The 62,262-nt window shown below is 45.9% G+C and overlaps 2 long non-coding RNA genes across 2 annotated transcripts; one reads left to right on the forward strand and one right to left on the reverse strand.

The window, feature by feature from the left end:
* Window positions 1–479: 479 nt before the first annotated feature.
* Window positions 480–29,013, reverse strand: LOC135383527 (uncharacterized). The gene is made up of 2 exons (XR_010419928.1): window positions 28,907–29,013; window positions 480–1,281 (listed from the first exon to the last, which is right to left on the reverse strand). It is a non-coding gene; the product is annotated as an uncharacterized LOC135383527 (long non-coding RNA).
* Window positions 29,014–54,401: 25,388 nt separating this feature from the next.
* On the forward strand, window positions 54,402–55,653 carry LOC135383528 (uncharacterized). The gene is made up of 3 exons (XR_010419929.1): window positions 54,402–54,437; window positions 55,437–55,505; window positions 55,577–55,653. It is a non-coding gene; the product is annotated as an uncharacterized LOC135383528 (long non-coding RNA).
* The last annotated feature ends 6,609 nt before the right edge of the window (window positions 55,654–62,262 follow it).

The following is a 62,262-nucleotide window of genomic DNA, read 5'->3' on the forward strand; positions in this document are numbered from 1 at the left end:
TTTAGTAACGATTCCGCGGCGGACGGATAGGCGTGGAATTAGCGTTTGGCAATTATGGCACGTTGTCATTGTTGCCAGACGATACGAGTGCATACGGGCGAGTGATCGGCGATCGGCTATGTATCGCGTAGTCGTCTGCTATCCGATATAGTCGCATGAGACGCGTTTTGGGTATGGAGAGGTTAATAATCGTCTTCTATCGGATGTAGTAGTGTGAGAAACGTTTTGGGTATGGTAGGGTTGCGTAAGATGGTTTTCTTTAATTGATTTTTTTATGTTGGAAGATGGAAATAATAAATAATAATGCTAATAAATAATGCTACAAATTAAAACAAAAAGCAACACCTGGATGTGGAGAGAGTGCATCTTTTCCCAGGTTAGGTATTGGTGTCGAAGAGTGGGTCTGTGTTGTGGGGACCATTCCCACTCTCGGGGTCGTGCTCGCCCGTCCGGCCCGTGAAAGCAACTCAGAAACCAAGTCAATGCATCCAAGTTTTATTTACCTCCGTGCCTCAGCAGTTTACACGGGTCCATCCACCAAGGAGAGCCTCCCCGCACCTTCTTCCTTCTGCTCCTTAAATCCGTTTCCCTTAAAGCACCACCACGCCCCCCTTCCCGAAGAGCGGACCGATGAGGACTGCGCCCTCTATCGACATGTTGCCAATATACATGGAAGAGTGCCCACATTTCCCCCATCCCAAAAGTATGTACACAGTGGAAGACAATCACGATTATGCGTCCAGGTCCAGGTCGATGAGGTCATCGTCACCGGCGGGGGGAGGAGAGGGTTGTCTGGGTTGCCCCTCGGTCTCGCGTAGCAGCTCCGGACGGAGCCGACGGAGGGTCGAGAGGGCGGTGGCCACGTCGATCGTCTCAGGGCGGTGGGCCTGCTCAACACGAGATCGGTGCAGGTTGCCGCGCCGGTGAGTTGCTCGGTGCAGCTCAGGTACCTGACAGACGGGGCATAACTTGCTTTCCTCTTCGGGTGACCAAGGCTGAAGAGGATCAGCTGGGTTCCGCTCTGACATGGTGAGTCCCCTGAACGGTGGTGGGGCAGAGGCCAGATCAGCAGTCCTAAGGAGGCGTGGCTGCGCCGACCACCGGCTATGTGACGCCCAAGAAACTGGGTACCCTTGATGAACTACGGTCCACGTCGACGCCGACCTGTGGATGGGTCCGGGTGACCGAGAACGGGCGTACTGCGTCGACCGAGGGAACCGAGATGCCCATCGAGATGTCCTGGGTACGTTTTCGTATTGAGGTTGACGGTGCATAGTAAACCTGGAATAAAAAGGAAAATGGAACGGCAGTAAGAGGGTAACTCCGTACCGCGAGCGCCTGGAAAAGCCCTCCCCAAATGTAAACGTGGAAGTCCGCGTAACGGAAATCACAGTAACAGATACTACATCGCGAGCACCAGGTTTTGGTGACCGAAAATAGTAACAGCTACGTGCGCATAGTGTCGTAGCTGAAAGCAGGCCCGGAAGGAACGAAGCGTAGTTGGTGCAATGCGGGCCTCTCTAGGTCCCTAATTGCGGTGATCAACCTTTGCACAAATGCGAAGGGATCGAATGCTTGGGGGAACAACACATTAGAAGCATGGTTTGCTCATCCCATCAGCTAAAAGCCTACACTCGGTTGAGTAGGCGCCAAATTCACCAGGAAGATATCGTGTAAGTACGATCTTCCCACGCTATCGCTTCAGAGCTATCAAAGTGATACGCTCGGAGATACATGCGAAAGGGGGGTGGCAGTGGCGGGAATAGCTTGTGCCAGACGTCTGATATCAGTGCAGCCTACAGGATGCACGTGATTGTTACTCCGTTGACGGTTCTCATGACAGTCTGATAGGCAGTCATGCTAGCTACGAAGTCTGGTTCAGACCTCTAGTCTGTGTACCGGTACTAAGTGAGCACCAAATAGATTTTGGGGAAGGCACTGCAGATACCATAACCCCAAGAACGTGACTGCCCGGCAAATCGGGTCACCGTCAACAGGCCTACGTCCGACCGATGTGACTGGTCGGTGAGGAATCTCCCCTTGGGGGCGGGTTTCGTATCCATGGTCGGGACGCGCCGGGAGCCAGTCCGCGCCTGGACCTCCTGTGAAGCGACTGCAAGACTCGAAAACATGGGAATGCACAATAAAAAAGGAAACATCCGAGGCTTCGAGATACCGTATTGCCTACCAATTCCAAATAGTGGCAAAAAAAGAAACGTAATTAGCTAGAAAAAGAGAGGAAACTTGAGTAACTGACGACGTCCCTCACGTGGCCGGGCACACCAGCAGGTTCTGCAACAAGGGGCGTTAACCACCCAGTTCGGCAGCGCAGGTATCGTGAGGCCAGAGTAATAATAAATTTAAAAACAACGCGGTTTTACGGCTAAACTGTCCCCGAGACAGGAAAGCCAACCGGCACCGGGACAACAGCGCGAGGCTGTTCAAACAGTCCCGAAAAACAAAACACATTCAAAAACAAGGAAAAACCTACCCTGGCCGCATCCTCCCGCCACCGAACGCACGTGTACGTCCCTAAACCAATTGGGCGCCAAAATGTGGGGACCATTCCCACTCTCGGGGTCGTGCTCGCCCGTCCGGCCCGTGAAAGCAACTCGGAAACCAAGTCAATGCATCCAAGTTTTATTTACCTCCGTGCCTCAGCAGTTTACACGAGTCCATCCACCAAGGAGAGCCTCCCCGCACCTTCTTCCTTCTGCTCCTTAAATCCGTTTCCCTTAAAGCACCACCACGCCCCCCTTCCCGAAGAGCGGACCGATGAGGACAGCGCCCTCTATCGACATGTTGCCAATATACATGGAAGAGTGCCCACAGTGTAGAATGTGCATCCGGCGTGACTAAGGGTAGGCTAGGCTAGGTGATTACGTATTGCACGTGTCGAAGAGCGGGTCCATGTAGAATGTGCATCCGGCGTGACTGAGGTTAGGTTAGGTCAGGTGATTACGTATTGCACATGTCGAACAGTGTCGAATGTAGAATGTGCATCCGGTGTGACTGAGGTTAGGTTAGGTTAGGCCAGGTGATTACGTATTGCACATGTCGAAGAGTGGGCCCCATGTACAATGTGCATTCGACGTGATTGAGGTTAGGTGAATACGTATTCCCTGTGTCGAGAGGGCTGACGTAGACAGTGCATCCAACGTGACCGAGGTTAGGTTAGGTCAGGTGACTACGTATTCCATGTGTTGAGAGGGCTGACGTAGACTGCGCATCCGACGTGACTGAGGTTAGGTCAGGGCAGGTGAATACGTATTCCATGTGTCGGGAGGGCTGACGTAGACTGTGCATCCGACGTGACTGAAGTTAGGTTAGGCAGGTGAATATGTATTCCATGTGTCGAGAGGGCTGACGTAGACTGCATCTGACGTGACCGAGGTTAGGTTAGGTCAGGTGAATAAGTATTCCATGTGTTGAGAGGGCTGACGCATCCGACGTGACTGAGGTTAGGTCAGGGCAGGTGAATACGTATTCCATGTGTCGAGAGGTCTGACGAAGACTGCATCTGACGTGACTGAGGTTATCCAGGTGAAAAATGTTTGCAATCTGAAGTGATTTATGAAAGGATTTCCACTTGAAACCACTTTGTACGTAAGTGGTACGGTAAGTGGTAGAGAGCGGTAGAGTTCTTTGCTGAGAGAGGCGTGGATGAGTGTGCTGCTCGGAACTCGCTATGGTAATTTCGGTATTGCTTCTCTTAAACGTGCCCACGAAGTCCGTTGGATTTCACTGCAGTGCTCTCCAACACCACGTGACTGAAATACTGTGTATGTAAGCTGTCATCTGGTCACGTCTGATATTTAATATCATCACAGCTATGTTCCGTAACGATGAATGTATTCAGAAGATATGTAATGCTTATTCGCTTTTTAATACGGGCAACACAGTATCGTGTTTCCACAATGACTTTGTCCCTAATAATACCTGAGAGCTACCAGTCTTCACAATCTTTCAGTGACGTGGTGTCGCAGAACACTGCAGTGGTTTCGAACTCACTTCGGAGGCACTATCGTGAGAAGCAATACAGAAACTATCGCAGTATGTAGCTTGCAGCACGCTCATCTACCCCTCTCATACGATGACCGCGCTCAAACTCACCCGCTTCCGTCTGCCGCTCGGGTGTCTTGGCGGAGAACAAATGCGCAGCTCGCTTATTCCGTACACATCTGTCGGGACCTGTACCGTTTTAGGAAACTTGTAATGATGTTGATTAGTACGTACATACTTTGTTGCTAGCATTCGATATGCAACGGCCAAGACAGCTATGCAAGGTGTGCCGGGGACATTCTTTCACATGGAGTGTCGGCAGTGTGTAACTGTTATACACCTATACTTTATTTCTTTGAGTCTAGGCACACAACTCCCTCCCCAGTCATAAGAAAGTAGCTGCAAGTATTGTTTTGCTAAAAGCACCAAGAGTGGCTGTGATAAATTATGTGTCGATATGAATAGTCACTGTACGGTATATGTACAGAGTATGTTGCACGAGAGAGTGACCATCAATTATTGTAAAACAACTACGTGAGATAAAAATTGGAAACATTCTGCATGACACTTGTAAAGGGTTTTGCTCCGAAACAGTGGTTTTCTATGAGTGTGCCTCGTTAATTCATCTAATCAGCACAATTGAACTCAAAAATTTGCCAAGGAAAGGTAACCTCTTTGCATTAATTAGAAGGCCCATGGCCACAACACATCATTTGAGTCACAAATACAGGATGTTTCACAACGTTTCCACAAAAAATTGGCACTCAAAAACACCCAACAACTGCCAGAAAAACCTTTCCGTGGCCAAATATTCAGTTCAATTAAGATAATTAGCCTAATTAATGAGGTACACTCATGCAAACCGTCTGTTTGGGTGGCAAAAGCTTCATAAGTGTCGTGCAGAATGTTTCCCATTTTTATCTCACGTATTTAAAAAAAATAATTAAGAGTGGTTCTCTCGTGCAACACACTAATACATAATGGCAAGCGTTTCATAAATGTTGCTGCACTGCACTGTGCTTTGCTGCGTACCTTGCAAACTCCTCAATAAATTGTTTTTCAATATATATTTAAACTCTGTTTCCATTTGTATTGTTACACATGCAGCAAGCACCAGAAACTGTCAGGGAATAGATTAACACGTGACATTATTTCTTTGTACACTGCAGTAGATTATAGTAGTTTGGGATGCTGCCTCTGCACGCATAGGTGCAGGAGCATTAATGAAATACACGAAATATAGGTCCCATATGGCGTAGGTGGCAACATCCTGGTTCAGTCCTCCAAATGTCATATATGACATCCTGTGGACAAACAGGGGAGGTCCATGGATGTACCTTTGACCGTCCCGCAGACGTCCAGAGGACGTCCTGAGGAGTTTTGTGGATGTCCTCAGGATATCCATATTGTCAGAAATGGATGTCCAGAGGATGTCCGTATATGGTTGTCTGGGAAAGATTTCTCTGCAGAAATTGAAGATACAGCGGGACGACGACGTTAATTTAGCCGTCTGGGAAAATGGAGACCCCATAACGAAGACCACAATTTCTTAAGGAAGTCAGGAAGTGCACCGCTGTTTACACCAAGCACGAACAAATACGCAACGTCCGAGGAACGCCATCTGGAACGAAAAACATCTTGTCGAACGACGTCATGTCGTGTTGCGCTTTGATTTTGCCGAAAACTGGTCAGTGAATCTATCAAGCGAGGTCCAGGGACGGTACTGGAAAACAGATCAAATTTCTTTATTCACTTGCGTGGCAACAACACCTGTGTTGACAACGAGCTTCGCAACGGTGAGCGACGACATGTCCCATGACACGGCGCATGCACTTCTAGCCCTGGACAGGATACTTGAGGCCCTGGAAGAAATCCTAACTGTGTTCACGCATCTCATCTACATCTCAGACCTTTCCCCCTTTCTTTATCTTTAATAAACATATCCCCCCCTATTCCATATTTTTTTTTTTGATGACGAAGAACGGGCTGCTAGTGATATGGTTGTATTCTGCTAGTGGTCACGGCAAAATGCTTGCGATGGTGTTGGCGGTTCCCTGAAACATATGGCGAGCTTACACAACCTGCGGTGTACAGTTGCGGCAGCTATTCGAACACCTGCTGATTTCCTCCGTGTTCTGAAAGAGAAAAATCACTCAACGCACCTGCCGGAAATTCCGTCGAGCGACATCACGGCGTTCCGAGAAGCAAGGAAGGAGTGGTGGAGTGGGGGACGGTCCGACCCGTCGCAGGCATTCGTTCCTCCCACCTGTGGTATAAGAAATGGAACAGAGGGCCCGACAATGAAGACATCCTGCTAGCAAGAAGTGTCGTCGACATTTATCCGCCTGAGTAATTGGGCCTTGCCTCAGGATACGAACATTCCGTAGTCCAGACCCGCTGCTTCGTGGTACATGCACTTAATCTACGTCAATTTTGTGATCTTGTGCCTCGTGAAATCATAGACGTACGAGCCCCGTGATGTCCAGTGCCACCTTTTACGTGTCATGTGAAATACATCTTGTACGCGGAACAGAGAGTAAAATACATGTAAAGAATAAATACTAAATAGCTGCTGTCAACCTGCGTCCTCTTAACATGATATTTCGTGACTGCGGAAATGGGGATACGCCCGACGGTACAAGAAACAGTTTGGAATTATTTCGCTTGCATGTGGGAACGCAGGAAATAAATGGTAAAGTGGGTATACAGACGTTAGAGCACGCCTGTGGTGTATTAATCCAGCCGTAAGCCTGTGAGATGTCACTGCGTACCATGTGTCGCCTTTTCGCTCCGCTATGGTTGTCAAATGTTTTTAGTTCCTACAAAATTTATACCGCTTGAAAGGCAATAGAATGATGAATGAATGATATTTTTTTCGAGAAAATAAAGCGTTGGGTTTTTGAGAAATCGATCTGTGAAGTCGGCGTATTTTTCGAGGGTGATCCCGGTTTGCTCCCACATACCGCCTTAGCTTTATCATTCACAATCTTTAACAGCCTACCTTTAGAAGGAGCACTTAATGGACTACCTCTCAGTGTAAAAATCACTTCGGTCTAATGCCCACTTCCCCGACAGGAAGGCTACAAAATTCAAGCAAAAATGCGCTTTACGGCGTTTTTGCGATTTTTTCTCAAGCGAACGGGCGGCAGTAGGTATCGGGCTATGCCGCAGCCGGTATGTTGAGAACGAGTAGAAAAAATGTCGTCCCCGTCACTTGAACGTAGGGCGCATAGGGTTGTCTCAAACTTCGGCGCGAGTGTTCGCTGATGAGGCACACGTGGTGCGCGCTTCAATTTTTTTCCCGGCATCCGCTCCGATTTGAAGTCCGAAATTTGTACCAATGTTCATCACAAAGATGTGGCTTTCACACAAAAAATATGTAAGAAAATCGAAGGACCTCGACGGACGGGCTTGCCTGAATTGAGATGAAATAACCCACGAGTAACATCCGGTTTATGCTAGCGTTACCAGCAACTTTTTTCATTCTCATGTTGTTTTTTTTCGTTCATTCTCGTGTTTTAGACCCTTCACACCACGGATGTTCTCGAACCAGCGTAGCGCGCCAGAGTAGTACTCATTGCCCACGAAAGCCGGGGAATCTCTTAGTTGAAATGCACAGCTACTGCACAACGGAAATGTTGAGAGATTCGCGTGCTTTCTGTGGGCACGACTGCTCAAATTGAGTGACTGTCCAGGCACACACTAGAACTACATGTTGCAATTGAATGCATATTTACTTGGGCCTTTTCAACTTTCCAGGAACCTTAAACTGTTGGGGTTCAAAAGGCAAATATCGATCCATCGTGTGCTATTAAGAATATCTCAAATACTCTGTTGGATGATTCAAGATGTCCACAAGGCATTCAAGCCGTGAACCAATCAAACATGAAATATTATCTATTTCATGTTACTCTGTAGTACTTCAACTTCTATAATTTAATTATGTTATAGTTACGCCATGTACATTAGACTATGTGTAATATTTGACTACAAATAAAATGCATTTTTGTATTGCAGTGCCTTGGATCTGCCTTTGTTGGGAACAGTGATCCTGCAAAAGGGCACCGGTTACATACCAGTTGGGCTGTTACCAGCTGAACTCTGTTTGAACAGGGACCACTCCAAGTACAGCCACATCAACTGGTCTCAGCTCAACAATGAGGTTTGCAATGAGTCCCAGTCAAGACTGGGGGCGGATAGAAACCAGTTGGACCAACTGGTATCAGTTGATCAGACTGGTCCCTGTTCGATAACATAGTTCATCCAATCCCAGTTGCAACCGGACCAGTTCAACTGGGACTGGCTGAACTGTGTTATCGAACAGGGACCAGTTCGATCAGCTGGTACCAGTTGGCCCATCTGGTTTCTAACCGGTCCCAGTCTCAACTGGGACTGGGTGATCTGTGTTATCGAACAGGGACCAGTTGTCCCAACTGGTACCAGTTGAAATGGGGCCGGTTGAAGTGGTTCCACTTGGACTGGTCCCCGTTCGATAACACAGTTTAACTGGTACTAGTTCAAAAAATTTTCGCTTGGGTTATGCGGAAAAATCAGGTAGTCTAAACCGAAACCCCAGTTCAGGGAGGAGGCGGCCAAGATTTCCCTTTCCTGGAGCACTCGTACGAAGCCGGCTCATGACGTCACCGGGCAGCAGCACAAGTACATGTGTGTCAGGGCTGGTCATAGCGGTGAAGAAGTACTGTTCCGCCATGCGTTCAGGCCTTTGCGACCCTGTATGTTTTTCATTTGACTCGGACAAGTGCGATGAAGTTTATTGGGAGCCACGGGCGGACGCGGACAGCAACGCCCGTGTTGCACTGCTGTTTGCCACGTATGACGATTATTGCTTCAGAGCCTCGTCTGCAATGTATACATTTTTAGTTCTATGAGACTTGTGTTGATTATAAAAGGAAGCAACATCAACACCACCTTGTATACTGCATACCTCTTTGAGCGCATGCCTCTTTGTACACGCCACGTTGACCTGATATATACGAGCATCCAGGAAGAGCGTAGGATCAGCCTTGCTCGCTAACGCTTTTGTTCTTCGGAGACCCCTATGTCGTGCATCATACATGCTCTGTTGTCGAACATCTCAGATTCGAAATGGTTGGAGAATATCCTACTTTGTGTTGAATCATTCGACTCGATTCCAGTCTTTTGAATCGGAGTGCTGCTTCCCGCTCACGGTGGCTCTTTTTCTCTTTTGGGAGGCGATAAATACGCAACAGCGGACGTAGAGATCAACTTGTTGCCAAACATTTTGTTGCAACACCTCGCACACACCTCTTTTCACTCACGGCTGTACGAAACACGATAAAACTATAATGCATTTAATGTATACAAGCACAGAATTAGCGGACGCATACCCAGAGACTGTGGGCGGCCGCCCAGTGTTGCTTGCAGCACGTGCTTCCTTCTACGTACATGATTTTATAAATGTGAGGAGCGGCGGCTCTGAGCCGTGTCTGAGTGGCGTCTGCACAATTTAGAGCCGAGATATACCGTAACCGTGTTTGAAACATGTCAATAATCGTACAAGTATCGGAAGCCTGCCTCCACTTTTGTTCCGAAGTGTCCCTTTAAGTCGCATTCAGGTCAGCTGAAATTACCATAGGATACCCAATTTCAATCACATGTATGGAACTTTAACTGCTGAGACAACTGAGCAATCTTTTTCATCCATTTTTAGCGACGAGAAATAGGGACACTTGGTTAGACACTGAATAGGAAAGACCAGGTCGCAACTTTCAACCACTTTTACTAGAATGAGACCAAATACAAGCCTCTCATCCATACCCTCCCCCTCTTCTTCCAAACCTGAGCGCCGCATACTGCTTCAACCGCCAAACAAAGACGATACCGCTAATCATGAACGATAACACCCTTCAGAACACCCGTCCGGAGTTGATAAGATGTCGTTGTTGTCCCTATTTCTCGTCGCTAAAAAATGGAGTTGTACCTACTCTTTCTGTTAATCTTTTTCATGGCAGAAATGTTTGCCAGACAGGTTCGTTTGAGAGCTCTGCGTTCGGTTCGTGTCTGTAGGGGGCACTGCACATATCACCGTCGCGTCGGAGATAGCAGCAGCAGCAGCAGCAGTGCTCCCAGCCCGATTAGACAGCCAACCTTTTGATGAAAGATAGGTACCGGATCCTTGGCCCCCGATCAAACACTTTCAGGCCCTGCACAAACGCGTGCAGTGTTTTTACAGACACTAATCTAGATTAGTGTCTGTAAAAACACTGCACGCATTTGTGCAGGCATTTGTGCCCACTGCACAGCGTGCACACTGTGCAATGCGTGCACACTGCACGCATTTGTGCACAGTACATCCGCCAGCTGGCGGATGTACTGTGAGTGTGACTTGACTGTGACAATCATGCGGTGTATGTGGCATGCTACTGGTATTTTTTTTTTTACTCCTTAATTATCATTTTATTTACTTTACTGCATCTATAACTGAACTCGAGTAGCCCGCTCGCTTCATGAGCGCCATGTTCTTCATTTTGTTTTCCTTACACCAGACCAGACCAAGAACAAACTCGTTGCGTATAAAGCTTGTTCAAGCTCCCACGAACGGTGACATCAGCTAAGAACACACATCGCGCCTTATACCCTTCAGTAAGAGTCGCTCAAACTACCACCATTGTTTTAGCGTGTATGTGATTCAGTGATTTTGAAGCCGCACCAAGGCTTTCCACATTGTTTGGTCGGACGGAAATGGTTGCCAGATTCACACATTCCAGGTTGTCACTACGCCTCTACATTAAGTAAGCAGATTAGACATCGAATATTGTTGCAATGGCTTCCACCACATCGAGCAGAGTGTTCACAAAACCGCTTTCCAGCTGGTAACTCGTACATTTTAGTTTGTAAAGGAAACCATCGCCTCCTGGTGCAATTCCTGCCTGCCATCGTTGTCAAAAGCGTAAGACATTATGCCACTGAAGTTTCCCGAGACGATGCAGTCTTGATGATATTCCGAAACATGGTTTGGTGAGAGGATTCACACATATTCTGCATCCACTATACGACACTGGTATGATTTGGCAGGCCAATAAATATCTTTATTTACGTTTCCCATCAAGCAGGCAAAGTTGGGAACTGGTGCAGATATAAATGATCAGCAAAGAAAGTACTTACAGACTACTCCTATGTTCAAATACAGACTTGACATTTGTTTATTTTTCTTTGTATCTCTGCACAGGACAGCTCCAAAATTAAAATACTGCAGAGGTTCAGAAATCTTCACGTATCTCAAGAATGAAGTAACATAAAACATCAATAATAGGCTGGGCAACCAAAATTCCAAAAGATGAAATAGTCCCAGAAAAATGTCAATAATTGGTTGTTGTTCTGATGTGTACAAGTATGTACAGTTCATGAATGGAACGTAATTTAGGGAGGTATCGCACGAATCAACCAGCTTTTTCAAATCAAATAGAAGCAAATTCTAATTCAATTCTAATCCAGTTCTAAGCCAAAATTTAGTTCTAATACAACACAATACAGTTCTAATCCAGTACAAGCCAATTCTAAGCCATCTGATTGGTCGACCATAGCTCTGCTATGGTTGCGCTATGCTAATGAGCTGGATTGGCTCTACCCCTTTACGGTGATTGGTTGACGGTAGCTCAGTCTCTTTATGCTAATGAGTGGGCTTCGCTCCACCCCTTCATGCTAATTGGGCCATTCCAAGCCACTGATCGATGATTGGCTGGCTTAGTTCTGCACCTTTATGTTAATGAGCTGGCATGGCTACACCTGCACCCCCGCTGATTGGTCCATGCTCAGATCGTGACTCTGCCACTGTATGCTAATTAGCTGGCTTGGCTCAGCTCAGTGATTGGTCAATTCTAAGCCTACTGATCGCAGATTGGCTCCGCACATTTTTTACACTGATAAGCCATCTGATTAGTCGATCCTAACTGTCCCGCACTGATTCTAAGCCTTCTGATTGGCCCACCCCGGCGCCATCCGTTTCACGGTAATTGGCTGGTTCCTTCACGTTGCCAAACCACACGCGGACAGATGACGCACTCGGCAGCGGCTCCACTGCGGCTCTATCTTAGACAGACACGAAAAATACATTTGAACGTTTATTGAGTACATGTTTGAGAAAAATCATGGCAGTCCTGGAGAGATTGATTCCTTTGATGCTGGGCGTGGTTCCTTGGAAGTGACGGATCATGTAGACGTCTCCGAGACAGCAGCTAAGAAAAATTTCGTCCTCCGTGAGTTGACACTTCTACGTGCACTGGATATCTTTGCAGCTTTCGCTCACGTCCAGCGATTGAAGGCACGTGGTCAACGATCCAGTAGCGTTCATGTCCAGGTTAATGCCGGACCGCGTAGGTACCACGTGCCACTGTCTGATGGCCAAAATATCGCCCGGGCATTCGTGCGCGTACGTGTGCTTATCCTTTTCCGGCTTGCTGCTCGCAGTACAGTTGCCGGCGTCCAGCTCCAGCGCGCACGAGACGAGCGAGAAGAGAATGAAGTACCACGTCCTTCCAGTGACACAGTCCAAATGACGCTATCGCTTCTCATCCTCTGCATTATCTGAGGGGGGAAAGAATGCATGGCAAAATCCCGCAATCTGCGTCGTCGACTCGAGCTTACCATATTCGCAGCCTCCGTATGGGTAGCATTCGACGTCATTGTCGAGGTATTGTCGAGGTATTGTTTGTCGTCGTACGCCATCAGACTTCTCTTCACATTTCTGATGGTGTACATGCACTGCTTCTTTCCCGCTATTGACACCTGTTCGTGCGATACGCTAGTTTGCTTGAGTAGGGTGAATCGTGACACGTATAACGAAGGAGGTGTTTGCGCACAATGTTCTTTTTGACCCCTGTAGCTCTCGCAGTTTGTTTTGCCCCGGCTAATTTGACGGCGTACGTTTTGGCTTTCAAGCATATTACTTCCTCTATGGGTACACTATCGGTTTCACTTTTTAACGCGCCAAGCCTACTGTGATTCCTCTCGCTGTACAGTGGATGCTCCCGATAGAAGGAAGACAAGTCTAAATGTTTGTCGGCGATCGCACGTAACTCATCTTCATAGTCTGTGCGGAATAGGCCGAGGATCAGAGAATCCGTGTCAAAGTAGAAGGTAATTACCGGACAAGTGAGCTTACTCAGCAGGGTTTCGTAGTAGAACGAGTACATGGTTAATTTACTCAGTTCTAAAATCGTAAAGCCAATCTGCAGGGAGAAATCGCATTGCATTTTTCTTTTGCGCCTTTCGTACATGACGCAATTAGGGGACAAAATTTCCATTCTTACACATTGCGCCTGACTCCCGAGGTGACTCGCCGTCTCATCATCGAAGGCTACTTGAATATCCCTCATGTTAAATTTATTTTGCAGCGTTCTCCCGAAGACTGCATTATTTGAGATTTTATAGATTTTTTTTTTCGAACGTCGTACCCGAGGCAACGCGTATGGCAACATTGTCCTCAATGTAGAGATGCAGGAATGGTGCCTGACGAAATTTTAGAATTCGGTAAATTTTCGTCACGCTCATGCCCAATCTACAATAGTGTGCGAGCAGCGCGTAATGAACGACGTACTCAACCTTGTCCTTGCACGTGAGTAACAGCTTTTTGATGTTCGCCGACTGATACATTAATTCTTCGAGGAGCCCTTCAGGACAATCGCCTTCTCGGGAGCCAGGGGAAAGTACTGCATCAGCACTTGCATAGATTTTGGATACTCCAAGTCACACACGTACGTGCACCACATGTCCGACTCCGTGGAGTGACGCATAAAATCCAGAGCTAAAATCCTCGACCCATTCGATATCGCCGACGGGGACATTCCCAGAAATGCGGGACACAGTTTCTTAAAGTTGGCTTGACCGGCGTACTCGCTGCCCTCATTGAAGCAATGCATTCCATCTGGTTTTGCTAGAATATCTGTTGGCCCTGAGCTTTAGAAAGAAATGTCCACACATGGGTGTTGCTGTGACAGGCCCTTCGATGGCGTACTACTGGAATGGAAGTTTGGAAGTTTGGAATGGAAGAACTGGAGTGGAAAGAAATTGGACTGGCCGAGGAGGCGTCCAACGGTTTCCGTAGTACGGCGGACCAGTAGGTGGCACCTGTCTGAGAGCGGCGGCGTAGGTTGGTCTCGGTACTTCGGCGTCGGGGTTGCCTGCTGAACCTCGTCCTTGATGATCGCGCCGATTGAAGATAAAGGGTCTGGGGCCTTCTCTGGACAGAGGAGAGCTCGTACTTCTTCGCGTACCACCTCTCGAATCAGCTGTCTGAGTGATCCTGCGTCGAGGCCAGCGGTCGTGGAGAAAGCCTCGTAGCCTTGGTGTCGTTGGTGGACGGTAGTACGAGAGAGCAGGGCCCTCTCAATGCGAACGGCTTCGTCCAGAAAAGCGTCGGTCGTGGCGGGTCGATTCCGGGACAGGGCGCGAAAAATTTCTTCTTTTACGCCCCTCATGAGTCGCTGAACCTTCTTCTCCTCGGATGCGTTGGGGTCAGCTCGCCGGAAGAGCCGCAACACATCTTGACGAAGCCAGTAACGCTTTCGTTTGGCAGCTGGATCCGTCTCTGGAGCAGATATTCAGCGCGTTCAGCCCGTTGTTGAAAAGCGAACGCCTCGCGGAGTTTGCTTTTGAAGACGTCCCAGGACGTGAGCGAAGTCTCCCGGTTTTCGAACCATGTCTTCGCGGTGCCTTCCAGGGAGAAATAGACGTTGACGAGCTTCTGGTCGTCACTCCAGTTGTTGCACTTGGCGGTCCGCTCGTAGTGGTCGACCCAATCGTCCACGTCGTCGTAATACTCCCCGCTGAATGTCTTCGGCGATCGTGCAGGGGCTATGGGCGTGGCAACAGGTTGCGCCACTTGGGTACTGGTCTCCGCAGTCATCTTCTTCTTGCGTTTAGGGGGTTCTAATGGACCGAATTCTGCAGGCAGACCAAGCTGTCTTCTGCTTTGTCGCAGTTGGTCTTCCAGGCCGTTGATCAAGGGATGCCCTGCACCTCCACCAGAAATGTCAGAAAGCGAAATGGGTCGGCGAGCGTCGAATAAACAGCGAACGGTTTATTAGACTACTTGGCAGCAAAACACAAGAGTGATAGCTCTCTAAACACAACTGAGTCCAAAGAATGAATACTCCAGCTTGGAGCGCACAGGCATTTAAGCGTCGCACCGAAAAGTCTAGAAACAGCACGTGCGTTTGCCAGAGAGCAGGCGATGTGTCTGGAAGCTTCTTGCTTCTTCTTCAGCATGCGCCGGAATGAGATGTACCGTTTCGTGCCTGCCCTGGAAGTTTCGCGATGATGATTCGTGGCATTGCCCCCTCCGTAGACGTGGCATCGTCTCGATGCCGTTTCTTCTCCTTCCTTTTTTTTTTCATGTTCTCTCCTTCCAGCCAGTCTTCAGCGCTCCCTGCTGTAGTACGGCTTGAGTCGAACGACGTGAACTATTTCAGTCCTCTGGCGTCGTCGAGAGGGAATGCTGCCCTCAGGTACCACTTCGTAATCCAGGTCTCCAATGCGTTGAAGTACTTTGTAGGGACCGAAGTACCGCTTCAGTGGCTTCTCGCTCAGGCCTCGTCGTCGAATCGGCGTCCAAACCCATACCAAGTCACCTGGACTGAAGCGTACGCCTCGTCGGCGCAAATTGTATGTTCTTTCATCGACGCGTTGTTGTTGACCAATGCGTAGTCTGGCCAGCTGGCGGGCTTCTTCTGCGCGCTGTGTGAAGTCCAGAGCGTCGTTTTCCACATCACTGGGTTCGTGGGGCAGCATCGCATCCAGCATAGTCGATGCGTCATGGCCGTGTGCAAGGCGGAACGGTGTGAATCCCGTTGTTTCCTGGACAGCCGTGTTATAGGCGAACGTGACGTAAGGCAGTATTTCGTCCCATGTGTTGTGTTCGACGTCGACGTACATCGAAATCGTGTCGGCAAGAGTTTTGTTTAGGCCTTCAGTGAGCCCGTTTGTCTGCGGATGGTACGCCGTTGTCCTCCGGTGAGTGGTGTGGCTGAGTCGAAGGATTTCTTGTGTTAGCCTGCTTGTAAATGCCGTTCCCCTATCGGTGATTAAGGCGGTCGGAGCTCCGTGCCGTAGTACGATGTTCTCGATGAAGTACTTCGCCACTTCTGTTGCTGTGCCCTGTGGAAGTGCCTTAGTCTCATCATAGCGTGTCAGGTAGTCGGTGGCGACGATTATCCAACGATTTCCAGAAGACGAACGTGGGAAGGGCCCGAGTAGATCCATCCCAATCTGCTCGAACGGCGCCGACGGCGATGCCATTGGCTGAAGGTACCCAGAAGGTCGTACCGGCAGCGTTTTTCGTCGTTGGCATTCCCGGCACGTCCTTACGTACTGGTGTACGGTCTTGGCCAGTTTTGGCCAGTAGTACTTTTCCCTTATACAGGCCAGTGTCCAGGTGTATCCCAACCCTGTTGGAAATTCCTACTTGACTCCATATGGTATTATGACACCAGGTCCTACATGATGAAGGAACCTACATACAAATAGGATCCTGTTTAATTGTGGGTCCTACATGCAAATGCGATCCTACATATAAACAGGATCCTATTTGGTTGTGGGACCTACATGCAAATGCGATCCTACATATAAACAGGATCCTATTTGATTGCGGGACCTACGTTGGGTCCTACATGCAAATAGGTTCCTACATATACGCTAAAATGGCGGAATACCAAGTCTCTCGTGGTGATCCCGTATAATTTGTGCACCCTATTGTGCTGTGTATATTAGGAAATAACAAATCATGCAGCTTCTTTCTTTCTTTTTTTTATTGATATCGTTCATCATCCCTCTGACATGTCTGTTGAACAATCACACTCTTGCCTGATGTACAGCGTCTTCAACACCTTTACAGATCATGCTAGATGATAGCTCTAAGATATATTTCTTGGAGGCACCTGAAACAATAAAGCGAATTAGGAAGCTAGATTTAACAAGGGATAATACATTATGTGTCACATAAAATGTGCCAAAACCCGTGCACAGGTTAACCAGACTTCCCACATATGGTGTTACTTGAGGTCCAAAGACAATTGTTTTGTTTGTTAGCAGCAAGATCAATTAACTATGACAACTGGGGCTACAGCAAGGGTGTCAGTAAGGCATTACCTGAACAGGGTGAAAACAATGCACGTTGAGTTATAATATCCGCGATTATTTACATTCTGTGCATATTTCTTCCACACTCGGGGAAAATATGCATGACTCAAGCTCAGTTATTATGAATTAATAACCAAAATAGGAAGATCTGTATCTTTAGAGCACCGGTACCCTGTAGCAGGGCTGCTGAAGCATCACACATGATATCTTCAACCTGATGTTAATTGATGATACAGGTTAACCAACAGGGTAAGAGCACAAGATTATAAATGGAGGATAAGGCAATAGGTAACAATAGGGTAATAATTGCACTGAGCGGATAAAGTTATAGGAACCCACACGCTAGGAAGAATACCAAGCAAAAGGTGCACGAAACATGGCATTACATGCACACAACTAACCTTCAATTCACGAAATCCAACGGCTTTCGGTCTTCCAAGGTACACACACAGAAACAGGTCCAGATACCACTAGTAAGGCATGAAATACAGTCACAGCACTGCGGGGCACCAAAACTACCAAAACTACGACGAAAGACGTTTCCCGAACGAGAGCTCTCTGGACACACGTCCGAACGCTTCTAAGATTTCCCTTTCAAATGAGCTGGAGGCATTCCAAGCTCCAAGGCCGCGCCGCCTGTAACGGCTCTCCTCGTCTCCTCCATGCTCTCCTCGCGCTACATCCAGAAAGCAGAAAGTCGCGCGTACGGGCGACCAGCGCCATTGGAAAGAGGACGTTTTCCCAGTCAAAATAAGTCTTCAATCACATTTCTACGCCAACAAACAACCGATATCGAAAAAAATGCCCCCAGCCCCATGTATAACGAGCCGCTGTTGCCATGTTGTCCTCACTCGAGAATGGAGAGAGATAGAAAGATCCCGCAAGTTTCTAGCCGTTCGGTGTTCGGAGTGCACGAATCCGTTAATAGGTGATTCAGATCTCCCGCAGGGTTCAAACCTAAAAACAGGGACGAAGGTTGCAGAAGGAGAGTCAGCCTAAGGAATTTCGGGAATAGCGCCATAACCTGTAGTAAATAGACGGGGGGTGCGAATTGAAAAGTTGTAGAGCAAAGAACGGAGAACGCGCATCCAAAATTTCCAGTAAATTGGACATTAGGTAAGCGAGATTACGGCACTAAAGGAACGGCACCCACGGAAGCGTCTCCGAGCGGGCGTCAGCCAGACTTTCTGGCGCCAGCGCCATGACCCTCCAACTCCAAAGCCCATATCTGGGGAACGGAAAGTCGCGCGCTTACGGAATTAAAGCGGTTAGTAAGAGCACGTCGAGAGCTTCAAAACTATGTCAAACACGACTCCGTAGGTGCAATGGAAACGTTTTTAGGAAAAAAACGGCCGGCAGACCCATGTATTGGGAGGAGTGTAAACACGGAAACCGGTAGCTCGAGAACCAGAAGACTTTGACAGCTGTAGTAAATTTTGCCTCGTTCACCGAGTTGAGGCGAGTACACTCCAGAAAGATGAAAACTGTCCGACGCGGGCTTCCTTCCGAAAAAGGGCCCCAAAGTTTAGAAAAACAGAGTTACGAAGGCGTCTCTGCCCACAACCCCCGAACCGCTAAAGACCGATCCATGGTTCCATTTGACCGATCGTAGAGCGACTCAAGTCCTACTAGGACGGAAATTCTGGCGTCGACCTGACTAGCGGGGCGAATGTTACGGAGCTCCGAATGTATCGGAAGTGCAGACGGAGGCCTGGAATTTCCAAGTACCTCGACTACTTTTAGGATTTCCTGCCAGCCGTGAGCGTGCACGTGAAGGGGAAGGATTGGGGAATCCGTCACAACAAACCGCGTCCTGATAGAACAGGTTTAGTCCTAGATATTAGACCGAGAACCCCATCGACACCGCAATGTCGCTCGATGGGGTTCACCCGCCACCTCGACCGGTTGCGCATTGCTGTCGAAGTCTGTGCTTAAATAGCACTGAAAGGGATGCACGCATCATTGTATGCTTGATGTTTCGTCGACTAGTAATGGACATACTCTATGCATGTTCCATAAATGAATGCAACCAGTCCATTCAGTTGTTTTCAACCTAAAAATATATATCATGGCAAACATGATTGCTGGCCTGCACCCTTGCCCTTTTGAATATGACTAGTTCGTTCTGGGCCCCAGTTTTGAAGGATATATATATGCAATCAAATAACGTTTGTTGCTGTGTTAATATATCACTTCCATATCTCAAAATAATTCCCCACGTCCTCCCCACATGAAACCAAACAGGTCACGTAAGATCACCTATAGCTCCTTTTTGATGCCTTGAAGGATCCTACAAGTCTCCTCATAGCCGGATATAGGCAATGTATGTCCTACAACTCTCCTATATTGCCGCATATGGGACAAGTAGGACACCACAACTCTCCTACATAGCCTAATATGAGACATGTAGGATCGTATGACTCACCTATATGTGAATGAATATAGGACATGTAGGATCCCACAACTTTCCCACATGATACAAAATAGGACATAAAGGATCCTACATCAATTTGTATAGGATAAATAGGATCGCATACAACCTATTTGACTCTTTTTCAACAGGGAAATGACCTGATGACGGTTCGTCGTGGCAGGATTCAAGAATCTCGATGCGCATGTCCCCAGGCACAACGAGAAGCCACGTAGCGCCTTGTGGTGCGTGGTTCTCTTTGTAGAGGACACCATTACATAGGGGAAAACTTGGGAGTGATCTTCTGAAGATGGCAGGAACATTGTCGGCGCGACCCTGCAGATAGTCGTTGTACTGCTTGGTACACATGGTAGTCGCGCTCATTAGACCGAGGAAGGCGTCGTCGTCCTCGAGGCTGTTGTCCTGTCGCTGGAGTGGTGCTCGGGACAGGCAGTCGGCGCCGTTGTGTTTTCTTCCTGACTTGTAAGTGACGGTTACGTCATACTCCTGTAATCGGAGGCTCCATCTCGCTAGGCGTCCTGAGGGGTCCCTTAAACCAGCCAGCCAGCACAGAGAATGGTGGTCTGTTACCACCTTGAACGGTCGTCCGTACAGGTAGGGACGCAACTTTGTGATGGCCCATATGAGTGCAAGGCACTCTTTTTCGGTAGTCGAATAGTTCTTCTCTGCTTTGGTTAGCGTTCTGCTTGCGTAAGCGATGACACGTTCGACGCCGTCGTGAAGTTGAACGAGGACGGCTCCTAGATCATCGTTGCTTGCATCGGTGTGTATTTCTGTTTCTGCGTCTGGTTCGAAGTTGGCAAGCACAGGTGCGGTCTGTAGACGCGTCTTCAATTCAGCAAACGCCTGTTGCTGGGGCTTCACTCCAGATAAACGTGGATCCGTCCTTCGTGAGGGCATTCAGGGGTGACACAATTCTTGAAAAGTTCGGAATGAACCGTCGGTACACTCTAAATCCGACACCCGATATGTACCGCATGAAAGAGGACCCGCACCTGGGCCAGGCGGTACACATGAGGTGCAGTCCTCAACCAGCAGGTACAGTCCGCGACCACTGCGAAATTCAAACGGTACAAGGGCTCCGAGACCCATCCGTACCGGCTAGGTACCTTTTAAGCGCGATCTATAGCAGCTGTACCTCATGTGTACCGCGTGTTTCCGGCGCATGAGTACGAACGCCTTCTCACGATATCCATGCGCTGCAAAAATATTTCGTGTGATTCCGAATACCAGTCTATAAATTCCCTTATGCAGCAGTGCCGTAATGGATCAGCACTATCATTCTGTCAAAGAAGTGCAATGACTAGAACCCATGACCGTGAGGGATCGCATGTTTGGGAAGAATTCGTTTCTTGCAACCGCTGCAAATCAGTTTGTTTTGAAACGTCGGGGAGCGAGGACGAGTCTGCTCGGTCTTCCAAGAAATTCGTTCGACGCGTTCAAGGTTGAAGTCATTTAAGGTGCGTATTATATCTCTGAAGTAATTATTCGTCTTCACGATGCATTTTCGTTCATCTTCGCTCTGATTCCCAGTGGTCCTGATCACCGGCAGGCTGGACACAACGACTGAGGGACGGAGACAACGAACTTTGTGCTTCATGCACGAACGTTGATGCGTGAATTAGAGGAGCCGAGAGTGCATTTTACACCTGGATTACACAAGCAAGGAAGCATGTTTTTCAGGCAAGCTATTTCGGTTGTTGGATTTTTTTTTACATTGTATTTTCTCCTAGGTTACGTCAAGCGATGTCGTAAATGGGTGAGTCAATCGTCTACTGTGGTTGGTGTTACGTACTGCGGAAGAAACGGAAGTTGGGGAAGAACAGCTATCCAAAGGTGTGGAAGAGATAAAGAAGCGTGACCACAGAGCAGCTGCAGTGGTGAAGGAGAGACGCAGTGGTCATCGTTCATCCATATACGTTGTGCCCCGTGTGTTCGGCGTTTGTGCATCATGACAATGCACGCTCGCGATGGACAAGCATCAATCCTGAAATGGATATAATTTTCGAATAAAGGTATTTGTTTGTTATATTTATCATGCAGCGTAGCTTCCTGGGGCTGTTAATATATCGTGGAGGAGGGGAACCACCCCGACGGGTAGGCCTAAATCGCTGCGCGCTATCCGTTACATGTACCGCATGTGAGGGCGCATGTACCTCTTAATTTTAAGAGGTACATTTTTTAAAAAATGTACCTCTTGGCCAAGCGGTACTTAACCGTTACATATGCGTTACCTGATTTAGAGTGTAGTAGGCGCAAAGGCCAAGAAAGCTTCGAACGTCTTTCACGTTAGAAGGAACAGGGTAATTTGCGATGGCCGCCGTCTTCTCGGGGTCGGGGCGTACGCCGTCGCTGACCACAAGATGGCTGAGAAATCTGAGTTCCTCGTAGCCGAATCGACACTTCTGAGGCTTCAACGTCAGCCCTGCAGTTCTGATAGCCTCGAGGACTTGTTTTAGCCATTCAACATGTTCTTCGAATGTGCTTGCGAAGACGACAACGTCGTCGAGGTACACCAGGCAGGTTTGGCAGCTCAACCCGGCGAGAACTGTATCCGTAACACACTGGAACGTCGCTTGTGCTGTGCAAAGGCCGAAAGGCATAACCTTGAATTCGAAAAGTCCATCTGGAGTGACGAAGGCAGTCTTCTTACGGTCCCGTTCGTCGACTTCAATTTGCCAGTACCCTGTCTTGAGGTCCATGGAAGAGAAAAATTTTGCGTTTTTGAAGGCGGTCGAGCGTGTCGTCGATGCGCGGTAATGGGTAGACGTCCTTCGTTATCTCATTGAGTTTCCGGTAGTCGAAAGCAGAACCTGAGTGCTCCGTCCTTCTTCTTCACTAGTACCACCGGCGATGCCCACAGACTGGTTGACGGCTGGATAATGTCATCTCTTAGCATTTCTTCTACTTGCGTTCGGATCGTTTCTCGCTCTTTGCAGGAGACCCGGTACGGCATGCGGTGAATTGGACGGGCCTTTTCGTCGACGATGATGCGGTGCTTCGTAATGGGCGTTTGTCTTACTTTCGACGATGCAGCGTCACTGAAATCGCAGTCACTGAAATCGTTGACCAACTGGAGAAGGGTTTGCTTTTGATTTGTATGGAGTTGAGGGTTTACGTCGGAATGTCCGGCCTCGTGTTCCGTGGTGACCGCGATGCGAGCCGTGTCCATCAGGCAAACATCCGTGGTGGAGTATTGGTCTACGATGATGGCTATCTTCGTGCCGTTCGCCAGGTGTTGTGGCTCCGGGCGAAAATTTGTGACCTGGAGTTCGAATATTCCATTTCTTACGGGCACAATTCCTCTTGCTATCCCAATTCCTCGTTCGAGGAGAAGTTGCGTGTTGCCTTCAGCCAACAAACAGCCAGTCGGTGCACTGTCGCACGTAGCGGTCACATGGACTGACGACAAGGGAGGCAGGTTGATGTGCTGAGTCGTCACGGCGGTTACGTCCGTGTTTGCGCGTTTCTCGGGGGTTATTCGTGCCCACCACTTGTCTTGTGCTGTTTCTGGCGTTTTAAAAGAGATAACTTCATTTGTGAAGTCGATGATTGCTTCGTTTTCGACTAGAAAGTCCATTCCCAGTATTACATCCCGTGGGCAGTTCGGCAAGACGGCAAAGCTGATGACGTACTGGATGTCACGCACTTGTATGACAGCCGTGCATCGGTCAGTCGGTGTTACGACGTGCCCACCAGCAGTGCCGATGTCAGGCTCAGGCCTAATTTGTTTGCACCTTGCGAAGCTTCTTAGCCAAGCTACCACTTATAACCGAGTCGCCGGCTCTGGTATCGATTAACGCAATCGTCTCATGGCCGTCGATGAGTATTTCCAGGTTATTGGTAATTTTTCGAGCGTCGTGCTGGTGCTGCGTTGCTGTTCGTCGAGTTCGAGGAATTGTAACTTGTCGTCGGTCCGCAGGTCGTCTTGCCGGTGACAGTGAACGTGCTCTCCCTGGCGACCTGCTGCGGTGGGGGACGCTCGGGGACACGTCGCGTCGTGAGCCAGCAGAAGCATTCTGCTGCCGTAGATAGTCTTCAATTGCGGCTGGGCGACTACCGCGCTGGGGGCGGGGGGCGTCGGGCGAAAAACCGGGAAGGCCTCGGTAGGTTGGTCTCGGTACTTCGGCGTCGGGGTTGCCTGCTGAACCTCGTCCTTGATGATCGCGCCGATTGAAGATAAAGGGTCTGGGGCCTTCTCTGGACAGAGGAGAGCTCGTACTTCTTCGCGTACCACCTCTCGAATCAGCTGTCTGAGTGATCCTGCGTCGAGGCCAGCGGTCGTGGAGAAAGCCTCGTAGCCTTGGTGTCGTTGGTGGACGGTAGTACGAGAGAGCAGGGCCCTCTCAATGCGAACGGCTTCGTCCAGAAAAGCGTCGGTCGTGGCGGGTCGATTCCGGGACAGGGCGCGAAAAATTTCTTCTTTTACGCCCCTCATGAGTCGCTGAACCTTCTTCTCCTCGGATGCGTTGGGGTCAGCTCGCCGGAAGAGCCGCAACACATCTTGACGAAGCCAGTAACGCTTTCGTTTGGCAGCTGGATCCGTCTCTGGAGCAGATATTCAGCGCGTTCAGCCAGTTGTTGAAAAGCGAACGCCTCGCGGAGTTTGCTTTTGAAGACGTCCCAGGACGTGAGCGAAGTCTCCCGGTTTTCGAACCATGTCTTCGCGGTGCCTTCCAGGGAGAAATAGACGTTGACGAGCTTCTGGTCGTCACTCCAGTTGTTGCACTTGGCGGTCCGCTCGTAGTGGTCGACCCAATCGTCCACGTCGTCGTAATACTCCCCGCTGAATGTCTTCGGCGATCGTGCAGGGGCTATGGGCGTGGCAACAGGTTGCGCCACTTGGGTACTGGTCTCCGCAGTCATCTTCTTCTTGCGTTTAGGGGGTTCTAATGGACCGAATTCTGCAGGCAGACCAAGCTGTCTTCTGCTTTGTCGCAGTTGGTCTTCCAGGCCGTTGATCAAGGGATGCCCTGCACCTCCACCAGAAATGTCAGAAAGCGAAATGGGTCGGCGAGCGTCGAATAAACAGCGAACGGTTTATTAGACTACTTGGTTGCAAAACACAAGAGTGATAGCTCTCTGAACACAACTGAGTCCAAAGAATGAATGCTCCAGCTTGGAGCGCACAAGCATTTAAGCGTCGCGCCGACGCTCTAAGTCGCCGCCTTAAGTCTAGAAACAGCACGTGCGTTTGCCAGAGAGCAGGCGATGTGTCTGGAAGCTTCTTGCTTCTTCTTCAGCATGCGCCGTGATGAGATGTACCGTTTCGTGCCTGCCCTGGAAGTTTCGCGATGATGATTCGTGGCAATATCATACTGCATGGCGTTCGGTTCGATTTAGTTGCGGTAATGCTGTGCGATCGCCTGTGCCCTTAATATGTGTATAGCAGATGACTTTCCCTTACACTCCGACTTACTTCACCGTTGCAGGAATCCCCGTTTTGCACAGTGCCACGCGTGTTTGTTGTAATGTAGATTATTGTCAATCATTTAACATAAATTTCGGACTTGGGGCTTAAACGTCCTTCCTTGCCTGTGAAGTCGAGGTCGATGTGACGACGGAACCAATTATACGGGCCAACTTTGACACGCTCTAATGGTAAGGGTATTTAAGATGAAGGAATTACCACGCTGTTTGTTTGGTGTTGATACATGTCAATCATTTACCATAAATTTTGGACCTGTCGCTTAAACGTCCTTTGTTCCCTGTCAAGGCGAAACTCATCAAATTTTCATTGATCGAGATCAACCTGACACGGAATCGACGTGCGGGCCCACTTTAACCCGCTCTAATGGCGAAAGTAATGAAGATGCACAAAGTGCCCACGTGTTTGTTGTAGTGTGGATGTTTGTCAGTCATTTAACATAAATTTCAAACCTGTGGCTTAAACGTCCTTAGTTCCCTGTCAAGGCGAAACTCATCAAATTTTCATTCATCGAGATCGATGTGGCGACGGAGTCTTCGTGAAAGCGAACTTGGACACGCTCTAATGGTGAAACTAAATAAGATGCACAAAGTGCCACCAATGTTTTTTTCAATGTAGATGATCGTCAATCCTTTAACATGAATTTCGAACTTGTAGCTTAAACGTTTTTTGTTCCCTGTAAAGATACAACTAATCAAATTTTCATTCGAGATCAGTGTCACGTTAGAACCAATCATGCGGGCTAGCTTTGACGCGCTCTAATGGTAAAGGAAATTAAGATGAACAAATTCCGACGCGTGTTTCTTGCAGTCTAGATACATGTCAATCAATGCCAGACATGCGGCTTAAACTTCCTTTATTCCCTAACTCCCCAAATTTTTCGTTCTCATGCAGCATTGTGCAAGGCCGTAATATCCTTGCGGGTTAACTTGTTCTAGATAGCAAAATAATGAATATGTTAAAAATACCATGCGTGCTTATTGTCGTATATACAGGGTACATGACGTAAGACTGACTAAATTTGATGAAGTCGGCGACTGACTTTTCGTTCGCAAAGGTTGTTCAATACTGTAAAACCTCTTATTTTCGCGAATTTCGCGAGTCGAAACTGGATCACAGTTTTGAAGACTGCAAAACTGCAGTGTGAGCTTCAACAGTGGGGACCTTTGGAAATCCGATTTTTCTCTTCCGGTCACAACTCGCGAAATTTAGGGGCCGCGAACAAATTCCAAGTGCCCAATTCACGAAATTTGCGGGCCGCGACAATAAAGGATTTTACAGTATATCTATTCTGAACGGGGCCTTCTCAAAGGTGGTGGTGTATCAGCAAATGACGCAGCCGTTAATTAACTTTCGTGATTAACCTTTATAATTAGTGAAAATACGTTGACTGCGTAATTGCAAAGATGTAGAGCACAACCGTGAAGGCCTACCCCGCAAGAACCGGAACCACAGCGCTTATTTGCGCTGTAGTAAAAAAATGTACGAAAGTACAAAATAATTGAGCACAGTGCGGGTTTTGCGGCCAATTTCTCCTCTCCCTGTCTCGGTGTCACCCCTTCTTAACTGACATTAGGTTGTTCCTGAAATCATGGAACAGCCCGCTTTATCCCTGGAAGCGCGGGAAATAGCGATGCCGTTTCTCAGTCTATATTATCATAAAACCTGCCGTATTTGATTTTCTCTCCGTCGTTATCTCGTTTGATCTGCTCAACACCTCACAACACAGTTCGCGATTTGATGTGATAAACGTCACACAATAAAACTACCAATGCATTGCTGTAAAAACCTGGCAGATAACAAAAATGAAATCACCAATTCTGTTGCTCAATAAGTGTCTACGTTGTATCCGATTTTAACAAAAGAAAAACAACGAGGACGCTAGGAAGCAGGGGCCCCCATGTTTTGAGGAACAGCGTGATGTCAGTGTTGTCAAACGGTGACAGTAAGAGTGATAGAAAAAAGCGGCCGCAGAGCTCGCGCAGCGCTCGAAGATGCATTTTGCGCCAAGTGCATTTTCGCGCATGTTTTAAAGGCACAGAAAACTGCTACTGTTTCGATTCTTGCTGACGAGACTTCTCAGGGTTGTGCTCTACAAAATTGGAATGGTGCGCTCAACTTGTTTTCAGAAATTATGAAGATTCATTATAAAAGTAATCAACGGCTGCACTAATTAGTGATACACCACCACCATTGAGTAGGTCCGCTAGGAATAGATATATTCAACGACTTTCGGAAAGAAAAACAAACCGAGAGTTTAAAAAAATTCTGGTCAGTCTCAAGTGACGCACCCAGTATATGCATGCTAGTATATCACTCACTCTAGTTTCAGGCCTGTGTCTTGAACACCCTTTGTTCCCTACTGATGCGGAACTCATCAAATAGTCCGTTTTGAGGCTTCGTGCAAGGGCATGATCGCAATACAGGTCGGCATTTTCAATTGGGAGCGCTGCGGATTACAATCGCCATATGAACAGGCTTTTACGTACTGTTATTTTAATAGTGATTCCGATATTTCAGTCATTCTCAGAGTTGCACTACACACACTCCTCAAGTTGACTTGACCGGCGTACACCCTGCCCTCCACTGAAGCTAAGCATTTAACCTGGAATATTCTTTGGCCCTCAGCTTTAGAAAGACGTGTCAACATTTAGGTATTATACGAGAGGTCAACGATGGTGTACAACTGGAATGGAAACCCAAGTGCGTCAGTTTCTTTCTTTCTTTTTTTTCCTGTGGTACGTGCCTCTGTGCTTGCATTTCGGGAAAGCAATGTGTTCCCCACAAAGCGTCGTCCTCTTCGAAGGTGTTCATGTCATGCACGAAAAGGGAACCTGTCTTCTACGGTTCTTTCACTGCTACTGTAGTGTGCCCCGGTTTATTTTTTTTTTTTTTTGCTTTCTTTTCTACGACGAAAGAAGTAACGACTGCTCAGTGTGCCTTCTTGTTTCTCTTTTTAAATTTTATTTATTCATTAAGAATGTGCTCTTGTTCGCACTCACAAGGCTTTCCATGCATTTTAGTCAAAGTGTCATATCAAGTAATGCACGTCCCACTGAGACTGCGGATTAAAGGGTCGGTCTCGTACCCCCAGCTCCTCTCATAAAGTGTACCATTCGATTGCCCTTTGTTGGAAATGGAATACTGCGAATCTACCCGACAAAACATGCCACAGTTATTAAATAACCAAATTCAATTGATAAAGATTGTAGAGCATGCCGCGATCTGTGTTGGCAACAATAAGAACAGCCACGTCATCCTGCGGGAAAGTCCGTGATAGGATACAGAAATCGTCTGCTTTTGCGGGCGCTAGTGCATCGGCATGAGCAGACGACTTTCAGAAGTTACTGGGCACCGCGGCAACTCTCGTACATTTTCTTTCAGTTCTCAGGTGAAAAATGCAGATTCTAAGAAGTGGCAAGCACGGTGGTTTAGAACAACTATGTTACTCCTCAGAGATAAGTTAAAAGTCGCAGGACAACCCCACCAACAATCACAAATCTGAAGTCGCCGGCCATCGGCGCGTGTGGTCGCATTACACCTCCGACCAAAAATATATTACGCGCGCTTCCATTACACTCCCCGTTGCACACTGATCATGCTTCGAAATGAAGTGTCGCTGACGACGTACATGGGGAGGGAGTGCGTGTTTATTTAAAAACCTCATTAAATACTCGCGGAAAGAAAACACGTGAGTTAGCTTCCACGTATCCGATTATGCGCGCACATTATCGGAGACCCCACAGTCAATGCTCTGACTACATTCTTCGCTCGCGGAGGTATATGCCTGAGTGTCCCCATTTCGAGAGCAAAGAGGATGACTCAACCCAAGGTGCTTCTGCAAGTTACAATTACCATGACAACGACGACATACCCGCCACTGATCTCTATGTATAAATATGGTGGGCTAGAAAGGCTGGTGTGCTTACCGCCATATTCAATACATGGAATGCGCGATGCCCCTGTTTTGAAGCCAAGCTCCTGAGCTCCGGCGCTATGCGCTCGCTGCGAACCAAGCGGGTTCTCGTTGAACTAGTCCAACATGTGCCGTGTGTGACGGTGTATGTGTGCTTGACTATTTTTATAGCGAATATATTTGGACCAGCACTACGTTGGTTTGCCGCACTGACTGTTTACTAGCATCCGCAGTTCCTTGTAACTAAACCACGTGACATTTGCTACCGTCACGTCTGCCTAGCCGACGATCCCTGCAAGCGAAAGATATCGGAATGTTGCGAAGCACGTGACCGCATGTCTTATCTTCGTTGGATGATGACAGACGGGTCGAAAAACAAAATAAAGAGCGGTACTGCGTCCGAGAGCTCGCCTCCTTGATGGTTTCTTTCGCTTCACTCTTCTTTTCAGCCTAGATTATCGAGTTGCTGTGTACAGGAAGCTGGGAACACTTTGTCACGGAACATAGGCCGATGGTAGATTGTTCAACTAAATTGTCATTTAGCTAAACTGGCGCTTTCTATACAGTGTACCTCGCCGCACATCAAAGTTGTTCTTTTGCTCCACATGTAACTATAAAGGAACATGGTATCGGCCATAAAAAAGAAATTGTAGCACCGCAGTAGTATTCTTTCTGCACGCACGGTTTTACTGTTGACCAGTAGAACGACCGAGTCATATATATATAGCGCAAAAGATATATTCCTTATTTCCTTGCTCCTTCTTCCTTGCTCCTTATTTTGTTGCATATATATATATATATATATATATATATATATATATATATATATATGGAGAGAGAGAGAGAGAGAGAGAGAAGAAAAATGCCACACTTGTATTATTAACCGAAAATGCTTCAATGGAATTGATGTTATACAAAGGGTTCCTAGAACATCATGTTAAACTCATTTTATCCACTGATTGAGCGGCCTAAGAGCGCTGCTAGCGTGACATTATACAATAACAACGAATACACTGATGATGATAAATGGGGAAATTCGCCACCTGGGTTTGTGGCCCACAACCGACAGCCTTAATGCCGTCATTATAGATTATAAAGATTCAAGTTGAAAAGCGTAATATACATGTGCCCCATGACTTCCGAAGTGCCCGCTTGGTGTGCCCCCCCCCCCCCCCTCGCCATATTACTTGTGTCATACTACACTCACTCGTTCTGAGACCTTTGTCCTACATTTTGCAATTGATCCGTTCACCGTATGTGCATCTGTTTGCATTTTCGTCGCTTGTAGGCACCCTGGTGTGGCCCCGACTCTGTCGCGACTCATATCCCCATCTTTTTCTGCTACCTCATCACCGCCATCATCGGGTTATATTAAAAAGGGTGTAACATAGTTACAAATGAAACCTATTGACATTGAACACGGTCAAGGATATAATGTCATGATTGTTCAGTATATGGCCCCATGTTGAAGTGTAAATTAGGAAACCCCAACCGGAGTTTGAGACTTCATAAGTGAAAATGCACTACTTGATATTGCCTTTTGCTATGAGGTACACTAGAAGTCAAGAGTCTTCTGCTTCAATACGTTATCTGTTCCTGGTGCCTAACACCCTTCACTGGAAATGGGACTGCCAAGGTACTTGGTTGACATTCAGATCACAAAATGGTTCTTGAGATGCACCATATAAAATTTAAGCATGACAGACCTAAAATCCAGATATTCCACGATATTCCTTGGGCAGATCCTTGTACAAATTTTAACTGGGTCTGTAGCATCTCGAGAAATGTTAATATGGCCTGAATTTTTTTCAAGGCCACTGTACACATGTCCACAAGAAAGTTCGTGTTCAAGAAGCCTTACAGGGGTATGGGGGTAATATGTTTATTAAGAAAAAAAAGAAGGAAAGGCTAGCCAGGCAAAGAGCCGGCTTGCTATTCCAAAAAAATGGGAAAAACGAAAAAGAGAAGGAAGGAAAGATAAAGGAAAAAACGGGGAAAACGAAAAAGACAAGGTTTACACTCAAAGACCATGGCTGCCACGCGAAGCTTAGCATCTTAAACGTCGCATAAACAAAATTAGACGGCGATGGAAACTAACCCTGGTTTCAGGTTTGACGAAGGCACTGAAGGAGGAAATGAGGAAATTAAGTGAGACTAAAAAGAAATATTATAGCTACGTCTTTGTTGCGTACTCCCAGCAAATTTGGCATATGACTACTCAAAGTATCGAGCAAAAGAGGAACAAAATGACGCACAGCAGAGAACAGATTATATAGAAGATGTGGGAAACTCCTAATTGATCTATCACCGTTGTTGCACAACTGAAAGTCCCGAGTTATTATTAGTATGACATTACTTTAAAGCAGCACTTGTATCTCTATTTCTTATTATGCCACTGTGGGAGGTAAATATGAAGAAGTCTTCTGCGGGTAGATTGGGAAAGGAAAAAAGTGGATATGCTACTCCAAAAAGTCTCGGGACTGATTACTTCAGGATGCGATATTGTGGTCTTCTGGGCAAGACAATATTCCGAATGATTTTCTTAGAAGGTACGCCGAGTAAGCTGCGCAATTCCTCAAAATTATTTTCCAGATATCGCTGGACGAAGGGACTGTCCCGAACGAATGGAAAGGCGCTCGTATAAAACCGATACGTAAGGCAGGAGTCCCGACTTTGGTTTCGAATTTTCTCTTCTTTCCAGCTTTTGTGAATTGCTAAAGCACATCTTTTGCAAACAATTAACATCAGGATCAAGTAACAGCATTCCTTGCAGCATACCTTTCGTGGGGGCTACTCCGCTGTCATGGCCCTGTTTGATTTAATCCTCGACTTTGCATTTGCTTTATATAATAACCTACAAATTGAAATATTGGTTTTGCATCTCTCCAGGGCATTTGACCGTGTACGTACCCTATAGAAAGCTGACACATAATACCAAGATCATGGATTGGCTTCGGGACTGATTCCCTGTCTGATCGAATCCCATACACCTGGGGTATACGACAGGAGTCAGTCTTGAGACTTTTGCTGTTTCTTGTCTATATGCACGATATGTTAAGTAACATTAATTGTAAAGCATGTTTATTCGCTGATGACTGCGTAACATATCGCGCGATATATTCCGAAAAACATTGGGATGTCTGAACGTGCGTCCTCAATATGCCGATCGTTCTCTCTCTCTTTTTCTTTCTTTTTTTTCTGTGTGCTTTGCTTATGGCTCACCTTGCTCGCCTTATATTACGCACCTTTGCAAAGCAGTTTAGAACACATCAACGAGTGGTGTTACAAATTGCAAATCAATTTGAACACCGACAAAACTCTGTCTATGCTGTTATATGTAGAACAAAGGCTTTGCCAACATCATAGTACACTTGCAAGGGAGCTTAGTACAAATATCTTGGGGTCGCCGTCCCGTCCGATTTTAGATGGAATTTTCACGTGCGCTTAATAGGCATCACAGTCAAGAGAAAGCCTCTTCTATCTCACAAGAACACTTCATTATGCTACTGCTTAGGTCAGACTACCGGTATATAGAACACTCGTGTTAGCAATCGTCACGTTCGCGAAGGTAACTTGGGACCCCTTTGCTGCGTCTCTTTTGCGGGTTTCTTTCGAATTGTCGCCACTATACGAGTGTATTATGTGTATATATTATATAATTAATGTACGTTCCCTACTCCTTCCCAGGTTCCTTCTGGGACCAGTATTCTGAAATAAATGTATAAATCGTTATATTTTCGTGTCGTCCCCTTTGTCTTCCGGATTCCTTCCTTCTACTGACTGCTCATATGCAGACTGTAATCAGCAATTCTATCGCTTCCGTTGATTAGCTGCAGTTAACGTATATCTCACGTTTATAGCCCACCACCGACTTATACATTTCTATCACAATCCCCCGTCACCGGACCTCGCAACCTGGAAGGTAAAGGTCGCTCAGATGAAAGGAACGATGAGCACCCATATCACGAATATCACTACCCAAAGGCAGAACGGGCTGCTCGAACACATCTTTATCGTTACTATCAAAGTACACGTGTCCCAGACCCGAGGGCTGATAGGGACGCGCCGACGAATGTCAGCACTGATATCTGGGTGTGCCATTCGTTTGCTCCTGCAGGTGACACTCAAGGGGCATTTTGCATGCAGAGCAAAGAAAAGGCACGCTCATGGGTTAACGGCAGGTGTGTAATCACGTGACGAGTAGCACTGAAATGAGCCGCGAGAGGCGATTAGATCGCATAGCGCCGAGATACGCTTGGCGCCATCTCTCGGCAGGAACATCGGCGGGTACATACGACAATCGCCGAACGGCTCACCAGTCCTTCTAGCCCACCATAGTATAAAGGCTGGATCACTGATCTCTATGTATAAAGGCTGGATAGCGGATGGGTGAGGGTATCGCGGGAAAGGGTACGACAACCGGCCGCCATATTGCGGTGCTCAAAAGAGCGATTACAGCCCATAGGAATGCATGTAAGCTGTGACAAGTTTTGCTGTTTGTGAGCGATTCCCTTGCTTCTTCGCTAAAATTTTGCCACGGATCGCTGCAGAAATCCCTCGTGATTGGATTCCTTACGTTTTTTGTGTGAAATCCCGTCACATACATGTTATTTCCTGTCTATTTTGTACTCGTGGGAGGTCGTGTGGTCCCAATTTTGTACTTTGAACATCGATTATGTGATTTGCTGGTTTTGTGTGGTGTTGTATTTGTTGTGTTACGTTTCCTTTGTCGTCTGTCAGTGTGTGCAGCGTGTTGCTTCCCGTGTTCCTCCCATTTCCCTTCTGCCCGGGGGTGTGGAATGCCAGGGAATGTTTGGCACGTTTGTTTATGTAACTACCTTAATATGCTTGGGTATAAACATTATGCTTTGCACAGGAAGCACACTAGTTATGACACGAAATGCCGAACGGCACTAAAGCATTTCCAAAGGACTAGAATGATATGTGATATAAAGGCTATATGACGGTAAAAACATATCGACTAGAAATATGTGCACTGGGGAAATAAATGGCGGTAAAGACAGTTCAAAATGACTAGAGGTAGAGTGAATGAGTCATAAAAAGGCTAAGTAGCAAGGTCTTGTGCTGAAAGCTCCAACATCAAAGTATCACAAGTCCAGTTGCAACAGCAAGTTTGAAGCAGTCAAGCAGGTAAGTGGGCAGAGTGCATTACTGGTTGTTGAATATGATCAACCTTGACAATTTCTTTCGCAGCTGAGGCCTGGCTGTCACCTTCTCTGTATATTCCTTGGCAAGGTGGTACAGTCCGATACTGCTGTAGCACTGGGAAACTTCTTTGATCAGACGGATACATTGATCGGATGGGCTGCTTTCAAACATGTGTTGTCGCAAACTTAAGCAGCGAGAATAAAGAGTAGACATTCGAGGTTGAAAAATTATTTATTGTCACTAAGTAAAGTAAACATGCTGGAACGCACCAAAGAGACATGTGGCTGGTGTGTTTGTATGTCCCACTAATAAGAGTTCAGGAGTATTTTCATATATTGGACAAGCTGCAGCTTTAAGTGCCCTTCGTGCAGTACTGATTCCAATCATCAACCATCGCTTGAAACTCTTAACTAGGGAACATGATTCTAGAGGCTAGATTTTCATGCAAATACACACTTTCAACCAGAGTTCGAGGTAACTCGTTACTGTAACTAAGTTCCTTTTCTTGGTAACTATATAACTTAACTCGCTACTTTTGCGCTGTGGTAATTTTCAGAGGAACTCCTTTTTCAGGTAACTTTGCCAAAGTAACTTAAGCTACGTTCCAAGTTACTAATTCGTTTTCACTCACATCCACTTATTTCCTTGCTTTCTTTACGGTTCTTCCACAGCATTTTATGTCATAAAACGTGATGTCCAGTCAATGACAGTATTCTGTTCAGGAAGTAAGAACTGCTGCTATTGAAATGAAGCTGAACCATAGTGTGCCCATAGGGAATAAGATGTAACGTGTTCAGATTGTTGGACATAAACGAAAACTCAACGCAGGCAACTCAGGGTCGAACTCAACTGCACCTGTGTAGTGTTATTTTGTGTCCGAAGTAATTTGGGAGTAATTCGTTCTTTTTTTAAAGTAACTCTAACGTTTCAAGCTACGTTTCAGGCTGAATAACTTAGTTCTTAACTTAGTTGCATTTTTCACACGGTAACTTTGTAACGAGTTCCTTTTGATGGGCAACTTCTCGATCTATGCTTTCAACTCTGCATGCTTTTTGTACACTACATAAAGTAAGATACTTTGCCCCAGTGAATTTGTTGCGTATTTTAAATGCATGCAAGTGAATTCCTAGAGGTGCATATTTTGAGCAAGATAAATGAATTTTTCATGCATGTGTGTTCAACCAGCTTTTAGAGCATATAAATCCGGCCTCTACATATGTCGCATGCATTATTACTTTCTGGAGGTGTTCTGGGAAGTCGAACTCGTTGGGCACAGCGTCTGTCGAGGCATTTGTTTTTAAAATGTTTGCTGCAGACCAGTGATGTCGTCGACGGCGTCCAGTCCTTTCGCCTGACATTTACCGCACATTTTGTTTAAATGTTCTGGGCGGCCGTGAGGGAACCTGCATTGAACAATTTATGTCATCAATTATGGAAGGGATAACAAGGCTAATCCAAGCAAGCAATCGTCGATACCGTGACCAACAAACTGAGCCGCAGATACCACAGCTGACAAGCGCACTTCAACGCCTGCTGCGTGCGGAGACTATACCCTTGAACTGCAGGAAGGCTAGACTATCACAATGACTCTATCCAGATAACGTACGGCTTAAAGTTTAACGCTTAGATCTTGAGATACGATTCCCAAAGTGCCGCGCACATGCATCAACAGCAACGTTTTGTCACCCTGCTCGTGGACTAATAAATCGCATTTATTTGTAAAACCAAGTCACTTACTTGTGAAATAACGTCCCCGGTGCCTTGCCAGTACGGTCAGCACACCCAGAACCACAGCATGCGGGCATGACACCACAAAAATGCTACGCAAAGGCGCATGCACATAATGCAGCTGAGTGGCGGACGGCAATGTTTTGAGCTTCCCAAGATGGCGGCGGTTGCACCCTCAATCCGCTATCCAGCCTATTACTATAGAGATCAGTGGGCTGGATCGCGCATAGGAGAGGGGCTCGTGCGAGAGAGGTGCGGCAACCGGCCGCCATGTTGGAGAGCCCAATGGCGCCGGCTGCTCCCATAGGAAACAATGGGAAGCAGGTGGCCCAAACTCCTCCAAGATCACCGTCAAATGATGGAGGCTGCCATATTGTGCCCCCGAGTTGCCTGACTGGAATGAATGTAGCCCGCTAGGTTTGGCGCAAGAAATCTCAACAATGCGATTATTCTGTTTTCATTGTTGTTCGTTGCTCACAGCACAGAAACGTTTCCTAAGTGAGTGAATAAAAGGATCAAAAACAGAAATGAGTTGTGCACTGTGGTTTTTACTCTTCTATTTCAATCTATGTGATGTACGGACAGGTCACCTGCCCTGTATGCCTTTACGTAAGTTTCGGTTTCTGTTCTGCGGCGGACAGACCATAAACCGCGTCAAGGTAGCTTTAATTAGCGGTTCAAGGACTTATTTTTTAGAAATGGCTATAAAAGGGTCCGAAAGCGAAAAGCTTCGGCAATTCGCTTCAATTCGCTTCGGGGTCAATAACGTCGATATGCCCAGCAAATGCGTCGTAGAAACCTGCAAGCAAAGTAGGGATCCAGGATCAGGAGTGTCTTTCCACAAGTAAGTAGCGCACTTTCATATGTTGAATTTTTGCGGTTTATATTTTGTTTAAATTGGATTCAAGTGCCTCTGGTTCATCTTTAGTGGTAGGGTGTTGCAAATGCATGGACTTATATAATTTCTGCTCCAGCGATGCATCTTTTTGACGTACGGGCATTTTTTCTTGCACCTGATCCCTTAATCTCAGTTTCGTTTCTGCTATGTTAAAATACATACACAAGCCACGTAAGAAAACGATTGTCGAAGGCGTTGAACAAAGCGCAAACGTCAAACTGAAACTACAGCCTTAATTCGTATCACTTATACTCACTGCTCCATGAATGTGAGTTTCTGCTAAAATTTATTGTATTACAATAATATCAGTCAAGGAATCTGCGCGGGGTTTGGGGTCACGCAAGGATATGCCTTGTGCTACGTAAGCGAGAGTGCGGACGGGAAAGTAACTATAATGTGAAAGTGTCAGGGATGTTCGTACAATTGTTCGTGCAAAAATTCGTACAATACACCTTAAAGGGACAGTCGCATTCTCCGAGGTCAATTTCGAAACTAATGCGAATTGTAATTCCTTGCCGACCACTGAAGTGGGCCCGAAAATACCATTTCGATCCGCGGCGTGCTTTTTGCGCAATCCGATGAAAAAGAAACCGGAATCTTTGCGCCCTCGCTCTCTCAAAGTGGGAGGAAACGTCACCCGGATAAGGCCAATCAGCGCGCGCCCTGGTCAAATGCGAGCCGCGCGCCTGTTTGGCGATCGCGAAGCGAAGGGAGCAAACATGGAGTCGGAAACCGAGAGTGATGTTTCTCTGTCTGGGGGAGATTCTGACGAACACGTTAGCGGTAGCGGCGACGAGTCAATGCTGGGTGATGACCCATACTCTACGGACCCAATGCCTCTGGAAGCCGCCGACCATCCCCGAGATGTGGCTGCGGCTAACCCGTGACGTGTCTCTTTGCATGGTTGCCGTCGGATGTGCGAAACAGTTTAGAATGTTGAAATCGGCCGGTGTCTGTCTGGAGTCTGCGACCCACAGGAGCCTGACGAGAGCCTGTGTTGCCATTCTGTTGCCAGGGTGGTAGAAATGTGCAACAGTGCCGCCGTGCAGTGCATAACACAACACCCATTACTCAGGGACATCTGACTCCGTAGAGAGCTTCTAGTGGTGTACGCGCCTCAATTCTGCCGCTATGATCAACATTTTAGGCGACTCAGTCCCCAGGACCACAGGTAAGCCTGCTGCAGTGCTCTCCCGTTTGCTATATGATTACGACCGTAATGAATGTTTCGGTTTAAATGACACCCCATCAAGATTCGGAAGGGTAAACTCGGGTGCTTGTCGGGTGTTGTTGGTTATGCAAATTGTCGCAAATAAAGTGGACAAGGGCTGTATACAAAAGGGCGACTATTTTCAGCAGCGTTTTGGCCTACACAAGTTTGTCCCCCATAAATCGTAAGCGTGGACGACAGCCTTGGAACAATCCAGAGAATCCTGGTCCAACAATTCCATTAGGAAAAGTGAAGCAACACAGCCACCTCAGCTAGTCTCGACATGCTCTCAATTATGCCAGTTAGCCATGGCCTGATTCGCAGCACAAAACCGATTGATTGGCAGATATCCAGTGGTAATTTTAAACTCTGAAGGAAAGTCTTACAAGTATGAAAACAGGAGCATTTGAGGTGCCAATGAAGGGGGGAAGCATGTTATTGAAGAATGTAAGAGTAACGTATTTTGGGAGAAATTGGAGGGAAGCTGGTTTGGGAGGGAGTTAGCAGTTGGAATCGGGCTCATCCTGAAAGAGGCGGACATTTTTTTGTTGTACTATGTTGCACATCTGCCAACCTTCCACATTCAAAATGCGGTAGACCCTGGAACTAAGGAAGGAAATCACAGGCTTTGAACTCCAAGGTTGGGATAGTGTCTGTTCTTCTGTTCTGGCCATTGTCTGCCCAACGCTGCGGAAGATTTGGCAGGTGTGCAAATGCCCACATGGTATGATGCTAAACAAAAAGAAATGTAATGTGGAGTTGTCTTTTCCAGCTGCCTGAGGTTCACGGCATACTCGTCATTCACAAGATGGCCTGGATGCGTTGTCCAAGCAATCAGGAGGAAGTTCCCGTCTTATCAAGGCTATCAGCGTTAGGACCATCGAAACAAGGATGTCTTGATAAGAGAGACAAGCTGGTGCATACTGATGGCTGGAACTGGAGACATGTAGTGGCAAGATGAAAATTTTGCTGACATAGGCACACTTCGTGCAAGTAAGCCCTTGGTCGTCCCCCTTGCCTCCCATCAGAGGTTTTCGAGAATACTATAGGTGTGTGGTAAACCTCTGATGGGAGGGAAGGGGGATGACCAAGGGCTCACTTGCACGAAGTGTGCCAATGTCAGCAAAATTTTCGTCTTGCAGCAATTTTCGTCTTTTCGTCATTGCAGTGTGGGGGATGTTTTGTCTTGTCACTCTGTATCTCCAGTTGCAGTCAACAGACTGTCTACACGTCTGTACAGCAAAAACTACTACACGTGGCCAGTATTAGCTCTTGCATAAAATCCAGACTGTACTGCACTAAGTTAGTGCCGAGGTGGGAATATTTCGAACTCTGTGCAGATTGTCAATGCGGTGTAGTGACGGGAATAAAGAATGACCCTATAATTGTATCGATTTATTGTACAGTGGAGTATGACGGAGTGGGAATAACAAACTACCTTAGGTTTATTTGCCTCCCATTATGTATGGCAGGCAAATAAACCTAAGCTATTTTATCATGTTGTGCTGTGGTTCTAAATTAATGTGGTGTGAAGTCTGGGTGGTTACAGGTACGCTGCCACAGGAATGTTAGGAGGGTTCATGTTGGCACATCCATATCTGGTGTACTAATATGCTATGCAAGTGTGTGTCCTTTGTTTTCCTCTTCCTGGAATCAGGGGATAACAACCCCCTTGTGAGATGCGCCGTGAAGTGGGAAGTGGGTCCCCAGCACTTGCTTCAGCCATGACCCCCGCATCTGAAATATGGCCTTGAGTGTTAACACTGAAAAGAATACGTTGAGGGCCTAGCGGGTACAATAACAAACATAAAAATGACTATGCAAATAAATCTTCCCCTTTGCGGTCTGTGTTTCACTGGCACAGTTATTTTCCTGTCGACATTACGTTATAAACGCTGGCAGCCGCATCACACAGGATTCCTTTCACAGGATTCGACAATTTTCAGGGCTCGTACATATCCATTATGTTGTGGGACGTGCAAAAAGAATCGCAATATTTTCGTCGCTTGACAAAACATACCAAATCCAGCTGATTCCGTTGACGTGCTTGCTGCCGCCTTAAATAGAGCCAGAAATTAGCAACAAGGCTGCAGTAGAATACTGATGCAACGTGAAGTGTCTCGGACGTAGCCAAACACAGATTGCGATGTTTCCACATCCCTGAATGCTGCCATCAGGCTTACACTATGAACTGTAGAAATATCCACTAGCTGCAATAACATTAGAATAACGCAGTCATGTGGGAGTGTTACGTTACTCCATAATACAGGCGACAATTAGCACAGCAACAACACACCAATCTTTTTCTCGAGAGTACGCGTACTATTGCGTCAGGATACTGCAATCATTGTAATAATTTGTGTACATTAGTAGGCGGTGTGACTGTGACGTTACAATCGGCGGCGAGGCCAGGTGTTCGCGATGATGTTTACTGTGACAACTGATATTTTTCATCGCAGCGTAGCTGTGACCACGCAGGATTGTCACTTACCTCCGTTACTGGTTCCTGCCCTTGTTCCTGATCGAATATGGTAGGCACGGCGTCAATCTTCAGCCGCTTCCGTTTCTGCCGTAGCCCGAGCCGAACTTGCAATACATCTTCATCAAAATAGGCGTCGTCGGCGAAATGACAGGAACAGACGCGTGAAACATTCAATCCTTGGGCCACACCACAGTAGTGGCTGGCGATCGCTGCCTCCCACTTTCGTTCCGTCTCGCCATTGCGAGGTCGGTGAAATGTAAGCTCGGGATTCGCGTTATAAGTCTTTGTGCACCCGGGCACGTAGCACCGGTTTCCTCGCTGTGAAATCGCACGTCAACGGCATGAAATCCTAGTGTACACGCTGTGGTTCCAAGTACTTCAAAGCAAACGCGACAAGACAACAAGAAAAAGGGTCAGACGCGCGCTCAGACACACACACAGAACTCCGGCGGGAAGGAGCGCCTCCTGATGGTTGGTTTATCCGGGTGACGTCATCCAGTGTCGGCGCCTTGCGGGGATTGCCGTGCGCGCCGGAAGCGCGAACATTTAAAAATCGTTTCTGAGTCAACCAAGTGGATTTGTGCGGAGAAAATTCGCCGGCGTACATTATGAACGACAGGGAACATGACCATAACAGTCCTGGAACACGCTTCCGGATGCGACTATCCCTTTAAGGCGTATCCACAAAGCTGCGGGGCTGTTTTGTTGATGGTACACTACTTTCAGTTTCCTTCCTTGATGTCATCAACCGCGCCTCTTGCGTTTTTACCAATGTGCATATCCGAATGCAAATTCATTTGCTCAAGACATATGCATTCGAATTTGAAACGCACCGTCACCGGAAGGCCCGAAAGCGGTTTACGTAGTTCACAGAAACCAAAAGCGTGCTAGATCGCTGTCAAACTTGCTGCATTGAAGTTTGTCTCGGCAGCGCAAAATGCCTTTTCCGAGTACCCATCGCGCCTGTCTGCTTTCTATCCATTATTCCTCCACCGTTATCCCGGCGTCGGGAACTTGGCGCCCCCATCGCCCGGCAGCAGCCGCAGTAGCCCCCTCCCACTCACGGTTGGGTCGCCGCAGGAGGGAGATTCCCACGTATAGCTGTGCGTGGCTTTCTCGTGTCTGGGGAAAGGGGGATCCTGGCGGTTGAGTGGACCCTTGTGTTTAGGACCCTTTAGGGCCCCTTCGGTAAAGCAACACACCGCTTTGGCCCATGCTTCCCATAGACTGGAAGGCCCGGCCAGGACTATTCAGCTAGTCGCCATCTCCTATTTTCCATACTTTGGCCTTCATCTCCTCCTCCCTCCTCTCTTTTCCTTACTCACCTTCTTTGGCGGCAAGGGTCAACCTTGGGCAGTTCTTTCATCTCTCGGTGAAGCTGCACTTGGGTATAGTGCAGAGGAAGTGTTAACGTGCAGACCGTGCGTTCCCCTGGTTGGGCTCGGTGGTGGGCGACACCCCACTGCACTGAATGACACACATTTCTTCATGGATACAGCCAACAGAAAAATACATGATCGGCCCTTGAAAAGGGGTCGCACCGATAGAGTGACTCTTGATTTTGTGGGTTTGAACCCTGAACCCTTGGTTTCCGAAAGTACTGGTGATAAAATCTGAGAATGAATCCAGACCGCTTGCAAAACTATCGCCGTTTCTGGTAGCAAAGGAACTTGAGAAGCTTCTAGGCAGGTCCTACAATGCTAAAAAGCTAAACACTGGGGATCTTCAGGTCGAAGTTCACACAAAACAACAGAGTGGAGCACTACAAGCAATGAAACAGGTTGGAGAAATCAAAGTCATGGTCACAACACACCGTACCTTAAACATAGTGAAGGGCGTGATCTCCGAGGATGAACTCCTCTCGTGTTCTGAAGCGGAGATCGAGGAAGGATTGAGCGATGAAGGGGATGTATGTGCAAAGCGCATTGTGATGAGAAGGGATGGTAAGGAAGTCCAAACAAAGCATGTAATACTCTCTTTTCAGTTACACAAACTCCCATCAGAGATCAAAGCTGGCTACATTAACTGTCGTGTACGACCATTCATTCCGATATAACCCCCTTTGAATTACCCTTACAGGATATTGTATCTTCACTAAAGCAGTCAATTCATGTAAACTGGCAAAATTTCTGGGACAGCCAAACACATAACAAGCTTCATTTGAATAAACCGAACATTCAACATCATGGAGAGCGTCCAGAAAATCGTTTTCAAAGTGTCATATTAACAAGGTTACGCATAGGACATACATTCATCACTCATGGGTTTTTACTTCGTGGAGAGGAGCCACCTCAGTGCGAGCACTGTGGTGGACTTCTCTCCGTTATACATTTACTCATTTCATGTCCTCACCATGAGGCCCATCGTAAACATCACTTTAGACAGTTTCATACACACTATTTACCTCTTCACCCAGCCGTTCTGCTGGGTGATGAGGCTATCGTCCCTTTTAACAGCATTTTTAACTTCTTGAAAGACACCGGGATAATCAATCTCGTGTAATTTTGTATAGCTATTTTATGTATTTTTAAAGAAGTTTTTACTGGACATCGCATAGAAGTTTAACTGATCACATTCCTATCATTGTTCACGCACATATTTAATTAGTCATAATTTCACCACAGTTTTGGCGCACTATGACCTTAGTTGTCTGTGCGCCATAAAAACCGGAATCATCATCATCATCAACCTCCACCGTTATGCAATTTAGTGAAAGGTTGCTGATCTACATCCCGTTGAAGTACTTTGAATAATCTTTAACGCGTGCGTGACATAATATAGTACCACAACTACCTCACTCGTCCTGCCGTATTGTTAGTAAGGTTGTACTGTATTTATCCCAGGCTTTCCAGGATTTCGTATTCGCGATAGTGTCGCCTTACACGCGTACACACGTTATCTTGTCCGCCAACCAGCCCATTACCTCTGTGACATTGCGCAACGTTATCCCGCATCTGCATTCGGTCAAGCTATTTGCCGTTTACGAAGCAACATCCCCTCAACTCCCGCCCGGACTTCCTTTGCGCCACCCATGTGGACACTTCACTACCCCACTGTACAAACGTCAATTCCGGGCCTTAGGAAAAAGAAGGTTGTGCCAACAGTTGTGGCCTGCCAACTGACCTTGTTCCACATCTGCAGTCACCACCGGCATCGCACCCAGATATACACCGATGCTTCAGTCTCTCTAGTTGGGTCGTCTGCTGCCTTCTGCATCCCAGAGGATGGAGCTGAGCACGGCTTCAAGCTCCCTCTTATGTCATCTGCTGAGGCCGAGGCATTCGCACTACTGGCCGCTTTGAGACATGTCTCCTCGTGTGCGCCCAGGGCCTGGTCGGTCCTCACTGACAGTAAAGTGGCTCTGGAGGCGCTGGCCACTTACTCTGCCGCAGTCATCAGTGACACCTATACCACGATCATCGCCCTGCACTCTGAACTTGTATCACTGGGACACGAAGTGGTGTTCCAATGGATCCCGAGCCATGTCGGAATTTCAGGCAATGATCGTGCTGACGCTCTTGCTCGGCAAGCCCACGACGCTGAGCAACCAACTGTCTTTCCCCTTGCGCACTCTATGTGCCAGCTGAAAATCCGCCGCTTCACTGCCAACCGCACACAGCTCTTTCAGCAAGAAGCTATACGCACCAATGCCTTCCTCAAATCCATTGACCCTTTGATGACATATGCTGTGCCTGGCCGCATCCCGCGCATCGAGGAATCGCTGATTCATCGGCTGCGGCTGAATGTGGCCCGAACTCCTCTCCTCCTATTTAAGATGAATCAGCACCCATCACCTCTTTGCCCAACGTGCAACGTAGAAGCCGATGTGCCACACATTCTCATTGCCTGCCAGCGGTACGAAGTCCACCGATCGAGTCTCCGGCGCCGCCTTGCTCATCTAGGCTACCGAGAGCTTTCCCTCGCGGTGCTACTTGGCCCTACCCAGCACGCTGAAGTCAGGTCTGCGCTGACACGATTCCTTCGGGAATCTAAACTCCTGGGCATTCTCTGATGCGCAACGATTAGTGAAGGAGCTGTTACTTCTGTATTTTTTGATAATTTTCTGTACCCCAGCTGTTTTCTTCTGTTTGCTTGAAAGCATTAGGGAATAGCAAGCCCACACCGTGGCTAACCTTTCCCTTTCCTTCTTACTTTGCATTAAACATATCCCCCCCCCCCCCAGGCTTTCCAAAGAGCGCCCAGAGCATTATCTGGAATGGGTGCAGTGGCTGGAAGCAGCAAATGGGAAACCATACGTGCACCGCAACAACGACCGCATCTGTTCTGCTCGCTTTGAACAGTCTTGCTTTTATGCTGGACATACTCGTGCTACACTGAAGCCCGATGCATGCCCAAGCATACCTGCACCACCTTCACCGTGGCAAGAAGGGACAGCGAAGGAGGCACATGTAATACAGACCTAATATTATTTGTGCTGTGTACCGCACACCTTCTATTTTTCATCGTAATTTTCAAACATCATTCAATGCAGCCCTCTCTGGGATTCCATGAGGAAAGTGCACCTGAAGCACAAGTCCCCGTCCCCGGTCCCTCGGGAACAAACTTGCTGGTGGGGACAGACCAACCACAAAACTTGGAGGAGTCACTGGAAGAGTTCTACGAGGTATGCTACAGGAAAAGAACAGTGAAAAAGCAAAATCAATTTTGTAATGAGCCAATACTTTTTTAGCCTATACATTCTAATGACACCAAACTGAATCATCTGTACTTCTCTGTGAACGCATTGTCTACTTTGTACATTCCAGATCTCTCCAGAATTCTATATGGAAAGTGCACCTGAGGCACGAGTGCCTGATCCCGCGTCAGCGAGCTTCGAGACTGTCACAGATCAACCATAAAATTTGGTGGAGTCACTGGAAGAGTTCCACGAGGTATGCTGTCAATTCAAAGTAAAAAAATAAAATCTACTTTGTAATGAACCAGTATCCTTTTAGCCTAGACATTTTAATGATATCATAACTGAATTGTTGCTGCAGTTCTCCGTAACCACTTTCTGTTGTTTGTGCACTGCAGATCTCTCTGGAATCTCACGAAGAAAGTGTACCTGTGGCACAAGTGCCTAGTCCCTCACATATGAGTTGCCAGGTTGTCACCGACCAACCACAAAGCTTGGAGGAATCAATGGAAGAGTTCTACGAAGTATGCTACAGGTTCCAAGTAAAGAAGCAAAACCCATTATGTAATGGACCAATAATGTTTTAGACAAGACATTTTAACAATGCCATAATTCAATATAATTGTTGTATCCCATGACCTCTTTCTCTTGTTCGCGCATTGCAGATCTCTACAGAATTCCATGTGGACAGTGAACCTGAAGCACAAGCCCCTAGCACCTCAGGCAGAAGTGTACAGGTTGTGACAGAACAACCACAAAGCTTGGAGGAATCATTGGAAGAGCTATACGAGGTATGCTATCCCATGCTATGGTTCCAAGTGACAAATTAAAATCTAGTATATATACCGAACCAATACTCTTTTGGCCTAAATGATCTAATTATTGATTAACTCTGCTTGCTCTGCTAGCTTCATGTTTGAACTGCGTTGCTGTACTGTGTATTTTGCTGGCCACTTGTTCAGGGGTGAAGCTCTGAAACTATTTTCCCACGTCATTTTGTCATTTCACACATGTAACCAGCAACACCAGCAAGCATACATTATTTCAAAGAATAACTGTCATTGTTCTTCACATGCTCAGGGCTTTACCGTCATGTACACATTCTTTATCGCCAAAGCAACACTTTTTTGCCACTTATAATTTCCTTCATGAGCGCACAACACGTTTCATTTGGATTATCCTTATAGGACACAGTTGGCCCAGAAACTTCAAGTGATTATTTGCACCTTGAGAAGCAGACTACTCCTTCGAAAAGGCACTGCCATGTGAGTATACACATCTATGATATTTTGTTGTGGAACAAGGGGGACATAATGTAGAGTCTTTCATGAGTGCTTTTCTAAGATGACCTGACCAAGTTCCTTTTGAATCTCCTTCCATTTGATTTCTTCTATAAGGTAACTGACTGGAAACCTAAGAGCTTTGTTTTTGTTATGATGTCCTTATTAATTAACATGTGATCACAATGTATAACAAAGGAGTGTAAAGAGGTCCACGCTTGTGCAACATTAATGAGAGGACGGTTAGGAGGAACTTTTATTTAAAACGATTTCAGGAAATACTGCTCCTATCAGTGCTCTCATTAATTCTGATGTGAGAAGACGAGAAGACATACCTGTCTCTGTGTCTTCCTGTTCTACAACCATATTTACTGATATAGTGGAAAAGTGTAATGCTAATACATCGTTCAAATTACAGGAAAATCAGGGCTACTTGACAACCCCCCATAAAAGAAAAATCACTGCGGCGGATCATTCTTATACGTCACGGACAACATCACGTAGCAAACTTAAAGTCATTCACCATCACCTTGGAAAAGCGAGAAAGAGGTTATACGCGGTGAAGCAGGCATTCAGGCGAAGAGAAAAGAAAATTCAAAATTTGCAGCAGCTGATTGGCGACCTGAAGAGAAGGAACCTAATATCAGATGAAGCGGAGAATGAGCTGGAGTCGTTCCTGATGAACTCATCAAGGAGTGGAAGAAGAACAAGAAAAGGAAGCCATCAGGACGAAGGTACAGTGAAAGTTTTCGAAAATTTGCGACAACGCTGCACTACTACTCCCCAAGAGCCTACAGGTATCTGTCACAGCAGTTCCCAATGCCAACTGAACAGACAATCCGAAGTTGGTTGCAAGTTATTGACGCGTGGCCAGGCTTCACAATGGAATCGTTGAGTCACCTTAAGCAAAAGTACAGTACCGCCACAGAAGAGGAAAGGGTATGCAGTTTGATGATGGACGGAATGAGTATACGGAAGAAATGTGAACTAGACCAAAAAAGTGGGAAACTGGTTGGATATGTAAACTTTGGGAACTCCCTCACACAACAAGATTCGGACAATGTGCCATTGGCGACGGACTCCCTTGTCCTCATGGCTGTTGGTGTGACAGCACCATGGAAACTCCCTATTGCTTTCTTCCTGAACAATGGTTGCTCTGGAGAGCTACTAAAATCCATTGTGAACGATGCAATTGGAAATGTCGAGGAGTGTGGCCTGCGTGTCATCTCCATCATATGTGACGGTCTGGCATCAAACGCCAGCATGTGCAAGCTTTTCGGTTGCCAAATTCACGTACAGCACCCTCACGAATTTCGCACATGGTTTCCTCATCCACAAAGGCCCGATGAAAAAATATTTATGTTGTTTGATGCTGCCCATGGGCTAAAGCTGTTAAGGAATCTCTTAGGAGACAAAGGCTGCTTCTACAGTAGTGAATATGGAGTAAGTTTTCATAAAATGGTCTGTGACCTTATGAAATTTCAATTGCAAAATTTCTTACAGGTTGTCCAGTGGAACTACATTGTACAGCTACATGAGCTGCGGCAGAAAGAAGGCTTCAGAGCTGCAAATAAGCTCACCCGGGCCCACATTGATTACAGAAAGCAAATAATGAAAGTGCGATTGGCTGCACAGACATTTAGTGCATCAGTCAGCCTTGCTCTGAGGTTCTCAAGGATGCTTGGTCTACCATCGTTTCAAGGAAGTGAAGGGACAGAAAAATTCCTCGAGGATGTGAATGAGTGAGTTCAGAAATACAGAATCTGACACTGAAAGAATGGCTAGCAAGGCTAGCATGGCGAGCAAGTTAGCTGGCGGCTAGAATACATGTTGAAAAGCCCACGACTAGGAGACAAAAATACAGAGATGAAGTCTATGCTTGTCTGTTTTTTATGGCCTCACCAGTCTCTGTGTTTTTGCATTACATGTTCTAGATTGTGAAATAATGTACTCAGCAGTAAGCTATACATTTCAATGTTTTGCAGAGCTTTCGACATGCTGAATTCGCATCAGCAAAATGGCACTGGTTCGAAAGCTCCTCTAGAGGTCACAAAGTTTACTGAGCAAAAAGGACGCATGCTAGCCATATCCTCAAGGCTGATGACACTCCGACTACCTACCGGAAGACTTGCAGTTGAGGATGGTCGAAGAATGTCGGTCATCAGCCTGGCATTCACGCTTAGAAGCGTAGCAGAGCTCTCCGACTACCTTTTCCATCGAAGCATGTGCAGGTAGGAGGACACTCACACCTTGACTCGTGCAATATGTTTTCTCTTGTGTGCAATAGTGAATGCTTTCTATCAAATGTACTGCAGCAGCGAAAAGTAGAAAAATACATTCTCCTTCGGTGTCACTGTTTATAGGTATATAACAGTATTATCACAACTACCACCACCGGTATTTTTTGCTAGCCTTATCCTTTACTATTTTGTCAACTTTTGTATTTCATTCCATTTAATGTGCATTTTCAACTTGTTTAAGTGGGAATTATTTTAAGTGTCTTTGTTCGATGGAACATTACAAAAAATTCACATTGACAAACACAGCAGACGTACTAGTTATTGTTGAGTTCAAGACACACAGGTAAAATGTCCTTTGGGTAATGCATCAATGCCTAGCAATGCATATAAGTAGCACTTTAGCAATGCATCCTGCCACTGCTTCAATTAATTGTGTTAGACAGTAAAGCACTATCACTGTGTATATCTATTACATGTGTCTACAGTACTGCTGCCAATTGCTCGCAGGTCCATCTACACATACCGGTTCAGCCAGGATCACTTAGAGATGTTCTTTGGCTGCGTTCGCCAGAGAGGAGGGTGGGACAACAACCCTTCAGCGTTGCAGTTTCGGTATGTATACAGGGCTCTTCTGGTGCATGCAGAAGTCACAACGTCTGCATCAGGAAATGTGGCCCCCGACCTGGAGGGCATACAGATGCGAAGACATCAAGGTACGGAGAGACAACGTCAACATGATGACACGGATAGTAATGAAGAGAACTCCGATGTACATGCTTCACTCAGTGCAGCAGCTGTTCTCCTCGAGCATGACTATGGAAATGTGTCTGGGCTGACAGATTTTTCGGATGAAGTCAAAGGTTCTCACTAAGGAGTACCTCACGCTACGACTGAGAGAGTCATCTCGACGGACAAGTGAGCAAGCCCAGGGATCTTATGTAAGACACATTTTGACAAAACAAATTTTGTTTAGAAATCAGTAGGCCATGAAAAAAGAGCTATGTGTGTACATGACAGCAAAACCCCTGAAGCAAACCCCCACTCTCTTCCAAAAGCATGATAACGTCACCCCCCCCCCCTTCCCCCGTCAAATAATGTACTTGGTACTCTACTTTACACAGCCTTGTCCAGTACTTTCCGATTTGTACCCAAGAATTCAATGGATAATGGAAAAAAATGAAGATAAAAAAGCGATGTAAATAGGTAACGTTTTGTAGTAGATCAGCTTGTTCTGTTGTACAAAGCAATTTATGAGAAGAAAATGCATCATTGGGAGGCTTTACATGTTGAGGAAACATAACAGGTACTACTTTTATGTGCTTCAGTAGTTCGGACAGTGAAAAGTTTGGACACATGTTATGTTATGGGTAGTGCAATAGCTTATTTTTTAATAGTTTCCTAGGTGTAACATTTGTGATTTCAGTGCCATTTACTCAACAGTGCAGTTAGGATACTCTTCCACAATTGCTCATTGTTTTTTTTTTTTTCAGCTTAGCTAATGACTGAAAAGTGTAGAGACCAGAAGCCACATGTTTATACATTTTTACATGTCACCCCCTTGATATGGAAAGACCCAGAGGACCTTGCTCTAAAAATTGACATGTCAGACAGGATATTGTTGCTTTTCTCTTTTGTTGTTTTAGAGAAACTGTACCTTGTACGCACTAAAGGTGTAATTCCAATGTACTGGATTCTCTCGTTTTTGCTTTAAATTATATCCTTCTAGTCTATTTAATAACCACAGATCTGTAGCAGAATCATGTGCGCTAGATAAATTGAGACACTGGAAAATAATATTTTGCAATAGCACAAGTGACTGCTGTAAGAGTAGAAATGCAAATTGAACCTCTGCAGTAAGGTGGTAAATCGAAAAATCCCAAATGGAGAAAACTTTTCAAGTGAATATTTGCTAAGGTAATTTGGCTAGTATTGTTTGAATAATGCACTTGTAAAGTGCGTACTATACACGTGTATGTGTACTCTATGTGCATGTCTTGTTAGCATTGTGGTAGGGTGCGTCAAATTAAATAACATTCACGAACACGGATTTCTCCTTTTTCAAATGCAACTGTTTTGTAACTTCATTGTAACTGTAACCAAGCATGATTACAATGCTCAGTAACACTGCTGAACATGGTCACGTGAGGTAGGGTGAACATATTTCTCGAATGGAAGTCTAAGTTCACGTCCACATTGCACAAAATTGAAGTTACACAATCTGTACGAGTGGGTGCAAGAGGGGTCTAATATAACTATCCATCTCATTGATCCATATAAACATCTATTCCATTATGTTACACTCTTATAGCAGCAATAAAATGCAATACACTTCTAAATTTTCTTTGCCTGGCATACTCTATAGCTGTTACATGTCATTGCACCAGAACATTCAAAAAGGTATAAGCCGATTTATCCCCTTATTGTACACAGAGGTTCAATTATTCCATCGGATCTAGTTCATATTTATCAGTGAGAAATGGGTCGTGCTTCATAAAAAGCACAAGCTACGCACACCATTAAAACAGTAACCGCTTTCTAGCTCGTTGTCACCGCCGAACAGCAATATAGCAACCAAAACAGACTTGATGAGTACTTTCGTGTTCTTTGCATTAGGTACAGTTGCTATGTGATTCTTTTTGCTGTTTTAAAGTACCAATGATCCCATGTACACTTATGTCGATGTTGGTAAAAAAGCAATAATAATAACAGAGAGACAATTTGAGTTGCCCATCTGTGCAAGTGTTCACGCATTCCTCATCATACAATTTAATGTTTATTTTGTTCCTGTATGTACATTTCCTGTAACTGTCGAATCTAATAACACAATATGAGATATGTCATCTTTTTGTGGCTTTGCTAGCAGGGTAAAAAGTATAGGTTCACTGTGCAAAGTAAAAGAACAGTGTAAAGTGAGTGGAATTTGTGACTCCTCTTCATTCCATGCGAAACAACCTCACTGTATCACATTGCTCCATAACGACGCACATTACACCCATTGCACAAATGTCATTCGTTCGTACTTCGCTTCACTTCTCGGAAAACTCACAAAAGTGACACACAGATTGCGAATACAACAACCACAGGTAAAACACTGTAGCCATGTGGACAGGAATCAACTTCAAAACTTCTCAGCACGCTTGAAACAACTGTTCTGAGGCTTCAACACACAAACAGACAAATACACACACCGCGAACACACGGGGAGTTCCTCCATGTTGTTTTCTCTGCGTGAAGCGCTTTGGGGCAGGTCACCGGAGCTCACCCAGAACTATCGTCAAACGAAGGAAGCCGCCATTAGGCGTCCCCGGGTTGCCCGGCCAGAAATGGAGGAGTCCGCTAGTTTTGACGGAAGAAATCTGAACGATGTCTTTGGTTCATGTTTGACGTTTTTCAATGTGTATGCCAAACAAATACTTGTAAAATGTGCTAATAAATCCATTAAAAGAAGACTGAGTCATATCTTGCATTTTCTGTTTCCGATGTAGTCTTTCAAGCCAGCCTCCCACACAACTTTGTAACTAGAGTTCACTTAGGTTTCGGTTTCTATTCCGGAGCCGTCAGTCCGGTCAAGCCATAAAGCGCGTCAAGGCGACTTTAATTAGTGAGTTTATCAGCGGTTTCAAGGATTTCCTGGTTAGCGATGCCTTTAAAAGGAGCCGAAATCGGAAAGCTTCCATGTTCAGTTTTGGAAGTCAACATGCCCAATAAGTGCATCGTAGAGAGCTGCAAGCACTACAGGGACAAGGGATCAGGAATATCTTTCCACAAGTAAGTAACCAACTTTCATCTGCGTCAAATTCTTCCAATATGTTTTTGAGTGAACTGAGTTCGTGTTTCCTTGGTTGTACTTCGTTGTAACGATATAGTATTTTCTCCTTCCGAACCATTCCGTACTGTTTTTCCTTTCTTTTCTTTTCTCTTTTTTTTTTCAGACAGCAAATCTTATATCGTGAAAGTGAAATGTCTTATTTGTTGCCTTTAGCTAGACCGTAATATCCAAGCAATGTCACTTTAGTTTGACCTGTTTGTAAGCTTTGTGTGCGCCGAAAACAAGGCGCTTCGCATATATCCTTCGCAAAAAAAAAGAACAAAAAATCGTAATTAAACATGAAGGAACTGAAACTAAAGCAGTGAAACTCTATAGAGAGTAATCAACAACGTGTATATGAAATTACGTTTCAACCCATATATTTTGAGAAATTGCGTGGCCTAATGTGCGGACTTTCGCTTTCTCAAATCGACGCAGAGATTCCGCAGGATTACAAACCGATGATAGCTATAGCCTATACGCGAGCTACAGCGAGCTATCTTATCCTACAAGCGAGCTATCTTTCTGCTACAGAATCAAAATAATCCGAAAAAGGGATCATCTGAAATCGGGCGTAGTGTTTGTATATACGCGCGCATCCACATGCTACCGAATTTATTCTGATTCGTTTTCTTGTGCTGCAAACGGCCGATAGCTACACGCGTGCACGTGATGATCGGATGTCTTCGCGTGTTATAACGCGAAATCTAAAAAGTGGTAATGTTGAATCAGAAAAAGAAATTGCATTCCAGTTGTATGCGAATGGAGTTTCTGATACCATCTACGTACATCAGAGTACCAGCGTATGCAAATATTCACTTATTTTTGTAATATTTACCCGAACTTTAAATTTAAACTCAATAAATTTTGTACTGACAGAACATTGCCTAGATAGGGCAGATAGGGCACATGCCGTGGAACACCCCTGCCAGCTGCCACCCACCTTATCCCAGCTAGTTATATTGTCTGATCCAGACATTTTCACTCTGCACATATGCCAAGTAGAAGCTGCAGTATCGCGGCTTTACACGGGAAGGCTCTGTTCCTGTTGTCACGGGGATGCATGCACTTGCCTTTTCCCAACATGTTTTAAGGTGTATTATGCAACCATTACATAAGGAAATAAGGGCACTACTTCTATTGTTTTTGTTGTAATGTTAATGAAATTTTGTCACCCTACAGGCTTCCCCGACAACATACGGAACAATATTCGAAATGGGTTCAGTGGCTTGAGGAAGTGAATGCAAAGCCCTACACGTACCGCAAACACGACCTCGTATGCTCAACTCATTTTCATCAGTCCTCCTTTTATGGTGGATACAGTCGAGCTGTCCTGATGCATGCCCTGAAGCGTGATGCATGCCCTAGCATTCCAGCACCAGGTCAAGAAAGTATACATATTCAGGTGATGGACACTCTACACTGTTTCTTTCTTTTTAGTGTCAACATGCCTGTCTGAGCATTTTCTCAATTTTATCCTACGTGTGCTTGTGTGTAGGCCATGCAAGGGTACCTGCAGCAAAGTGCATCCGACATGCAAGCCCCTGGGCCTTCAAGCATTTCCTACGAAGCCGTTACAGAGGAAAAGCTTCACTTGGACCACTCAGTTGAAGATCTGCTTGAGGTACACTTTTTGTTTGAGCAGCGTTATTCAAATCCGTTTGAAACGTGTAATAAAAATACATGATGGGCTGCATAAATGTAATTTTATTCTACTTGTCGTTGTATGTAGGTCATGCAGGGTAAACCACAGCAAAGTGAATCCGAGATGCAAGCACCTGGACCTTCAAGCATTTGCCACGAAGCCGTGACAGAGGGAGAGCTTCACTTGGACCACTCATTTGAAGATCTGTTTGAGGTACACCTTTTGTTTGAGCAGGGGTCTTTCAAATCCAAGGTCTAATAAAAATACCTGATTGCTGCATAGATGTAACTTATAAATGTAATTTTATCGTGCTCGTGTGTAGGTTGTCCAAGAGTACCCACAGCAAAGTACGCCTGAAATGCAAGCCCCTGGACCTTCAAGCATTTGCCACGAAGCTGTGACAGAGGAAGCGCTTGACTTGGACCACTCAGTTGAAGATGTGCTCGAGGTACACTTTTTGTTTGAGCAGGGTTTTTTTCAAATCTGTTAGGATCTAGCAAAAATACATGATCACTGCATAAATGTAATATTGAAAATTGTGTTACATGGGTGGGTTTATCTGAGGCATCAGTTTATCTGAGGTATAATCATCCACCACATGATGAATAATTAAAATTCACTAACAAACCACGAAATTATGGCTTAGACTTTCATGCAAAACCAAAACAAGCAAGAACCTCCAGCAAAGTGTGCAGACACTACAACTGTCTCTATCAAAGACCCATGTGCTATGACATATTCTACATCTTGGCTGCTCAGTCGTTCATCTCTTTGATATGTGGGGTAGCTTTAGGGTGCAACGTGGCATAGTGAGGGGACCTATGTATAGGGGTGGATCCAGACCCTTGGTGTTTGTGTGTGTGGGGGTGGGGGCAGTTCCTTTGTCGGAGCGTGTAGTGGGTGGGAGGAGAGAGAGAAAAATATGTCAATGTAATTATATCTTCATTGAAACAAAAAACAATCATCCCTCAATTTTTGAACTCTCAATTTACAAATTGCCTCATTTTATTAAGCGTGCCCTCTGGAACACAACGTATCCTTTTCCTTATTACAAATCTCGATTTATGAACCTCAGTTAATGGGAACATCTCGCAGGAACATTGACCATTTGACAAATTGATGATTAAATAAATCACGATCACCATGCATTTTTTTAATATGCAGGTTCACGTGTGCTTCTTTGCAGATCAGTGGTAATTTCACATGGGTTTCAATTGGTTTACTTCCTGTGGTAGCCCCTTATTATGGCTCTGTAGCTACTTAGTGAGTGCTCAGATGTTCCAAATGCCACATCAGTGTGCTTCTGATTTTTTTTGTTAAGTTCACTCTCATACATGAACATGTCAACACAGGGCAGCATCTACTCTTTGCGACAAGTCAAAGACATTTAAAACAATTTGTACTTTTTCTATCAGTTTACAATATGCTTGTTCTGCTTTCTTTTCAGACAATGGCTACTTCGAGTGGCATTTCAGAACCTGAGGCACAGAGTTCCCCTTCGAAGAGGCAATTCCATGTGAGTGTATCTTGTACATGTGCATCTTCACTCCTAAGGCAGCAGCTCTAATACATCATTCATAATTGTAGGAGAGTCACCATTTCATGTCAACTCCTCAGAAGAGAAAGGTCACTTTAGAAGACCATTCCTACTCCTCAAAGACAACATCACGCAAAAAATTAAGAGTTGTTCATCAACATATTGGCAAAGCAAGAAAAAAGCTCTATGCAACAAAACAAGTCATAAAAAGAAGAGAGAAAAAAATTCAGAACCTGCAGCAACTAATAAGTGACCTGAAGAAGAGGAATCTCATATCGGATGAAGCAGAGAAGGAGCTGGACTCATTCGGTGAACTCCCAGATGAACTCCTGAAGGAGTGGAAGAAAAATCAGAAAAGGAAACCATCAGGGCGCCGGTACACTGAAAATTTTAGGAAATTTGCTACAACACTCCACTTTTACTCACCAAGAGCCTACAAATTCTTATCTGAGCACTTCCCAATGCCAAGAGAAGAAACAATCAGAAGCTGGTTGAAAGTAGTTGACGCATGGCCAGGTTTCACAGCAGAGTCACTCCATCACCTCAAGGAAAAGCACAAGAATGCGACGGAAGAGGAGAGGCTGTGCTCCATAATGATGGATGGGATGAGCATTAGAAAGAAGCGTGAGCTCGACCAAAAGAGTGGAAAGGTTGTTGGGTATGTAAATTTTGGGCAGTGTATGACACGTGAAGACTGTGACGACGTACGGCTAGCAACGGACTCCCTTGTCCTGATGGCAGTTGGTGTGGCGTCACCATGGAAGCTCCCTATTGCATACTTTCTCAACAACGGCTGCTCCGGGGACCTGCTGAAGTCCATCATTACTGATGCAATTTAGCATCTAGAGGAATGTGGCCTTCATGTTGTCTGCATTGTATGTGATGGGCTCGCGTCGAACGTCAGCATGGGAAAGCTCTTTGGCTGCCACATCCACGTCCAGGCATCTGATCAGTTCCGCACATGGTTCCCGCACCCGACAAGGACAGACGACAAAGTGTTTGTCATCTTTGATGCTGCTCATGCCTTAAAGCTTTTGCGAAATCTCCTAGGAGACAAAGGCAGCTTCTACTGCAACCAGTATGGAGTAAGTTTTCACCAAATGATTGATAGTCCTCTCGAAACTTAAAACAAAATGCCTTGCAGGTGATCCAGTGGAGCTACATCGTGCAGCTGCATGAGCTCCAAGACAAGGAGGGTTTCCGAGCAAGGGCACCGAATAAGCTCACTAGGGCACACATTGACTACCGTAAGCAGATTATGAAGGTACGACTCGCAGCAGAGACTTTCAGTGGATCAGTAAGCCTTGCACTAAAGTTGGCCAGGACACTTGGCTTGCCGTCCTTTCAAGGAAGTGAAGGAACGGAAAATTTTCTGGAAGATGTGAATGAGTAAGTCCAGCTATCTTAAAATTCAAATAATGTATGTACCACTGAGCTGTATATATCATTGTTATTGTAGGGCTTTTGACCTGCTGAACTCGTACAAGCCACACGGCACCGGGTCCAAAGCACCTCTTCACCCTGAAAAATTTCCAGAGCAGAAAAGAAGAATGCTTGAGATTTCATCCAGGCTGATGGCGCTGAGACTCCCATCTGGAAGGCTAGCTGTCGAAAATGGCCGGAGGATGTCTGTGATCAGCCTTGCTTTCACGCTTCGAAGTGTAGCAGAGCTGACAGACCATCTTTTCCTTCAAAGCATGTGCAGGTATGGGAGCACAGGAGCTTTTACCAGTAGTGTATAGTGTGTGTATTGCATGCCATTATTGAGAATGTTAGGAACAGCAGAAATAATTCAAAATTTTTGTTCTTCCACATTGAGCTGATCCCTTTAGTAGCATTATCTATACAGACTTTCAATGACATTTGTATCTTCTGAGTTAATAATTTGTTTTGGTTTTGTAACAGTCTTTTATTTAAGACCTTCCTTGACACAAAATACTAAAGCAAGATTTAGGCATGTGCAATTTTGGCACTAAGGATCATGACGGGAACATATGATGTTAAATACTTGGCGTTTACGAGGTACAAAACATGAAATGCACCTGAGGTAATTGCACAAGTATTCAGTATTGTACACGTTATACATAAGTAGGTGTACCCTATTAATGATTCAGTTCATTATACTGCATTGCAAAAGAGCATACACATTACATCGCCCTAATGACAATTCCTTGTAGGTACATCTGCACCTATCGCCTCAGCCAGGACCACCTGGAGACGTTTTTTGGATGCGTCCGACAGAGAGGTGGATGGAACAACAACCCCTCAGCTCTCCAGTTCCGCTACGCGTACAGAGCGCTTCTAGTGCATGCTGACGTTAGCAGCTCTGCATCGGGAAATGTGGCTCCAGACCTGGAGGGCATAGTAATGCCAGGCTCCAACAGCTCCCCATAGAGCCCATAGTTTGAGATAATTCACACAACACTGGGCAGACGACCAATGAAATTGCAACGTGGTGGATATTATGCACAGCCAGTCGGCCAATCAGGAGCCCCCATGCTGGCTGGCCTTTCGGTCGGTCCTGGCTACCATCGACTTCTACTGGATTTCAAGCCTGCCGCCGTTACTCGGTATTCAAAATAACTAAAGCGATTTGGGGGTAAAATAAAGATTTATTTGATACAAAGCACTAATTCAAAGATCTGATACATGGGTGTCCTGTGCGTACAAAACCCACTGCGTTGCTGACACACTGGGACAAAGTTCGAACATGAAGCAGAACGAACACACCGTTCAACTCCTAATACCGAGAGCCAGTCTCATGAGTGCGTACCATTTCATGATGAGTATCTTCTTTCGCTGCCTGCGGTGCATCCATTATAGCGAATCGAAAAGCGCTTCTGTGGCACGTAATCCTGTGTTTGTTGACAGTCCTCGAAATCCAACGGCGCCCGAACTTTTTCTTCACGCTCCAACTCATGAAGCATTCCGGTACCGCAGTTGACAAATTGTTCGTGGGATAATAGTTGTGTCCAGGAACAGCACAGCACGCGTAGACTCACAATAACGCACGAATAAATCAGCGAACATATTTCTGCAAACTGTTCTGTCGATTGACACCACCGAACACAGGAGGACGACATGCCGGCCATGCTATTTCGAAACTATGCTGAAACGGCCGAGACGCTGTACGCACATGCGCGCTACAAAATGCGATTTCAAAACGTTCTCGACCAATCGGAGCGTGCGCACAGTCTAGGCCAATGGGCTTGCAACATGGTGTATGGGCGCAGTGGTACATACTCTACAGCCGCGTCCGCGGGTACCTGAGGAGGACTGGTAATGCTGCGACACCAAGGGACTGAGAGAGAAGCTCATCGTCAAGACATGGATGTCACTGAGGAGAGCCCTGGTGAACATGCTTCACGAAGTTCAGCTCTGTTCCTCCTTGACCATGACTACGGAAATGTGTCTGGCCTGACAGATTTCAGTGACGAAGTGATGAAGTACATTGGGGGAGTGCTAGTCGGGACTGTGTGCAAGAAAATAACGTGTTCTGGGTGCCTTGAAACCATTGTGGACACCAATGAAAGCAGCATCCTCCTCTTTCTCAAAGGTAAGGGAGACGTTATCTACCCTTGCCTCTTCGTGCTGAATGCCGTACGCTGTGCGGAAAGAGTGTTCAAAGACAAAACAGAGGCATGCCCTGGAAAAGCGTCTCTTAACTCGCTAGTGCTGTCATCGTTTCAACTCTTTGTCGAAATGCATCATGCTGCAACACAAGTTGACCACTTCCTTGAAAACCCAGAGCATACAGTAGCAGTGACGAAGGTTCTGATGAAGGAGTATATAACACTTCGGTTGAGAGAACTATCTAGACGGACAAGTGAGAAAGCCCAGGGGTCCTATGTGAGGCATATCTTAACAAAACAAATTTTGTTCAAGAATCAATAAGTGCTAGGAAGGGCTATGTGTGTATATATTGTGTTCTGTATATGTGTATCTGTACATATGTATATATGTCTGCATTTTTCTTGCTTGTGCCACGTATGTAACCAAGATACCTGCTTTTGTGAAGACTAATTATGTTGTTTGCTAAGCGAGTGTACTAGTATTCTAGCCTGCTTAGATGCCATCTCTCTGGTAATGTGAAAAATTTTGCTCTCACATGTATTCTAGCAGACAATGAATCCATGTGCTGGTAGGAATTAAAAATTCAGTGTAAAGATTTTCTTCGTATGCTTTCTAGTCTTGTTGTTTGCCTTGCTGTGTATTTCTGCACGCTTTTTACGAGCATCCCCTAGATGCAGCAGAGACGTGACCTAAAAAGAAGTCCCTTAACCCGCTACTGTTGTTACACTTTTCAACTCTCTGTAGAAAAGCATCATGCTTCACAATAGAGGTCTGTCACTTCCTTGATAACCCAGAACACTTTTTTTGCGATAATGCAGGCTCCCATTAAGGAGCATATTGCACTCCAGTCACATAACTATCTAAATGGGAAAGTGAGCAAGCTAAAAGTCCTACATAAGGCACATCCTAACAAAACAAATTCTGTTCAGGAATCAATGCATGTATATGTGTAGATTTTCCTTGCTTTCACGGTGTATCTAGCTGAAAATGACACTTCACAAATGAAGCATATAATGTTTCATTCATATTTGATGCTCAAGTGATGATGTATCCAATCATTGCAGATTCTATATTGTTATAATTTGTCACTTTACGTCAAAGTACACCAATGATCATGAACGACGCCACAGTGGCCAGTATGTGAATTATTCTTGCCTACCTGATGCTTCCCTAATGTGCACTGTAATCTCAGTACATGGCACACCATATTTAACGTCCCTCACTGTAGACTGTATATCTAAACAACTTGTACCCTACCACCAAGTTGCTGGCATCCTTAGCCGGGTTAGCTAGGCTGACACGCTACCAATTAAGCACTTTATATGTTTTTGCACAGATTAGCTTGTTCAGTGTAAGAGCAAAGGTGCTGCTATCCAAAGAGGCGCTAAGTCATAAATTTACAATATCCCTGCATGTGTAGCTGTCAGCATTTGTCGACCATAGATCGAATATGTTTTAGGAGCAGCTCTGGGAACGCTGTCACCGATGGCTTTAACAGAGTGAGATCCATAATATATAGCTTGTCTATCAGCAGTGGCAAGGGCACAGGCAGTTATTTTTTACAACAATGCTTCAGCTTAATATTTAGAGTGACCATGTCTGTGAGACATGTGAGACACTTCAATGGATCACCACAAACCAGTCACTGTGCCTGCTCTTTTATGTTAGATGATACAATGGTCACTAGATGTGTTTGTGATTGCATTATGCCCTGTGTCCTTTGCTGTGTGCTCGTGTCTCCTGTATTGAATGTTAGGCATGGCCAGTTTAGAATCACATTTCAAACAGCCTGTATAATTATTATATCTATGACATTATATTTAAGGTCTGACTTTGATGGGTTAACTCATCTGCCACTTTATTATTCTCCCAAATCAGTTGAGGACCAGTTTAGGTTTAACACAATTCTTGTCGTAACTCCAAACATATCACATCTACTATTTAGTGCCAATGTGAATGCATATGTGTTATGCAAAATTGTTATAGTGAGAAAATAAATTATGCAAGGCACATTTATTAACACAAGATCTGGCGTTTGTGACTATCACTTGCGACAAGTGTATATTTGACCTCTTACTCCTTTACCTGAGATCAAGTTGTTCAGAAAAAAAAAAATGAAGAAGAAGGAAAAAAAGAAACCAGTAACACCCAAATGCATCAGCAGTACCTGATGTCATCCTGATTTACAAATTGGGAACTCGAAACATGGTACCTCCACATTTTTCTTCTGTTACCTAACCCAAAAAAAGCCATATCCAAGTACAGTTAGTTCAAATATAGCCTGTATAGCACCCATGTCTAGTGTTTAGTGCACTGTACAGTATGTTTTGGCGTACTCAGCAGCAACGGCATGTCTGCCGACTGTCGATTGAAACGGCTTAATTTTGCTCCACTGATATTAATAAACAGATTTTGTTTGCTGCAACAAAGTTCTGTGTACTTATCTCATTCACCTACACGCATCCCTCTACCTTGTGCAGTCGTTATCCTGCTTCATCACGGCAGATTTCATATCGCGCATCGAGCTACGATATCTTTGCCCCGTACCCGTCAGCATGCTCAATTCATTTTTCTTTCTTTCTTTAAACTCACGTGTACAAAGATGTTAACTTGATACATCTGTTAATAGTTCAATTGCATGATGCAGCTAGCACAATCATCCATCTGCAACGTAACTTACTTGACTAACTAACGTAACTACTTGAAATGAATTCACAAAAACGAACACAGGTCACTGCTCACGATAAAACCATAAAACCGCTAAATGACACGCAAAGGTAAACACCACAAGACTACTCCAACGAGTCCGACGACGTAAAGAAGGCTTGAAGCGACGAAAGCCACAACACCTATTCCACTAAACTCTGCAGCGAACTGGAGATCAAGAACTTCAAAAGACGTCTTGTCCTCAGTACAATACACCACCGATTTCGCATGATCTTCGCCTTCGCACAGTTTGTTTACAGTTGACATTCACATTTAGCTTGGCTCGGATCGGTTGGATGTCTTGGATTAATTCAGTAATCCACTGCGATCCAACCAATTATCCAACTTTGAGCACAATGTGACCAGACACGTTATACTTTGCGCCGAATATGGCAGGAAGAAATTTCTGTGCTAATAACCATGGGCCGTCTGATGGCAGCCGCCGGCGTTTGACGCG

This window comes from Ornithodoros turicata, chromosome 2 (assembly GCF_037126465.1).
Source record: "Ornithodoros turicata isolate Travis chromosome 2, ASM3712646v1, whole genome shotgun sequence".
NCBI classification, from domain to species: Eukaryota; Metazoa; Arthropoda; class Arachnida; order Ixodida; family Argasidae; genus Ornithodoros; species Ornithodoros turicata.